The 72,089-nt window shown below is 37.2% G+C and overlaps 4 protein-coding genes across 5 annotated transcripts; 1 reads left to right on the forward strand and 3 right to left on the reverse strand.

Moving 5' to 3' along the window:
* Positions 1-1,510: 1,510 nt before the first annotated feature.
* On the reverse strand, positions 1,511-2,472 carry LOC125131162 (olfactory receptor 6C2-like). The gene is given in 2 exon segments (XM_047787429.1): positions 1,511-2,142; positions 2,145-2,472. Coding segments are annotated over 2 exon segments (945 nt in total). The 5' UTR covers positions 2,458-2,472.
* Positions 2,473-10,112: 7,640 nt separating this feature from the next.
* LOC125130365 (small integral membrane protein 15-like) lies at positions 10,113-10,346 on the reverse strand. The gene has a single exon (XM_047785734.1). It carries the CDS (start codon positions 10,344-10,346, stop codon positions 10,113-10,115), a length of 234 nt encoding a protein of 77 aa, XP_047641690.1.
* A 14,519-nt stretch (positions 10,347-24,865) lies between these two features.
* On the reverse strand, positions 24,866-25,804 carry LOC125130366 (olfactory receptor 6C2-like). Its single transcript, XM_047785735.1, has one exon. It carries the CDS (start codon positions 25,802-25,804, stop codon positions 24,866-24,868), a length of 939 nt encoding a protein of 312 aa, XP_047641691.1.
* An 18,092-nt stretch (positions 25,805-43,896) lies between these two features.
* On the forward strand, positions 43,897-46,440 carry LOC125131713 (olfactory receptor 6C2-like). 2 transcript variants are annotated; one of them, XM_047788482.1, is made up of 2 exons: positions 43,897-43,907; positions 45,495-46,440. In XM_047788482.1, exons 1-2 carry the CDS (start codon positions 43,897-43,899, stop codon positions 46,438-46,440), a joined length of 957 nt encoding a protein of 318 aa, XP_047644438.1. The 2 variants fall into 2 exon arrangements, with proteins under 2 accessions (XP_047644438.1, XP_047644439.1); XM_047788483.1 differs by lacking the exon at positions 43,897-43,907 and having other exon boundaries at positions 45,283-46,440.
* Positions 46,441-72,089: the final 25,649 nt, after the last annotated feature.

Genomic DNA, 72,089 nt, shown 5'->3' on the forward strand with positions numbered 1-72,089 from the left:
TTAAAGGATCTTCTCTAAGTGGAAAAGAAAAGGCTACAACAAGTATCTATAAGAAAGGAAAAATCCCACTAGTAAAGACAAATACATAGTAAAGGCTGAGGATCAGCCACTTAAATAAGCTAATATGAAGAGTAAAATATTTTAAAAATTATAAAATCAAATATAACTAAAAAAATCAATAAAGGAACAAACATAAAGACGTAAAATATGTCATCAAAAACACAGAATGTGGGGACGGGAGTAAAAAATGTAGATCTTTTAGAATGTGATTGAACTTAAATGACTACATATTTAAAATGTGTAGCTACAGTTATAGGTCATCATAGATGAACCTCATGGTAACCATTAATCAAAAAACTATAATAAATACAAAAAATTAAATATTTGGTGGTTAGTATGCTATAGGGACTACAAAATTAGACGTGTAATGTTTACAATGAAAATTACATACTGGTACAAAAAAATACTAAAAAAGAAAGGGGAGTTCCTGCTCTGGTGCAATGTGTCAAGAATCTGACTGCAGTGGCTCAGGTCATTGCTGAGGCACAGATTCAATCCCTGGCCCAGGACAGTGGTTTACAGATCAACATTGCTGCAGCTGTGGCATAGGTGACAGCTGCAATTTGTCTTCAATCCCTGGCCCAGGGACTTCCATATGGGGCAGGTGCAGCCATAAAAAGAAAGAAATTACATGTGTTCAGGCCCCTCAAATGTCCAATATGATTTCTCTAGCCTTAGGAAAATAACAAAATTTCTGCTAGTTCCTCATATCCCAAGTAGACCTTTCTCTGCCCTGATGTTTCAGTTACCAATTGCTGTGTTTAGGTCACTCCTAACGGTTGTATCTTAAAACATCAACTTGTTATTACTCATGGTTCCAGAGGTTGACTGAGATCAAGAGGGTGGTTCTATCTTGAGTCTGCCATGGAGTTGTAATCAAATGGTAACTGGAGTGGGAATGATAAGAAGCCTGCAGTGGGCTGTTTGTCCAAGATGATGTCTGACACCACAGCTCAGATGGCTGCAAGAGATGGGATGGACCAGGCATCTCGCTATGTTCTCTCCATGGGTCTAGCATAGGCTTTCTCACTGCTTGGCAATATCGGGGTATTCAGATTTTTCACTTGGCACCTGGATTCTACCCTCACCAGCATGTGTTCCAAAAAAAGAAGGTGGACATTGAAAATCTTACCTCTTAAGTCAAACAACTTCATTCCTACCACATTCTCATGATCAAAATGAATTCATAGACCAAACAAGTTTAAAAGGAGAGGAAGTAAAGGACATCTCATGGTGGGGGGAAAAAGGCATTGAAATTTTGAAACAATCTTTAATCCGCAGTCAGAAAAATCTCATCGACATAAGGCTGGGTCCCTTCAGCATTCTTTCTTAAACATTCTCAAATTTCTTTAATATTTGTTCAAATACATCACTAGTGTGGATCTAATTTCCATCTATATTCCAATAATGAATATTTTATTTTATTTGAGTTTCCAGGTATGCTGTTCTGCTACTTCTTTGAATGAAATACAAATCTTTTGAGAGTGTTATGGAAAGACTTCTTTACTTGTTTATTTCTCAGAGTATAAATGAAGGGGTTCAACAAAGGGGCAACAGATATAGGGGAGCAGAGATACTCCCTTATTATGGCCACTTCATCTTTGGCTGATGGTTTGATATACATAAAGATGCAGCTGCTATAGGTCATGGAAACCACAATCATGTGGGAAGAACAGGTGGAAAAGGCTTTTTTCCTTTGCTGGGCAGAAGGGAATCTTAGGACCGTCCTGATGATGTATATGTAGGACAGAACGACACACACAAGGGTCACCAAGAAGGTCAACACAGCACAGGCTATAACCAGCTGCTCTATGAACCATGTATCTGAACAGGAATTCTTCAGGATTGGAGAAGCATCACAAAGAAAATGGTCAATAACAGAGTCATAGAATTCTAAATGGAGGCTCAGGCCAAGGGGTGGAAGGATAATCAATAAGCCAGATACCCAGCAACAGAGGATGAGATTCCTACAGACTCTGCTGTTCATGATGCTCATGTAATGCAGGGGTTTGCAGATGGCCACGTAGCGGTCATAAGACATCACTGCCAAGAGGAAAAATTCTGTAGCTCCAAAGAGGACAAAAAAAAGATTTGGCTGAAGCAGGCACTGATGGTGATGGTTTTGTCCCCACTTGATATGATGTGCAGATAGGTGGGCACACAGGCAGTTGTGAATGAGATTTCTAAGAAAGAGAAATTTTGAAGGAAAAAATACATAGCTGTTTTTAAATGAGAATCCACCAAGACCAGAGAAATTATGGTCAAATTCCCAATCATACTGAACATATATGCGATCAACAGAAAGACAAAAACCAGAATCTCCAGTTGTGGGTCATCTGTCAAACCCAGTATGATGAACGTTGTTACTGCTGAATGGTTTCTCATCACTGGCTTCATGTCCAATCTTCACGTAAAAGTCACAGAAACTCGATCTGAGGAACAATGTCAAATATAATAGGATCAAATTGGGACTACGAACAATTCGACAAGTCACATGTTTCTCCTTCTAAAACTTGAAAAATTGGTCTTTCATGAAGTGATGCCTTCAACTTCACCAAATATACTACAGAGAAGCTAGAACAAGTTCTTCCTGTTGAAGAATTAAACAGGATCCCCATAGGACCAAATTGGCTTGGTGTCACTGTCTTTTACTGTCCTCAATAATATCCCTGAAGTGTATATATTCCCTACATCAAGGAAATGAAATTCACTTTTCTCCTTGTGATGTGAGTAGAATCAGCTCCCACTAAGTAGAGTTCCCCAGTACAATGCCAAGGTTGTAGTATCATTATAAAAAGAAGGAGAGATGAGGGAAACATTAGCCTGGTCTTAAGAGACAGGTAGTTGGCAGGTTCTACCGCTGAAAGAGAGGGAATTTTAAAAGCTGAATATTTACTGTTGGTAATTGAGATAGATGGAATAGACAGATATATAAATAGACACTTCATATATAAAGAAAGACAAAATGAGTGTTTCGAAGACATCTAGGAAGTTGTTTCCACATGCCAATCAAACCACTGTACCAGAGACTCCACCAATTTAATGATAGATGAAGGGAGTCCGGGCCACATTTCAATGTGATGCACGTTCATTTGCTCCATAATTAATCTCAGAAATTAGCAAAATATTTTAATGAAACATCAAAGATAAAGTTTGAAACTAGTACTTTATTTCTTTCCTAGAGTGAACATATGGTGTGAAAAAATACTACACAGAATAAAACATAAAAATCTTGTCCGTCAGTTGCAAATAGAAAGGTCCCAGTAAAACATACCTTTGACATTCCTCATTGTTTCACTTGTAATTGTACCTCAAATGGTTCACAATAAGTGAACCTCCAGTTGAACAAAAAGATACCAGTAGGAGCATCTAATTGTATTTCTCAGCCCTGGCCCTTAGGAATCCATCCTCACTGTGAATACATTTTGGTTTCTCAACTATAAGATACTCACCTTATTTTTATTTATTTATTTTTCTTTCTAGGTCCACACCCGTGGCATATGGAGGTTCCCAGGCCAGGGGTCCATTCAGAGCTGTAGCCACCAGCCTATGCCAGAGCCACAGCAACACAGGATCCGAGCCACATCTGCGAACTTCACCACAGCTCACAGCAATGCCGGATCCTTAACCCACTGAGAGAGGCCAGAGTTCAAACCTGCAACCTCATGGTTCCCAGTGGATTCATTAACCACTGAGCCACAACAGGAATGCCACATCACCTTATTTTTAAATTAGGAAATATTTATATGCACTCTGTATAACTAAAGGGAAGATAACAGCGTTCAAAAGATAAACGGAAGTTAAGACACCTTTCTAGCTTTTCAAAAGTGGGAGTTCTGATCCTCTGTGTGCAAACAGATTTTCACAATAAAGACACATTTTATTTCCTTCATTGACAATTGTTTGCATGAAAAAAACTGAATAAGAGGGTCCTTGGAGGCCCTAAATGAAAAAAGTTTCTAATGAATCTAAAATGTAAATTATTTTGGAAAAAAAAAGTCCCAACCCAAGCCCCAATGGGGTTAATGTCCTTAGAGAGAAAAGGTGCAATAATAGCAACAAACTAAATCCAGCCATAGAAAAATAAGATTCTAACTACAAATCAGAAACAATTTTTCATTATTTATTCACCCATGGTTTAAGGGTGCAATGAGTTAGAAAATAGCTTTCTTACCTAAATTGTGCACATAATATATATTTAAAATAGAAAAATTCAAAAGTAGAAAAAAAGAGCTGAAAAATTTAGAACCTCTAATACTCAGAAGTAAATATTTTTGTCTTGGCATTTGTCCTTCCAAATGTTGTCCATATTTATATACACATGTATTTTAAGTATAATATTACACACAGCATTTTAATTTAAATTTACTTTTTTACCTAAAAATATACAGTAAACCTCTATTTCAATTAAAAAAGACATAAGCTAGTATTTATATTTCAGTATGGTGTTTACTACACATTTTCTTTAAATGTGTTAAGGAAGTGCCTTTCTGTTCCTAGTTTGCTAAGATTTTTGTAATCATTAATGGATATTGATTTTTACCCATGCCTTTTCCACATCTGTAGAGATCATTATGTTTTTACATTAACTCAGTTAAAGTGGTGACACATGAATAGATTTTCTGATATCAAATCAACCATATACTTCTGAGATGAATACACTGGGTCAAACTACACTATACTTTTAATAAGTTACTGACTTGGTTTACTGATACTTTCTTTGTGGGGGCCGGGGGAGGTATGGTTTCTTTTTTACCTCAATGAATTTTATTACATTTATTGTTGTACAATGATTATCACAACCTGATTTTATAGCATTTCCCAAATCTCCAGCCCATCCCCCCAACCCACCAACCTGTCTCCTTTGGTAGCCATAAGTTTTTCAAAGTCTGAGTCAGTTTCTGTTTTGCAAAGTTCATTGTATCCTCTTTTTAGATTCTATATATAAGTGACAGCATATGACGTTGTTGTCTCACTGTCTAACTTCACTTAGCATGATAATTTCTATGTCCATCCACGTCGCTAAAAATGCCATTATTTCTTTCCTTTTTGTGGATGAATAATGCTCCATGTCTAAAGAAGATGTACCACGTCTTCTTCAGGCAAGCCTCTGTCGATGGACATTTAGGTTGCTTCCACGTCTTGGCTATTGTATATAGTGCTGCAATGAACTTTGGAGTACTTGTGTCTTTTTGAGTCATGGTTTTCTCTGGATAGATGCCCAGGAGTGGGATTGCTGGATCAAATGGTAATTATATTTTTAGTTTTCTGAAGAATCTCCATAATGTTTTCTATAGTGTTTGCACCAATTTACATTCCCACCAACAGTGTAATAGTGTTAATATTCTCCACACCCTCTCCAGCACTTATTGTTTGTAGACTTTTGGATGATGGCCATTCTGGCTGGTGTCAGTTGGTATTCATAGTAGTTTTGATTGGCATTTCTCTAATAATGAGTGGTGTTGAACATCTTTTCATGTGTTTTTGGCCATCTGTATGTCTTCTTTGGAGAACTGTCTGTGTAGATCTTCTACACATTTTTTGATGGAGTTGTTTGGTTTTTTTGTTATTGAGCTACAGGAGATGTTGATAAATTTTGGAGATGAATCCCTTGTCAGTTGATTCACTTGCAAAGATTTTCTCCCATTCTCTGGGTTGTCTTTTCATTTTGTTTAGGATTTCCTTTGCTGTGCAGAAATTTTTCAGTTTAATTAGATCCCATTTGTTTACTTTTTTATTGTAATTATTCTATAAGGTGGATCAGAGGAGATATAGCTGTGGTTTATGTCAGAGAGTGTTTGGGCTATGTGTTTTTCACTAAGAGTTTTATAGTATCTCATCATATATTTAGGTCTTCAATCCATTTTGAGTTTATTTTTGGTGTTATGGTGTATGGTATTAGGAAGTGTTCTAATTTATTTTACATGTAGCTGTCCAGTTTTCCCAGCACCATTTATTGAAGGGGTTGTCTTTTCTCCATTGTATATTCTTGCCTCCTTTGTCATAGATTAGTTGACCATGGTTGTGTGGGTGGGAGGGGTTAATTCTGAGATTTATATCCTGTTCCACTGATCTATACTTCTGTTTTGTGCCAGTACCATACTGTTTTGATGACTATGGCTTTGTAGTATAGTCTGAAGCCAGGGGCCCTGACGCCTCCAGCTCCATTTTTCTTTCTAAGGATGGCTTTGGCCATTTTGGGTCTTTTGTGCTTCCAAACAAACGTTAAAATATTTTGTTCTAGTCTATGAAAAATGTCCTGGTAATTTGATAGAGATTTCATTGAATCTGTAGATTGCATTGGGTAGTATAGTCATTTTGACAATTTTGATTCTTCCAATCCAAGAGCATGGCGTATCTTTCCATCTGTTTGTGTCATCTTTGATTTCTTTCATTAATGTCTTATAGCTTTCAGAGTACAGTTTAGTGATACTTGCTTTAGGATTTCTTCATCTATGTTTTTGACTGAGATTCTTCTGTAATTTTCTTTCCTGACAGTACTTGTCAGGTTTGAGTATTGAGTTTGATGCTACAATGAGTTGGGAATACATATCCTATTTACTAGAAGAGTTTGTAAGGTGATTTCTCTTTGCATGATTTGTAGATCATGTTATTTCAGTCAAATAGGCTGGGGGTGTTTTGTGAGAAGTCTTTTGACCATTTATTCATTCCCTTAATGAACACAACATACTTTTTTTTGCATTTTTAAATCAGTGTTAAGCATATATAGCACACACACAGCTATAATTATCAAATAAGTAAAAATATTGTTATTGCTATAAGTAACAGATGCATAAATCAATGGAACAAAATAGGGAGCCCAGACAAAAACTGACCCAAAATTGTCAATTAACTTATGATAAAGGAACGAGGAATATACCATGGGGAACGGACAGTCTCTTCAATACAGTAGAAAAAAAAAAAGGTAAAATCTTAAAAAAAAAAGAGTATTGGAAAAACTGGACAGCAAAAGTGGACCCCTGTCTCCTACCATACACAAAAATTAACTTAGAATGAATTAAAGTCTTGAACACAAGATCTAAAATCAAAAACTCCTAGAAGAAAACCTATGCAGTAAGCTCGTGGACATTAGTATCGGCAATGAATTTTTGGGTTTGATACCAAAAGCAAAGGAAACTAAAGCAAATATAAACAAGAGGTCACCTAGAGGGTATGACCGCTGCTTGACTTGTAAGCTGGACCCTGGGAATCGGAGGCTCCTTACCCCTCTGTTATCCTTGGAATGAACGTTCTGCACCCCATTCCCATAACTGGAGCTGTTTTGGGGACGAAACCTTGAGAGAATGTTTTGTTGAGACCATCAGGACTGAATACATGACTGAACCAAAGTAATACCTCCATAAATTGTTAAGATCTTGGTGGATGGGTGCCCAAATCTACTCAGCGTATGGCCAGCCAACACAAGCCTTGTATGGAAGTTCTTTTATTTATTAAAACCACCATCTCCCTGCCCTCCATATGGGAGCCAGTTTTGAATTTCAATTGGACTGAAAAAAAAAAACTTTTAAGGTTGTGAACCAACATGGGGCTGTATCAAACTGAAAAGGAAACCATCAACAAAATGAAAAGGCAACCTGCTAAATGGTAGAAAATATTTGCAAGTACTATATCAGATAAGGGGTTAATATCCAAAATTAATAAAGAACTCCAAAAGAAAAGAAAGAAAGAACTAATACAACTCCATAACAAAACAAAAACAAACAAACAAAAATCCAATGTAAAAATGGGCAGAGGGGAGTTCCCATCATGGCACAGTGGTTAACGAATCTGACTAGGAACCAAGAGGATGCAGGTTTGATCCCTGGCCTTGCTCAGTGGGTTAAGGATCTAGCGGTGTTGCCGTGAGCTGTGGTGTAGGTTGCAGACGCAGCTCAGATCCCGTGCTGCTGTGGCTCTGGTGTAGGCCGGAGGCTACAGCTCCGATTGGACTCCTAGCCTGGGAATCTCCATACGCCGCGGGAGCGGCCCAAGAAATAGCAAAAAGACAAAAAAAAAAAATGGGCAGAGGATCTGAATAGACATTTTCCAAAGAAGACATACAGATGGCCAAGAGGCACATGAAAATGTGTTCAATATCACTAATCATCAGAGAAATGCAAATCAAAACCGCAATGAAATATCACCCTCACCCCAAGCCTGTTATGATAGCTATTATTGAAAAAACAATAAATAACAATCAACTGTAAGATGAATAAGTTCTGATAATATAATTTATAACATGGTGACTATAGTTGATAATACTGTATAACTGAAAATGGCTGACAAAAGGACTTAATTGTCCTTAACAAAAGAATAAATAAATAAATGTGAGTTCATAGATGTGTTAATTAACTAGATGGGAGGAGTGCTTTCACAATATTCATGGATATCAAATCATCGTGATGTACACTTTAAATGGCTTGAAATTTTCTTTGTCAGCGATACCTCGATAAGGTTAAAAAAAAAATTCTTAAATAGACTATGTCTTTTATAAATTGTATTTTTTTATAAAAAAGCATCAAACATTTCAATATCTAGTTTCATTTTTAAATTAAAGCTATTGGACAATTCTCTATTATGTGAAATTCATTATCAGAGGTGAGGAAAACATTAATGAGCTATTAATTACCAGCAGCTAATGAAATTATTATCCATGCATTTATAAAGGCCATGTTAAAAAGTTCCAGTTATACTACCTAATTAAAGGAAATAGCCTTTAGCTCCTTCTCATTTTGACATAATTTACATTTTCTACCCAATAACTACTATGCTGAAAAATTTCCAAATGTTAAATAAGTCCTTCTTTACCACTTGTTAAATATGACTTAACTGTTATTCTTTAAAAATTCCTTATAAGGAATTTGAAATATTAATTTCCACCATGAACCTGTTTGACCAAAAAGTATAGGGTATCACTACCATGTGAATTGAAACAAAGAATGGAAATAAAAACAAACATGGTATCTATATAATCAGCAAATTATCTGATCAGACATTTTATTTTGGGGGGGGGGCGTTGTTCTTTGTCTTTTTAGAGCCACTCCTGCGGCATATGGAGGTTCCCAGGCTAGGGGTCCAATCAGAGCTGCAGCCACAGCAATGCTGCTTCCAAGCACATCTGCGACCTATACCACAGCTCACCTCAATGCCGCATCCTTAACCCACTGAGTGAGGCCAGGGATCAAACCCACATCCTCATGGATGCTAGTCAGGTTCATTAACTGCTGAGCCAGGACAGGAACTCCTGATCAGACATTTTAACTACTTCACATTCCTACTTAGCACAAGTGAGAATAAGCTGGTTCTGAGGTACTACAAAGTTTGGCCTTTTACTGCAAGCTTTAAATCACAGTGTTACTTGACTCGACAAGTCACTTTTAAGAAAATGGAAGTGTTCATAAGTACAAAAATTGTTATATCCAGTAAGTGTTATTCTACATAGTTAAGATAATAAGAGAATTCTGTATAAAATTAGATTTAAAAAATGCAGAAAGTTTAATAATTACCAGTATCTCAAAAGCCAAAATGAGAAAAATGAAGAAAATAGAAATACTCATTGAATATTATTTTGCTCTCAGAAAGCCAGAAATGATTCTATTCCAAGAAATAAACAATTATGATAAAAGATATAAGTAATATACTATATCTCTTTTCACCTAAAGCACACCTGTCATCTTAGGACAATTCTCATTTTTACATTTTTAACTTCCTTTGTCCAGAACAAGACCCCATTTTAAGTCATTATTTGAATAGAGTTCACATTCTAAAATCATTTTTCTCTACAGGATGTTTTCATTTTAGTACTTAGGCTGCAAAAAGGCAAATGACTAAAAAGAATTTGTAGCATAAATGCCAATTTACAATAACTGTCTAGAGACTTCCACACCAAAGCCTAAAAGTTGCTATAGTACAGGTGAGAACTAACATGATTCTTCCATATGCTCAGACTTCCTTCACTAAATAATACTGTCACTAGGTCCAGAAAAGAAACCTTGGTGCCTTCCAAAGCTGCATAATTTTCCAAACGATTTTCCTCTAGTTGCAGAGCCTGTTCATTCCTTCAAACTTTTTTTTAGTTGTTTAGCTTTTGCAATATTTTCTTGACGTTTTTGTTTGTTCTTTTGCTCCTTTTCCCTGGCCTCGATCACCCTGGCCAATTTCCAGGACAGTACAGCACTTGCTGAAAACAGTGGAGTAAGAGCCAAAATAACTGTTGTAAGGAAGCCATGTGGGCCCATTGCAGGCCATTCTACAATATACTCAGCCCAAGCTTTTATATCAAACATCTTTGTAGCGGTCTTAAGCTTGAGTAGTAATTTTGTCCTGGGATTATTAGCCAATCACAATGTCAGGTGACCCTTAGTTGTCATAGGCTTTAGTTCTACCATATGCTTCTGAGCGAAGGCTTAAATTCTATGTTCTGGTTGAGTTGAAAAGACCGACCCTCCACCCCTGGGAGGGCAGGCCGGCAGGGCTCGCACAGCGGGCTTTCCCTGGGTATGCAGGGTCATCCCCACTACACCTCGCACAGCTGGCTCAGTACCCACTACCCCTAGGCATGGGGGCAAGACCATGGCAGTGGGCGCCACCAGCCTCCCCTACGTCGCGCCCTGAATGTTGAGCTCCAACCCGCACTCCCCACTCACCCTATAAATTTTATTTTTTTACTTTTGTTATACTTTATTTACAATGTTCTGTCAATTTCTGCTGTGCAGCAAAGTAACCCAGTTATACATATATATGCATTCTTTTTTTCACATTTTCCTCCATCATGTTCTATCACAAGTGATCAGATATAGCTCCTTGGGCTATACAGCAGTCTAGTTGCTCACCCATTCCAAATGCAGTAGTTTGCATATATATTAACCCTAAATTTCCAGTCCATCCCACTCCCTCCCCCTCGGCAACCACAAGTCTGTTCTCCATGTCAGTGAATTTGTTCCTTTTCTGTAGATAGGTTCATTTGTGCCATGTATTAGATTCCAGATATGTGATACCATATTGTATTTGTCTTTCTCCTTCTGACTTACTTCACTTAGTATGAAAGTCTGGTTCCATCCATGTTGCTGCAAATGGCATTATATTGTTCTTTCTTATAGCTGAGTAGTATTCCATTGTGTATAGACACCACATCTTCTGAATCAAGTCATCTGTTGATGGACATTTATGTTGTTTCCATGGCTTGGCTATTGTGAATAGTGCTGCAATGAATGTAGGGGTGCGTGCATACTTTTCCCTTTTTTTTTTTTGCTTTGCTTTTTAGGGCCGCTCCCACAGCATATGGAGGTTCCCAGGCTAGGGGTCAAATTGCAGCTATAGATGCTGGCCTACACCACAGCCACAGCAAGGCCAGATCCGAGCTGCATCTGCAACCTACACCACAGCTCATGGCAATACCGCATCCTTAACCCACTGAGTGAGGCAGGGGACTGAACCCACAACCTCATGGTTCCTAGTGAGATTCATTTCCGCTGTGTCATGACGGGAACTCCTGAATGTATGTTTTTCAATAAATACTTTGAGTACATGCCCAGGAGTGGGATTGCTGGATCATATGGTGGTTCTATATTTAGTTTTCTGAAGTACCTCCATACTGTTTTCCATAGTGATTGTACCAATTTACATTCCCATCTACAATGTAAGAGGGTTCCCTTCTCTCCACACCTTCTCCAGCATTTGTTATTTGTAGACTTACTAATGATGGCCATTCTGACCAGTGTGAGATGGTCCCTCATTGTAGTTTTGTTTTGCATTTCTCTAATAATTAGTAATCTTGAGCATTTTTCCATGTGCCTGTTGGCCAATTGTATGTCTTCTTTGGAGAAATGTCTATTTAGATCTTCTGCCCATTTTTCAAATGGGTTGTTTGTTGTTGCTGTTGTTGTTGTTGTTTTTGCTGTTGAGTTGTATGTGTTGTTTGTATATTTTGGAGATCAAGCCCTTGTCAGTTGCATCATTTGAAACTATTTTCTCCCATTCTATAGGTTGTCTTTTTTCTTTTTATGGTTTCCTTTGCTGTTCAAAAGCTTGTAAATTTGATTAGGTCCCATTGGTTTATTTTTGTTTTTATTTCTGTTGCTTTGGGAGAACAACCTAAGAAAATATTTGTATGGTTGCTGTCAGAGAATGTTTTCCTATGTTCTCCTCTAGGAGTTTCATGGTGTCTTGTCTTGTGTTTAAGTCCTTAAGCCATTTTGAGTTTATTTTTGTTCACGGTGTGAGGGTGTGTTCTGTGTTCTAGTTTCACTGATTACACACAGCTGTTCAGTTTACACATCACCACTTGCTGAAGAGACTGTCTTCTTCCCATTATTTTGTTCTTGCTCTTTCGTCTAAGATTAATTGACCATAGGGGTCTGGGTTTATTTCTGGGTTCTCTATTCCGTTCCATTGGTCTGTATGTCTGGTTTTGTACAAGTACCACACTGTCTATATTACTGTAGCTTTGTAATATTGCCTGAAGTCTGGGAGAATTATGCCTCCTGCTTAGTTTTTTTTTTCTCAGGATTGCTTTGGCAATTCTGGGTTTTTTATGGTTCCATATAAATTTTTTGATTGTTTGTTCTAGTTTTATGAAAAATGTCATGGGTAATTTGATAGGGATCACTGTGAATCTGTAGATTGCTTATGGCCATTTTTATGATATTAATTCTCCCAATCCAGGAGCATAGAATATCTTGCCATTTCTTTGAATCCTCTCTAATTTCCTTCATTAATGTTTTATTATTCTCAGGATAGAAGTCTTTCACCTACTTGGTCAGGTTTATTCCCAGGTATTTAATTTTTGGGGTGTAATTTTTAAAGGTATTGTATTTTTATATGCCTTTTCTAATATTTCATTTTCAGTATAGAGAGACGAAAAAAGGAGAAATCTCAATGGATAGAGCAGAAATACAAAAAAACCATAAGGGAATACTATGGACAATTATATGCCATCAAATTTGACAACCTAGAAGAAATGGACAACTTTCTATAGACATACAGCCCGCCAAAACTGAATTAAGAAGAAATAGATCAATTGAATAGACTAATCACTAGAAATGAAATTGAGTATGTAATAAAAACACTCCCTACAAATAAAAGTCCAGGACCAGATGGCTTCACAGGTGAATTATACCACACAAAGAAGAACTTATGCCCATCCTTCTTAAACTTTTCCAAAAGGTTGAAAAAAGAACACTCCCAAAGACACTCTATGAAGCCACCATCACCTTAATAACAAAACCAAAGTTACCACTGAAAAAGAAAAGGATAGGCCAATAACTTTGATGAATATATATGCAAAAATTCTCAACAATATTTTAGGCAACTGAATCTAGCAACATATAAAAAAAGATCATACACCATGAACAAGTGGGATCCGTCCCAAGTTCACAAGGATGGTTCAACATATGCAAATCAATGTCATACACCACATTAACAACAAAAAGTCAAAAACCACATTATCATATCAATAGATGCAGAAAATGCATTTGACAAAATCCAACATCCATTTTTTAAATTTTATTAGAGTATAGTTGAATTACAAAGTTGTGTTAGTTTCAGGTATACAGCAAGGTAATTCAGTTATAAATATACCTATATACATTCCTCTTCGGATTCTTTTCCCATATAGGCTATTACATAGTTTTAAGCAGATTTCCTTGTGCCACACGTTAGGTCCCTGTTACCTCATTATTTTACATATAGTATTGTGTATATGTCAATCCCAACCTCCTAATTTATTCAACACCCCTCCTCCCAACATTTCCCCTTTGATAACCATAAGTTTGTTTTAAAACTCCTTGAGTCCATTTCTATTTGTAAGTTCTTTTGTATCATTTTGGATTGGATTCTACACATTAGTAATCTCATGTGATATTGTCTTTCTCTGTCTGACTTACTTCACTTAGTATGATAATCTCTTGGTCCATCCAGTTTGCTGCAAATGGCATGATTTTAATGTTTTTAATGACTGAGTAATATTCCATTGTTTATACGTATATTTTCTTTTTTTTTTTATTTTCCCACTGTACAGCAAGGGAGTCAGGTTATCCTTACACGTATACATTATATTTTTCCCCCACCCTTTCTTCTGTTGCAACATGAGTATCTAGACAAAGTTCTCAATGCTATTCAGCAGGATCTCCTTGTAAATCTATTCTAAGTTGTATCTGATAAGCCCAAGCTCACGATCCCTCCCACTCCCTCCCCCTCCCATCAGGCAGCCACAAGTCTCTTCTCCAAGTCCATGATTTTCTTTTCTGAGGAGATGTTCATTTGTGCTGGATATTAGATTCCAGTTATAAGTGATATCATATGGTATTTGTCTTTGTCTTTCTGGCTCATTTCACTCAGGATGAGATTCTCTAGTTCCATCCATGTTGCTGCAAATGGCATTATGTCATTCTTTTTATGGCTGAGTAGTATTCCATTGTGTATATATACCACTTCCTCCGAATCCAATCATCTGTCGATGGACATTTGGGTTGTTTCCATGTCTTGGCTATTGTGAATAGTGCTGCAATGAATATGCGGGTGCACGTGTCTCTTTTAGGTAGAGTTTTGTCCGGATAGATGCCCAAGAGTGGGATTGTGGGGTCATATGGAAGTTCTATGTGTAGATTTCTAAGGTATCTCCAAACTGTTCTCCATAGTGGCTGTACCAGTTTACATTCCCACCAGCAGTGTAGGAGGGTTCCCTTGTCTCCACAGCCCCTCCAGCACTTGTTATTTGTGGATTTATTAATGATGGCCATTCTGACTGGTGTGAGGTGGTATCTCATGGTAGTTTTGATTTGCATTTCTCTTATAACCAGCGATGTTGAGCATTTTTTCATGTGTTTGCTGGCCATCTGTATATCTTCTTTGGAGAAATGTCTATTCAGGTCTTTTCCCCATTTTTCCATTGATTGATTGGCTTTTTTGCTGTTGAGTTGTATAAGTTGTTTGTATATTCTAGGGATTAAGCCCTTGTCGGTTGCATCATTTGAAACTATTTTCTCCCATTCTGTAAGTTGTCTTTTTGTTTTCTTTTGGGTTTCCTTTGCTGTGCAAAAGCTTTTCAGTTTGATGAGGTCCCATGGGTTTATTGTTGCTCTCATTTCTATTGCTTTGGGAGACTGACCTGAGAAAATATTCATGAGGTTGATGTCAGAGAGTGTTTTGCCTATGTTTTCTTCTAGGAGTTTGATGGTGTCCTGTCGTATATTTAAGTCTTTCAGCCATTTTGAGTTTATTTTTGTGCATGGTGTGAGGGTGTGTTCTAGTTTCATTGCTTTGCATGCAGCTGTCCAGGTTTCCCAGCAATGCTTGCTCAATAGACTTTCTTTTTCCCATTTTGTGTTCTTGTCTCCCTTGTCAAAGATTAATTGACCATAGGTGTCAGGGTTTATTTCCGGATTCTCTATTCTGTTCCATTGGTCTGTCTGTCTGTTTTGATACCAGTACCACACTGTTTTGATGACTGTGGCTTTGTAGTATTGCTTGAAGTCTGGGAGAGTTATGCCTCCTGCTTGGTTTTTGTTTCTCAGGATTGCTTTGGCGATTCTGGGTCTTTTGTGGTTCCATATAAATGTTTGGATTGTTTGTTCTAGTTCTGTGAAAAATATCATGGGTAATTTGATAGGGATTGCATTGAATCTGTAGATTGCTTTGGGTAGTATGGCCATTTTTACAATATTGATTTTCCCAATCCAGGAACATGGAATATCTTTCCATTTCTTTACATCTTCTTTGATTTCTTTGATTAAAGTTTCTCGGCATATAGGTCCTTTACCTCCTTGGTCAGGTGTATTCGGAGGTATTTGATTTTGTGAGGTGCAATTTTAAAAGGTATGGTATTTTTGTATTCCTTTTCTAATAGTTCATTGCTGGTATACAGAAATGCAACTGACTTCTGAATGTTAATCTTATATCGTGCTACTTTGCTGCATTTATCAATCAGTTCAAGTAGTTTTGGGGTTGAGTCCTTAGGGTTTTCTATGTATAGTATCATGTCATCCGCATACAGTGACCGTTTGATCTCTTCTCTTCCTATATGGATGCCTTTTATTTCTTTGGTTTGTCTAATCGCTGTGGCTAGGACTTCCAAAACTATGTTGAAGAGCCGTGGTGAGAGTGGGCATCCCTGTCTTGTTCCAGATTTGAGTGAGAAGGCTTTCAGTTTTTCCCCATTGAGTATTATTATATTTGCTGTGGGTTTCTCATAAGTGGCTTTGATTATATTCAGGAATGTTCCCTCTATACCCACTTTGGCGAGGGTCTTGATCATGAATGGATGTTGGACTTTGTCAAATGCTTTTTCTGTGTCTATTGAGATGATCATATGATTTTTGACTTTTTTTTTGTTAATGTGGTGTATGATGCTGATTGATTTGCGTATGTTGAACCATCCTTGTGAACCTGGGGTGAACCCAGCCTGGTCATGGTGTATAATTTTTTTGGTATGTTGTTGGATTCGGTTGGCTAAGATTTTGTTGAGCATTTTTGCATCTATATTCATCAATGATATTGGGCGATAGTTTTCTTTTTTGGTGGTATCTCTGTCTGGTTTTGGAATGAGGGTGATGGTGGCATCATAGAATGTCTTTGGAGTATTCCTTCTTCTTCAACCTTTTGAAAGAGTTTCAGGAGGATGGGCACCAATTCCTCTTTCTATGTTTGATAGAATTCACCTGTGAAGCCATCTGGTCCTGGACTTTTATTTGTAGGGAGTGATTTTATGACCTCTTCAATTTCATTTCTAGGGATCGGTCTGTTCAGTTGGTCTGTTTCTACGTGATTCAGTTTTGGCAGGCTGGAAGATTCTAGAAAACTGTCCATTTCTTCCAGATTGCCAAACTTGTTGCCGTATAGTTGTTCATAGCATTCTCTTATGGTTTTTTGTATTCTGTATCCGTTGTGATTTCTCCTTTTTCATTTATAATTTTGGTTATTTGGGTTCTCTCTCTCCTCTTTTTAGTGAGTCTGGCCAGGGGTTTGTCAATTTTGTTCAGCTTTTCAAAGAACCAGCTCTTGGTTTTATTAATTTTCTCTCTTGTTTTTTGAGTCTCTATGTTATTGATTTCTTCTTTGATCTTTATAATTTCCTTCCTTCTGCTGACTTTAGGACTTTTTTGTTCTTCGTTTTCTAATTCATTTAGGTGGAGGGTTAAGTTGTCCATTTGGGATCTTTCTTCTGTTTTGAGAAAGGCCTGTATTGCTATAAATTTCCCTCTGAGCACTGCTTTTGCAGCATCCCATAGATTTTGAGCGGTTGTGCCTTCATTATCATTTGTTTCAAGGTCGTTTTCATTTCCTTCTTGATTTCCTCATTGACCCATTGGTTTTTGAGTAGCATGTTGTTTAGTCTCCATGCAGTAGGTTTTTTCTCTTTCCTTTTCCCAGGGTTGATTTCTAATTTCATGGCATTGTGGTCAGAGAAGATACTTGAGATAATTTCTATGCTCCTAAATTTATTGAGGTTAGCTTTGTGTCCCACTATGTGGTCGATTCTTGAGAATGTTCCATGAGCATTTGAGAAGAATGTGTATTCTGCTTTTTTTGGAGGTAGTGTCCTGAAGAGATCAGTTAAGTCTAACTTTTCTATTGTTTCCTTTAGAATCTCTGTTGCTTTACTGGTTTTCTGTCTAGACGATCTGTCCATTGATGTGAGGGGGGTATTAAGGCCTCCTACTATGATTGTATTCTCATCAATATCTCCCTTTATGTCTGTTCATATTTGTTGTATGTATCTGGGTGCTCCTGTATTGGGGGCATATATGTTGACGATGGGAACATCCTCTCCTTGGATGGATCCCTTAATCATTAAGTAGTGTCCTTCTTTGTCTTTCTTTATGTCTTTTGTTTTAAAGTCTATTTTGTCTGATATGAGCGTTGCGACTCCTGCTTTTCTGTCATGTCTATTGGCATGAAGAATTTTTCCCCACCCTTTCACTTTCAATCTATATGTATCTTTTGTCCTAAGGTGAGTTTCTTGTAGGCAGCATATTGAAGGTTTTTGCCTTTTTATCCACTCAGCCACTGTGTGTCTTTTGATTGGGGCGTTCAGTCCATGGACATTTAAGGTGATAATTGACAGATGATTATTTATTGCCATTTGAACCTCGTGTTCCAGTTGATTCTATGGTTCTCCATTCTTCCTTTCTTTTTTTTTTTTTTTGGTTGGATGGTCTCCTGTTATTATCTGCTTGAGTGTATTTTTTTTTTTTCATTTTTTGCCAATGCAATATTTGGGTTTGGCTTGTGGTTGCCCTGTTTTTTAAGTATGCTAACCCCTTCCCATAATTGTGTGTTTTAGCCTGATGGTCCTGTAAGTTCAAACACTTCCTTACTATATTAAAATTAAGAAGAGAAACATACAAACTAACAAACAAAAAGGGTTATTTACTTCCTAACATCCCTTGCCCACATGTTATGGTTTTGATGACTCTTTTTTATTTTTTTCTTTTTAATTTTATTTTGTTTGAGGCCTGTTCATGATTAAATCTGTATGCTGGCTTAGTTGAGTGACTGCTCTCTGATTGCGGTTTCCTCAGTCCTAGCTCTTCCTCTTCTTCTTCTTTTTTTTTTCCTTTTCTTTTTTCTTCCCTTTCCTTCCTTTCTTTTTGGTTTAGAGAAGCCCTTTCAATATTTCCTTTAACCTGGGTTTTGTGTTGCAGTATTCTTTAAGCTTTTGTTTGTTGGAAAAAATTATTATTTCCCCTTCTATTTGAAATGATATTCTTGCTAGATGGAGTATTCTAGGTTGCATATTTTTTCCTTTGAGCCCTTTAAATATGTCTTGCCATTCCCTCCTGGCCTGTAGTGTTTCTGTAGAGAAGTCAGCTGATATTCTTATGGGGGTTCCCTTGTAGGTAACATTCTGTTTTTCTCTTGCTGCCTTTAGGATCCTCTCTTTATCACTAACTTTTGCCATTTTTATGATGATGTGTCTTGCTGTGGGTCTGTTTGGGTTCAGTTTGTTTGGGGCCCTCTGTGCTTCTTGTATCTTGAACCCAGCATCCTTTAGATTTGGGAAGTTTCCAGCGATAATTTCTTCAAATATATTTTCCATCCCCTTATCTTTTTCTACTCCTTCTGGAATTCCTCTTATGCGTAGATTGGCCCGCTTTATATTATCCCATAGGTCTCTTATATTGCTTTCCAGTTTTTGGATTCGGTTTTCTGTCTGTTGACCGGATTGAGTGATTTCCATTATTCTATCTTCCATATCACTGATTCGTTCTTCTGCATTATTCATTCTGGTTTTTACTGCCCTTAGTTCAGTTTGCATCTCTGCAAGTGAATGTTCTAGTTTTTCTTGGCTCCTCCTTATATGTTCTAGTTCCTTTCTGAGGGTATCTGCATTACTGTTCATATCTTCTCTTAATTCCTTCAGTATCTTCACTATTTCTCTTTTGAACTCCAGGTCTGTCCGGCTGCAGAGATCTGTTTCATTGTTGACTGTTTTAGGTGAGTTCTCCTGTTGGTTTGACTGGGAGTGGTTTCTCAGCTTCTTCATCTTGCTTGTTGTTTTCTTTCTCCTGAGGGAGTTGTACTCTCTGTTACCGGGCAGTGTTTGCCTTGTCACTGCCGTGGAATATTTCCTGAGGGCTGGCGTTGTTGGTCAATCTTTTTTGAGGCAGTGTGGCTTTTCTGGAGTGTCGATGGGGCTAACAGTGTTTCTTTGAAGCAAAGAAGGACTTCCTGAGGGCAGACAGGAGTGGGAGGTCCACACCACGATGGTAGCAGATTACACTTGGTCATGCAGAGCTTGCTCTGGTGTTTTTGGGCTGTGGGGTTCTTGCAGGGGGTTTGCGGTGTTGGGCAGCTGTTCCTCAGGAGTGCAGCACCCCCTGGGGGCTGGAGCAGCTATCTGGGTCACTGAGAACCTAAGAGGCTCTTCCCTAGGGCAGCCGAACTCAGAAGGATGGCCTGAGAATGTAGGCAGATCTTTTCACAGTCTGGCCAAGCTTGTTGCAGCTTTTCTGGGCTGCAGGGGCTCTTCTAGGGGGCTGGTGGTGCTGAGCAGCTATTCCGCGGGAGTGGGGCACCCCCTAGGGGCTTGGGCGGGTAGCAGGGTTGTTGGAAACTGAAGAGGCTCCTCCCCGGGGCAGCCCGACTCAGAAAAACCGACTGAGATCTTTTCCCGACTTGGCCAGGCTTGTTGCAGCTTTTCTGGCCTGTAGGGGGTCCTGCCTGGAGCTGGCAGTCCTATGCAGCTGATCCACTAGGGCACCCCCTGCGGGCTAGGGCGGGTAGCAGGGCTGTTGGAAACCAAAGAGGCTCCTCCCCAGGGCATCCGGACTCAGAAAAACCGTCCGCGAATTAGGCAGATCTATTCACTGCCTGGCTAGGCTTGTTCTAGCTTTTCTGGGCTGCAGGCCTTTTCTCGGGGGCTGGTGGTGTTTGGTGCTACTCTGCGGAAGTGTAGCCCCTCCAAAGGGCAAGCAGGCCTGTGCAGGGACAACCCCTGTGGTGGTAGGCTTCAGGCAATTGTTGAGGCCAGCCCTCCTGGATGGCAGGCAGCCCCAAGTCCGGCGAGAGCCTAGCGGGTGGCGGGGGTGGGGGGAGGGGATGCACTGGGAAGCACAGCTTTCAGCTAGCTAGTGGGCCTGTAAGCTTGCTGTGGCGTGGGGGGTATTCTATGGGGACCCACCCCTTCTTCTCTCCCCTCCCCAGCACGGGCGCAGACCAGGCTCTTCTCCCAGGTTCCCTCTGATGCGGCTTTCCACTTCCCCGCCCCTAGAGTATTGCTCCCTTCCTCTGCGACAGCTTTGTTTTCTAGTCTCCCAGGCAGTCTCTGCCCCGTCAAATGGTTTCTAGACCTCCCAAGCAGTTTCCGCTCCACCCCGCCCCCCCAGCCCGGGGACTAACCTCTGGAGCCTAGGTCTCGGTGCCCATCCCCCACCCAGGCGTCCCCCGGCCCTTTCTCGGGGACTAACCTCTGGAGCCGAGGTCTCGGTGCCCAGCCCCCACCCAGGCGTCCCCCAGGCCCTTTCTCGGGGACTAACCTCTGGAGCCGAGGATTCGGTGCCCAGCCCCCACCCAGGTGTCTCAATTTTTGGTGACTGTGCCTGTAGTTCAGATGGTCCGTTCGGTTCTTGATCGGCTTTTCCGTACTCCAGCTTACTGCTACACTCTTCTCTGCATCCCGAGATTCCTCCGGTTCATTTGATCTTTCCCCTGTGTAGGTGACTTTCCAGGGTGCAGGATCCCTTTCTCTTCCGCAGTTCCCTTTCGGGAGCGCCCGCACCGCTCGGATTCACCTTCTCTCACTCTCCTCTTTTCTCCCGTTCTGCCCCGTAATGTCACAAACTTCTTGCCGTTATTGGAGTGTAGGTTCTTCTGCCAGCGACTTGTTGCTGTTCTGTGCGAGTCATTTATTCTGTAGATGTGCTTTTTTTTGTTGTGTTTGTGGGAGAGGGCGAGTGTGTCCCCCTACTCCTCCGCCATCTTGTCCTCTCTCCCCATTTTCTTTATCCATTGCTGTGTTGATGGACAGTTAGGTTCCTTCCATGTCTTAGCTATTTAGTGCTGCAATGAACATTGGGGTGCATGTATACATATATATTTTTTTTTGTGGTTGACATTTATTTATTTATTTTTTGCATATGGATGTCCAATTGCTCCAGTATTTTTTATTGGAAAGTTATGCTTTTCCCATAGAATTACCCTGGCAACTTTGTTAAATAGATCAGTTGAAGTCATATGTATGGATCTGTATCTAGAATCTCTGTTTCGTCTCACAGCTCTTCTTACATCTCTCACATCTCTTCTTAGGCCCTATTGTGTTTTTTTTCCTTTTTTATGACTCAAATGAATTTATCACATCTGTAGTTGTATAATGATCATAACAATCTGATTTCACAGGATTTCCATCCCACAGCCCAGGTGGTGCATGTATATTTTTGAATTATGGTTTTCTCCAGATATATGCCCAGGGGTTCAATGGCTGGATCATATGGTCATTCTATATTTAGGTTTTTAGAGAACTTCCATACTGTTCTCCATAGTGGTTGAATCAATGTACATCCACACCAAGAGAGTAGGAGGGTTTCCTTTTCTCTTCGCCCTCTCCAAGGTTTATTGTTTGTAGACTTTTTGATAATGGCCATTCTGACTGGTATGAGGTAATACCTCATTGTAGTTTTGATTAATGATATTGAGCAGATTTTCATGTGCTTTGAGTCATCTGTCTGCTTTCTTTGGAGAAATGTCTGTTTAGATCTTCTGACCATTTTTTAAGTGGTAAAGAGTACTATATCAAGTAATTTTTCTTAAACCTTTAAACAAAGAAAATTTTTCTGAAAGTTTTAATACTGTCAACAGTTAAATTTTGCTGATCTCAGTAAATGTAGACTGTTCTCAAGTCAGCCTTCAAATTACCTCATTTAAAAAATGCACTTCTCTGAGGCAATTTAAGATGTGTGTACTGATATTAACACAACTTTGGAGTCATATAAAAGTGGATTTGATTATGAATCCATCACTTATAGAACTACCTAACCTCCAGGAGTCTCATTTTCTCAAAATGAAATATTGATTTCAGAATCAGCAATAATATATAAAAAGTTAGGCACTTAACAGTGTGACTGAAAACTAGCTTTCTTAATCAATCATGTCTTATCATTACATGTATGTCCACTACTATCATTCTTATATTATTTGAAAGTGCAATATATTTTCTTTGGGGCTCAAATTATTTTTGATCCATTATTTCTATATCTAAGCCTTGTCTTTTTTTTAAGATTTTAGTTAACCTTTTTTGAATGTGCTGTACATACAGAAAGGAAAAATCTCAAAATTCTACAGTTTGAGATTTTTTATTTGTTTCTCCAGTAGCTAATATGGTTTCTCTAGCCTTAGGAGACCATGGAGTGTTCTGCTGGCTCCCTGTAGTCCACTAACCAGGCAAAGCACTTTCCCTCTACCTTGTTTTTGAATATCTGTTGCTGTGCAATGTATCTCCCCATATTTTAGTGGATAAGACAAAATGTTATCACTAGTAGTTATAAGAGTGGATGGGGGCAGCTGAGTGGTTCTCAAATGGCTCTTTCATTTTGTTGTAATCAGCGGTGACTGCATGTAAAGACACAGCTGAGCAGATATCCAAGAAGGTTTCTGAGACATGTGTCACTACAGCTAACATGGCTGGATGAGATGGCGGCTAACCAGATACCTCTCTCTACACCACCTCTCCACAAGGCTAGCTTGGGCTTCTTCATTGCATGGCAGTCTCGGGGTATTCAAGCTTCTCACATAACTCCTGGACTCCTACAGAGCATATGTTCCAAAAAAGAAGGCAGAATCCACATGTCTCCAATGACCTAATCTATGAAGTGACAGGACTTCACATCTACAACATGCTGATGGTCAAAGTCAAGTCATAGGGCCAGTCAAAATTAAAAGGAAGAGAAAAGAAACTACTTCTTCTGATCAGGAATGTACAAAGAATTTGCAAAATGTCCTTAATCCACCCACAGTCATGAATCTGAAAATGACCTCAGGGGCAAAAGGAGCTATTTACAATCAATTCATCCTTCCACAGTCTGCCCTTTCCAGAATCTTAGCCTCTCTGCTCCCTTTTGTTTCAAACACAGTCTGATGTCTCTAAGTCAATAGCTTTTGTGTTTTACCCATATTTGTTTGTTGTTTTTGAGATAATTACAGGCATGTCTTGGAGAGATTGCAGGTTCAGTTCCAGACCACCACAATAAAAGTGAATATCATAATAAGATGAGTCACAACATTTTTTCGGTGTCCTGGTGGATATTAAAGTTATGCTTACATAATACTGAATCCTATGAAGTGTCCAATAGCACTGTGTCTAAAAAAAAATCAATGTACATATCCTAATTTAAAAATACTTTACTGCTAAGAAATGCTAACCATCATTTGACAACAAGGGTTTGCTACAAAACTTCAATTTGTTAAAAATGCCATATCTGCAAAGTGCAATTAAAGCAAAGGACATCATTGGAGTTCCCGTCATGGCTCAGAAGTTAACAAATCTGACTAGGAACCGTGAGGTTGTGGGTTCAATTCCTGGCTTTGCTCAGTGGGTTAAAGATCTGGTGTTGTCGGGAGCTGTGGTATAGGTTGCAGATGCGGCTTGGATCCCGAGTTGGATCTGGCATAGGCTGGCGGCTATGGCTCTGATTCGACCCCCAGCCTGGGAACTTCCATATGCCACAGGAGCGGCCCAAGAAATGCCAAAAAGACAAAAAAAAAAAAAAAAAAAAGCAAAGCACAGCATCATTTTGCCTGTGCTCAGAAAAGGAAGTCTGCCAATTATCTTTAAAGACTATTTGGCTATGTTTGTATTTATGTTATGTTGGGGGGCATATGGTTTAATAAGTTCAGATTAGCAGAGGCAAGGAATATTATTTATTATAATTTTTGAAAAACCAGGTATTTATCATGAGGCAGGATTAATGAGGCATCTTCATCTGAAGATGAAGAGAACTTACAGTTCCTAAGAATCCATGTTTTTTATCCTGTTGAAAATGGAAAGTATTTAGAAAAAGGTTGTATTACAAAGAGGGGAAAGCACAACATGGAAAGAATAGATTCAATACAAAAGACCAATGACTGACGTGTATTTGAGAAAACTAAAAAGAATGCATTGAGATGTGGAACAAGGTGACAGAAGTTTCAGAAAAGTACAGAACTGTCCACCTGCATGATGCCAGGACTATAAAGGTTCTGACTTGCTTCTCAACTCGCTATTGCTCCTCAATATTAGGGGATTGCACAACCCCAGTGCCTCAGTTTCCATCCATACATTGATGCTTATTGTTTTAATTTGAATTCCCAATATGAAGATCGAAATATATTTCAATCAAAATTTCTTTGAAAGATTGGCAAGTCTTTTAAAGGTGTCATAGAAAGACTGCCTTACTTGTTTATTTCTCAGGGTATAAATGAAGGGGTTCAACAAAGGGGCAACAGATGTAGGGAGCAGAGATACTCCCTTATTAATGGCCACTTCATCTTTGGCTGAAGGTTTGATATACATAAAGATGCAGCTGCCATAGGTCATGGAAACCACAATCATGTGGGAAGAACAGGTGAGAAAGGCTTTCTTCCTTTGCTGGGCAGACGGAAATCTTAGGACCGTCCCGATGATGTATATGTAGGACAGAACGACACACACAAGGGTCACTATCAAAGTCAACACGCCAGAGAATACAATCAGCTGCTCTATGAACCATGTATCTGAGCAGGAATTCTTCAGGATTGGAGAAGCATCACAGAAAAATTGGTCAATAACAGTGTCACAGAATTCCAGACGGAGGCTCAGGCCAAAGGGTGGTAGGATAATCAATAAGCCAGATACCCAGCAACAGAGGATGAGATTCCTACAGACTCTGCTGTTCATGATGCTCATGTAATGCAGGGGTTTGCAGATGGCCACGTAGCGGTCATAAGACATCACTGCCAAGAGGAAAAATTCTGTAGCTCCAAAGAGGACAAAAAAAAAGATTTGGCTGAAGCAGGCACTGATGGTGATGGTTTTGTCCCCACTTGATATGATGTGCAGATAGGTGGGCACACAGGCCGTTGTGAATGAGATTTCTAAGAAAGAGAAATTTTGAAGGAAAAAATACATAGCTGTTTTTAAATGAGAATCCACCAAGACCAGAGAAATTATGGTCAGATTCCCAATCACACTGAACATATATGCGATCAACAGAAAGATAAAGGCCAGAATCTCCAGTTGTGGGTCACCTGTCAAACCAAGTATGATAAATGTTCTTATGGCTGAATGGTTTCTCATCACTGGCTTCATGCCCAATCTTCACATAAAAGTCACAGAAACACAATCTGAGAAGCAACATCAAAATATGACCGAATCAGACAGCATCTACCAACACCAAACAAATCCAGTCACACACACACTTCCTTGTGTAACGTCATGATCAGGTTTTGATGAGGGAATTCCCTCAAGTCCACTGAAATCTACCACGGGGAGGCTAAGCTGATGGGAAGTTTCTCTTGAAGATTACTGCTATTGAAATTGTTTTCAATATTCTAGGATTTCCCAGTTCACAGCTGTTTCCAACTCACTTTAAGTTCCTATTTTGGTTGAGCTTTCTCCTGTTGGATCAGGAGTTGGCTGCTTCTGAGCTATACTTGTATGGGTCACAGAGTGTTTTTCAACACTTGCACTCAAAAGCTAAATCCTAAAATTCCTTTGCTTCAAGTTGTGTTACCTGAGAAAATGCAAATATACTGAGGATGGGATTATGGTCTGGGTGCATAATCTCTTCAGATCCCTCAAGTCAGATTTCTCCCAGAAAATAAGTCATTCAATGGCCCTTCTCCTGAATTTTTCTGAATTCCTCTGTTATTCCTTTTTTTTCCATGTCTCTCCTCAGCAAAGGGCTTACATGCATGATTATTTTAATTTAATTCTTTAAAGGGTCGAAAGGTATAAATGGTTGAAGGATATCAAGACAACTTTGCTTTCCCTCCTTTTAGACAACAGAGGTCTCACAGTAACACCCAGCGGTTAAGCATATGGACCTTGGAACAGTTTGTCTGGGACCAAGTCCTATCTCTCCGTGAGCCTCGTGACCTTGGGCAAGTTATTTGATCTTGTTTCCCAAGCTGTAAACTGGATCCCCAGGAATACTGCATTATGGGGTTAAGGTCGGGTTTAAATGAGAGAAACCATGTAACATGTATATGATTGTACTTCGCAAATAATTAACAGTATACATTTTTTTTCTCCTGAAGCCAATCTTTCATTAGCTCAAGAAGGCATTTACCTGTATAAGAAGCATTATCTCTCTTCTCTGTACCCCCCCAAACCCTCTCTCTTCCCTTCCTCTCTCTCTCAGACACACACACACACATCAATTTCTTCTACTTTTCTAGATTCATATCCTCAGCATACAAATACTCTCTGGTATGGCCTATATTTTAAAAAGAAAGAATAAAAATACTAGTAGGAAGTGACAAACCATTTATACAGTTTTTATTTTAGGAAACATATTAATCTACACACTCAAAAATAAAATATCTTATCTTGGAGTTCCCGTCGTGGCGCAGTGGTTAACGAATCCGACTAGGAACCATGAGGTTGCGGGTTCGGTCCCTGCCCTTGCTCGGTGGGTTAATGATCCGGCGTTGCTGTGAGCTGTGGTGTAGGTTGCAGACGCGGCTCGGATCCCGCGTTGCTGTGGCTCTGGCGTAGGCCGGGGGCTACAGCTCCGATTCGACCCCTAGCCTGGGAACCTCCATATGCCGCGGGAGCGGCCCAAGAAATAGCAACAACAACAACAACAACAAAAGACAAAAAAAAAATAATAATAAATAAAATAAAATAAAATATCTTATCTTCCAAGCATATAATTTACCTCTCATTATGAATGCAATTCTTTTCTATTTATCTTTCAATGGAGTATTAAGACCACTCCCCAAATACTTACCTGTATCATGTACACATAATAGATAAATGAGAGACAGAGACAGACAAAGAAAGAGAGAGAAAGATTAGGAAAACGTTTCCTGTGTGTGGATCAATCACTGTACGTGGGATTGTATCAACGTGATACATAAAATGAGCCCTGTGCATATTTTCAATTAGGGAAGATTCATGAACTCTATGAATAATCTCAGGAATAACTGGATTTCTTAATAAAATATCAAAAAGAAATACTGAAATTAGTAATTCATTTTTTTCTACTAGAAGGAAACATAATCACAAACACATGCTGTATAAATTACCTGTGCAAATGTGCCTGCTGGAACACATCCCATTACTGACCTTGGACATTCTTCATTGTTTCACCAGAAAACTCTACCTCAGATGACCTTAGTGAGCTTCACAGATTAACAAAAAAGGACCAGTATGATTATCTAAGTGCACTCCTAGTCCCCTGCCCCCAGAAACCAGTGGTCACTGTATATTTTTATATATATATATATGGTCTCTAAATTTATAAGAAATATGATCCTACTTTAAAATTAAGACATACTTCTGTGCACTCTGGGTAACTGAAAGAAGACAAAGTCCAAAGAGCAAGGAGGAGTTAAGAAGCCTTTATGCCTCTGCAAAAACAGACGTTCTCATTTTCTCTGGGCAAAGAGTTTATTTCTTTCAACTGTAACAGGCGAGAAGAAAACTGAGTTAAAACATCCTTGGAGGACCTCATTCAAAACTCTCTATTGAATTTAAAATGTAATTTATTCTCCCCCCTCCAAAAAAAGCCCTAGGCCAAGCACCGATGAGGATAATTTCCTTAGAGAGAAAAAGATGAAATCATAGTAACAAATGCAATCTAAACAATTCAAAAAAAAAATGATTCCAGTGACCAATCAGAATCTTGTTAATTATTTGTTCACACATGGTTCATGCAATGCAATAGGAAGATAGCCATCTTATCTAAAATTATATTCATAAAAATATTTAATACAGAAAAATTCAAAAACAGATTTTAAAAACTAGAAAAAACATAGAAACTGTCAATTCCAGAAAGAAACTTATCTTGGTGTTTGTCCTTCTAAATATTGCCTATAGTAAGTACTATGTAACTGCTATACTTAACTATGACTAGTTTATCATAAAAGATAAGTCTCTGGAACAGCCAGGTGGAAGAGTGAGGTGTGGGGGATGGAGAGGCATAGTATCCATGCCATCTCCTGGCTCAACCCTCCCAGCACTCAATGTATTCACCAACCTGGAAACTCCCCCCTTTTATAGTATTTAAGTATCATCACCATCTCTTGCCCACTCTCCCCAGAGATCAGTGGACAGGGCTGAAAGCTTCAATCCTCTAGTCACTGGGTCTTTCTAATGACCAGCCCCATTCTGAGGCTACCTAGGGTCCCCACCCTAAGTCTCCTTTTTGGCTTAAAGTCAGGGTAACAAAATACACCCCTATCAGTCAGAAAATTCAAAGAGTTTTAGGAGCTCTGTGCCAGGAATTCAGATAAAGACAAAACAATTCTTATATATATTTACAAGGTGTCTGTGTGTGTGTGTATGTATTGTGTGTAAAAATCTTCAAGGTTTAATAGCCAGAGGTAGAAACAGAGCAACAAGTTTTTGTTTTGTTTTGTTTCCTTTTCTTTTTTGGCCGCATCCAGGGTATATGGAAGTTCCCAAGCCAGGAATCAAATCTGAGCCATTGCTGTGATCTACAACCTACACCAGAGCTGCAGCAACACTGGATCTTTAACCCAATTGCCAGGCTGGAGAGGAACCCAAGCTGCCTCAGAGACAATGCAAGATCATTTAACCCACTGCACTGTTAGATCAGCCAGGAAGAAGGAGGCAGAGGCTGGAGCAGTAGGATTGCAAACAGAGTTTATTTATTTACCAACAGAGTGGTCTGGAGCTCTGAGCATGCAAGACTCAGCTGCTGCCCCCACAGCCACAGGGGAGTACTTGGTTGTTTTTTTTTTTTTTTTAATACACGGGTCATTTTGTTGAGCCTTGTAGTCTACAGCCTTGGGGCTATCTTTGTTTTAGGAAACTCAAGCCATTACAAGGGCCTTTCAATAAGAAGGAATCCGCAAGTCTGGCTTCAGCTGAGTTATGCTGATGTTTTTGTTCTTTTAGGCCCTGTTTCATTTTCCACCTAAGACGTACCATAGTGGGAACTCCCAGAGTAGTAAGCTTTTACTATATTTCTCTTAGTAATTAACGGAACAAGCAGAAAAGGAAATGAGTATATGAAATTGAAACTGACCACAGCCTGGAGGGGCTCCAGGGCGTAAAAGCCTTTCTGTGTCCTCCATCACTTGCTCTTAGGAAATGGGCCTCATTCAGCCACCACGACCTTCCCTGAGATCCCAGGGGCAGGTTGAGACAGCTGCTGATCAGGGAAGGAAGAGGATGCAAACACAACGGAGGAACCATCAAGCAATAGTACAGCCTTGGGGCAGGATCCGGGTTCCCTCTCAAGGAATAGACAAAATAATATAGACATTGTATACATCTAAGAGAAAAGTTATATTCCTTATGCTTCTTTTAGAAAAGAATACTTTAAAACCAAACAGCTTAGACTCCTTCCTTGTCCTTCTCCCTGACTTAATTGCACCCTAAATACAATCACCCATAAACTAAAGATCAGGCACCCTGAGCACAGTTGCCTGTGGGTTAAAGATTAATAGCACGTGATGTTTTGCAGGGACTTTCCTAGTTTGCTCTCTTCTCTGAGCAATATGCCCTTTTCCCAAGTACTGTTATTCTAGGCAACAACCCAGAAGACAGCCATCATGACCATACCAAGATCTCCTGACATCAGCTTTGATGACTAAGATTTCCCCAAAGAAAGAAGAATGCATGTTTGTCCCAACCCTGATTCCTATATGAAAACCTGTTTATCTCCTTTTTACTAAAAAACTCCTTGCAATTCTTTCTAACAGGGGGGGCACAGTCTTTAGGGCATTAGCCTGCTGGGAACCCCCCCCCCCCCTTTGCCTGGCAAAGCAATAAAAGCTATTTTTTCCTTCTTTACCCAAAACTCTGTTTCTGCATTTCAACACATCACCAGCAGACAGAGGCCAAATTCCCACAACAAAATGAGGATTTGATCAATACAATACATAAGCTGGATCACAGTGTTGACTTAAAAAAAATGCACAACATGAGAGTTGTGAGCTGAGTTTTATTCAGGACAAAATGAGGGCTATAGCCCCAGAGGCAACATCTCAAATAGCCCTGAGAAACAAACTGCTCCGAGGAGGCAAGTCGGGGAGATAGGGGTTTTCCAACTTTACACATGGAGAAATATAAAAATCTTAAGTATCCAATTTGGTGAGTTTTGGCAAATATAAGCTACATTCCTATTAATTATTAACATTGATCATTTAATCAACTGCAGGTTTCTTTTAGCTGTGGATTACTTTGGGTATGATTTCCATCGATTGTAAGCACTTATAGGCCAGGAGATCACCACTAAAAATCCCTTCAATACTTTATTGCAAAAAGCAACCATTTCCTATGCTCACAGATCCTGCTGTCAGGAATTTATACAGAGTGTACACCAGGTTTTACTTCTGTTCTATGGTGACTGGGGCCTCATAGGAAAAACCTGAAGACTGAGAACGGGAATCCTCTTAAGACACCTTCACTCACATGTCTGGCAGCTCAATGAACCTGGCTGTCAGGGTGAGGCCTCAGTTTCAGGGTCGGTCTTCAAACACACACTTCTCCATGTGGTTTCCCTCCAGAGCCACTTAGGCCTTCTTCACAGCATGGTGATTGGGTTCCAAATGTAAGTTCCCAAAATAGAGGGATTTGACAAGAGCCATATTTTTTTTATGACCTAACCTTGTATGACACAGTATCAACTCTACTGGTTAGAGTAGTCACCAGCTTCTGTCCAAATTCAAAGGAAGGAATTTAAATTCTACTTCTCCTTGGAAGGAGTGTCAAAGTCATATTATAAGAGGATGTTGGATGGGAGATGTGTTACTGACATTAGGGGCAGACTCTGCATCAGAGCTGAAAGTGGAGTATACAACACATTGCTTTACTTCTTTTTCCTTTTTGGAAACACTTTTAAAATTAAATTATAGTTGATTTACAATGTTTATTCAATTTCTGTTGTACAGCAGAGTGACCCAGTCATACATATATGTACATTAAAAAATTTTTTTTCATAATATCTTCCTTCATTTCCAACGCAAGAGATTGGACATTGTTCTCTGTGCTGTACAGTAGGACCCCATTGCTTCTCCATTCCTAATGTCCCAGTTTGCCTCTCCAAAATATTCAAAAAACTCATACAACTCAAAACCAACAAACCCAATTGAAATATGGGCAAAGACCTAAGAGACATTTCTCCAAAGACATAAGGTTAGTCAGTAGGCACATGAAAAAATGCTCAACATCACTCATTGTTAGAGAAATGCAAATTAAAACTACAATGTCAGAATTTCCAACATTAACAAGTCAACACATAAATGCTGGGGAGCATGTAGAGAAAAGAGAACCCTCATTCACTGTTGGTGGGAATGTAAATTGGTATAACCAGTATGGAAAAAAGTATGGAGGTTCCTCAGAAAATTAATTATAGAACTACCATATGACCCAGCAATACCACCCTTGGACATATTTCTGGACAAAACAGTCACTCGAAAAGATACATGCACCCCTATGTTCATTGCTGCACTGGTCACAACAGCCAAGCCACGGAAACAGTCTACATTTCCACCAACAGGTGAATGGATTAAGAAGATATGCTACATATTTACAAGAGAATGCTACTCGGCCATAAAAAAGGACAAAATAATGCCGTGCACAGCAACATGGAGGCAACTAGAGATTTTCATACCAAGTGAAATAAGCTTTACTTCTTTTTCAATGAGGCTGTAGAGATAATGAATAATTATGAGAAGTTTATGCAGACATTACTCTACACATTTATCTCTCCAGTTATTCCAGGCAGACTGACGGCAACAATCATTATCTTGATGTTTAAGAAACAGTCTTTTTAATCTTGCAAGTATCTTTCTAAAAGTCCTGCCATCTTATAATTTACTATGAAGAGCAGAACCTATCAATAATCTGGAAAACAATTTTATTTAATCCATTCATGTTTTCTTTGCCATTGTCATTATAATTAACAGATAAATATTTTCAAGATATTTGACTAGAGAAATGTGTGGTACCTATAGAAATAGACAAGAACAAATACAAATGGAAGATATGGAATCTTGTGCAAAGAGTTTAATCACCATTGTGGTATAAACCAACTGGTATGACATAACATTAGGACAACTACAGTGTTGTGACATCTATGAGTTCTTAGCCCTGACACTTGGAGTGAAAAGAAAATTCATACCCCAGTTTTGGAGGAAATGAAACATAATTTTATCCTTAAGGAAGTCATTTGAATTTTGAGAAATTTATATTTGATTTGGTGTGGGAAACTTGTATAGAATTAAAAATGAATAACTATATGACATCATGAAATTCATCATATATTCCTATGTATTAAATATGTTCATTGCCATGTTCACTTTAACTTTCTTATATGCTCTTAGAAAAGACTGCATGAGACATAAACTAGTTGCATATTAGACCATGTTTTATTATCTCCTGAAATTTGAAAAATCTAACCAACATAAATACTAATATAAAATCACACAGATGAACTGTGTGCCTCATTTCAAGGGATGTTATGCTTTCTACGTTGACAATTGACATCTCAAAGAATCACTTGACAAATTAATTCTCTACATCACTCTTCTAAAGAGTAGGATCTCTTGGAACATCTTCAGCATGTTTAACCATGACAAAATCCAATTTAAGAATCTCAAACAATATGGCTTTTAAACAAAACATGGTACATTCATTTAAATTACTTAAGAGGAGAGGTACAGCTCTTCTAGAACTGATAGTCCATAATACAATCAAAACCATTTGTTTTAACATGCTATTAGAGAATATTAACTTTGCAATTTTATATTTCTAACATAGAAAGAATTCACTTTCTATGAAGAACAAAAAATTAAATTCAGAATGTTTAGAACGGAATGAGTTTCTAAGATCAGGTAAGTTAAAGTGATCCAAATAATTAAACAGTAGAGATGAATTCTTAAAGTGTCAAAATAGTTTTCTGTTTGACACCCTTTTATGTTTCCATGTTAATTATTTCAGTAAACAGTACTGCTTCTCTGAAGCAGAAAATATCTTTCTAAATGCATCTCCAAAGGTTTGTTCTACTTGCTAGACCCTGAAAATATAAATGAATGGGTTCAGCAAAGGGGCGACTGAAGTGTTGAGCACAGCTACTCCTTTGCTTAAAGTGATTCTTTCATCTGCTGATGGTTTTACGCAGATGAATATACAACTACCATAAGTGATGGACACAACAATCATGTGAGAAGAACAGGTAGAAAAGGCTTTTTTCTTTTGTGGAGCTGAGGGGAATTTTAGAATTGTCTTCATGATGTAAGAGTAAGAAAGAAGAACCAACAACAATGTGACAGTGAGGGTCATCGCAGCTAAGAAAATGCAATCATTTCTAGGAAACCTGTGTCTGAGCAAGAAAGTTTCAGGATGGGAGAAATATCACAAGCAAAATGATCAATAACATTTGAAGCACAGAAATTCAGGCTAAGACTTAAAATCAGTGGAGGGAAAATGACCAAGAATCCAGGTGCACAAGAACTGAGTACAAGCTGACTGACAAATGTTGCTGCTCGTGATGGATGTATAATGCAAATGTTTGCAGATGGCAACACTGCGGTCATAGGATATCGCTGCAAGAAGGAAAAACTTTGTAGCCCCCAAGAATATATAAAAATACAACTGAGATATACAACTATTATAAGAAATGGTCTTTTCCCAGGTTACAAGGGTGATTAGGTATCTGGGAATGCAAAGCACTTATGAAGGAAATTTCTGAGAAAGAGAAATTAACAGAGGAAGAAATACATAGGGGTCTTGAGAGGGGAATCCAGCAGAGGGAGGGCAATGATGCTTAAGTTTCCTGGCATGCTCAACATGAAGTTTAGAAGCAGAAATAAAAAAATTACAATCTGTAACTGAGGATTGTCCGTCAGTCCCAGAAGGACAAACTCTATCTGCCTTGTATGGTCTGTCATTTCTCTTTTGTGATTTCAAACAAATTCTAGAAATAAAAAGGTACAAAAATAAGAAACCGTATGAGTATATTTAATTCCAAGATATGATATATATAAGGATCCATGTGTACTAACACACCCATTTACATCAGGTTAAAGATACGGTCCAGAACTGCGCTGTAAAAACTATTACTACAGAAGTCAGTTTTGGAATTGATCTGCAAAATCCTGAATTGACCTGTAAAATCCTGAAAAGGTTGATTTTTTCACCCTTATATACAACCTTCCAGTCAATTATAACTGATTGCAAATTGGTCCATTGTTAAATAAGTTAGATAAGTTCTTGGTTCAGGATTCAAAAATAGTTCATTCATTTTTAATCATTAACTTCATCAAAATATCATTATGCCAGAATAAAGAATTAAGACCTACAGTTAAATTCCAAAACTTTAGATTTCATATTAAAATGACATTTGATTAGAGCCCAATTATAGCTTCTTGGAAATTCTGTGAACTGTTCAGACACAGCAGAGATCTGGAGCTGCTGAGGCATAGGCCAGCAACTACAGCTCCGATTTGACCCCTAGCCTGGCAACTTCCATATGCTGCAGGTGTGGCCTAAAAAGACAAAAAAAAAAAAAAAAAGAGAGAGAGTGAAGAGAGAGAGTGTATGTGTCTAATATCATAACAAAATAAATACCAGCTGAATCAAGGAAAAAATGAAACTGAAGATGAAACATATATAAACACATTTACCAAAAATTAATAGTATATTTAGAACACCAACATTTTGCCATACATAATGGAGATCATGAGAAGAAAAAACACAGAAAGTGCCATCACAGTCTCCACTCAGTTACAGATACCCAGAGTCTAATCCTGTTTTCCAGATGCAGGTCTGTGAGAGTGAAAAATCATGGTCTTATCACATTACCTATGCCACATTCCCAGTAAACACTCATACACCCAAACAGTAACTATGAATCTAAAGAGGCACTGGTGTAGGAAGTTTGGATGGGACAACTGTGTTTGTAATTGCAGGTTTTCAGAATCTCAGATGGCCAAGGATGGAATAGAAGTATAGCAATGCTGGGGGCCTATTAGCAGTTACAAACTAACCCACAACTGCGCCCATCCACAAATAATGCAGCTAAAGAGCTGAGGAGGAAGAACTCAGTTATGGCTACTGAGACAAAGGACAAGTCACACTTAAGATGAAAGCTTGAACCTGCCTTTTATTGTTTAAGAATAAATTTTTAGGAGTTCCCGTCGTGGCGCAGTGGTTAACGAATCCGACTAGGAACCATGAGGTTGCGGGTTCGGTCCCTGCCCTTGCTCAGTGGGTTAACGATCCGGCGTTGCCGTGAGCTGTGGTGTAGGTTGCAGACGCGGCTCGGATCCCGCGTTGCTGTGGCTCTGGGGTAGGCCGGTGGCTACAGCTCCGATTCAACCCCTAGTCTGGGAACTTCCATATGCCGAGGGAGCGGCCCAAAGAAATAGCAACAACAACAACAAAGACAAAAAAAAACAAAAAAAAAGAATAAATTTTTAAAGACCATCTAAGATAATACACCAAAACTATTACAACCATAAGATATAAATAGTTCAGTGATATGAAGGAAAACAACCAAATTTCTAAAAGAGAAAAAAATGTCTAAGACATATAATGGAAACCTACCTTTCTCAAAAAGCAATTCAACTTCCATATTAGATATAAGCTATAGGTCATGGCAGAGTTGAATGGTTAAAAATAAAAAACAGCCTAAGTATTTTAAAACAAGGAGTTCCTTAAATAATTTATTCATTCAGATAATTACACTTTGAAGTAAGGACTCTGATGGATATATATTCTCATTAAAATATTCTGAATATATTTAGATATAAAATTACAAAAAAGTTTATAAAAACTCACCCTATTTTTATAGCTGTATACATATGGTAAATTCAGGTAGGTCTTCCCCAAATAGATACAAAAACAACAGTAGCTAGAAAGAAGTACTATTTCAGTGATATATTAAATTAGAGTACATATATATTTTTCATCAAAAATATGTTTCTTAATATCCTATCAAAGGAAATCATTCAATAAAACTTTTTTAATTCTTTAACTTGTCACTTTTAAAAGGCAAAAAAAAAAAACCTCAGTAATTTCAGATTATTGATTGGTTGTATATTTTAAAGCCATATTTTCAACTAAAATATATCTAGTGAGGCCCTTTAGTTTTCCTCTTACCCTGAAGAAATCTTTGTTAATCTTTGCAATAGACTGTTTCCAAACAAACTTGGAACATACACACTGATAGAAGGAAAAAATAAACTACATCATGCAATATACAATGCTTTCTTTCTTGTAAATAAAGTTTTTAATTGCATTTCTTCTCAGAAACTGTTTTGCCAATCAGTATTTTTGCCTGTTCTGAAGCTTTCTGTTTTTTACTGACTACATAATATTTTTCCTTCTATATCAGTTGGCCCATTACTTCATATAGGAATTCACAAATCATTTAGATTAACAATTTTATTACTTTAGCAAATTGTTTTTCATTTCATATTTCTTAGCACATTTCTTCTCCTCTTATACTAACTGTCCAGTGAATTAGCTCCAGGCTGCTGGGAAATGGCAGATCTTAGAGAACCACAGATGAATCTAAATTTCCTTCCTTGATCTCATCTTCCTTGGGCCTTGTTCATTTTGTTACTATGTCCTTGCCCTTACCCTAATTTCTACTTTTCTGAAAAATATACTGCACATCCCTCTACTTTTACTATTAGTATCAGAGTAATTTCAAAATTAAGAGGCAGATATTTGTTCAGCAACCAGTACAAATTTGGTAATCATGAATTATAAATGACAAATTTTCATAGCTCAATTAGCTTAAAATGTTGATCAGAATTAGCACTCCCTAAAGAGCTATTTTTTTCTATTTTTAAAAAATGTATTAAAACATGTGAAGTCAATTGTCCAGGAAAAATATCCTCCATTTTTATTATGTGTGATGGACTTTTGGGGTTGTTGAGGTTCTGTTTGTCTGGAGAGCAGTCCGGTGATAATCACTCCCTCCACGACTCCACAGGGCAGTCTGGTTTAAGCTGCTAAGTATCGGAAATGGGTGCAAATGCATAGCTCAACTTTCATCCTCTTGCATTTGCGGACTCATCAAATAGATGAGGAGAAATAAATTCTATTTCTACTAAAGGGAAATAATAAAACATCACCTTTAAATCTCTGTCTTTTCCTTGTACGTAATTTACAATGATAGCTGTAATTACTCTTAAATTTACAAAAGAAAAGTAAGACTCTGTTTTACTGACCATTAGTGGAATATGATGGTATTTTTTTTTTCCTCTAGACTACATGATCAAGGATCCCCATAATAAAAGACAAACATATTTACTGGAAAACAATATTTAATTGTGAAAAACAGTATAAATTAATTGTTCAGGTTAATTCCAGAGAGCTAAAGTGTGACCATTTTAGTAATCATTTTCTTCACTATCACATATATGGTAGGATTTATGTCTTGAATAATAAAGATTTCTAATAAACTCTTCTTTTTGATACCAGATAAATCCTAAGATTTGTGTGCAACTAATCCCACTTCACAAACATTCATAAAGATTATTATAGACGAGATGATTCGCTAGTTTGAAACATGGGAAATACCTGCTAGTTTCAAATTATTTAAAAGGAGTGAGTGCTTTTTTATAGGAAACCTAAGGAGATGATGTCTCTAAGGAGAAATAGGAAGATGAAAAAATACTCGGAAGAGCACACAAAACACCACTTGGCCTTTGTCTTTTATCATTTAATTAAAAACGAACTTACTGCTTCAAGTATGATAACATATCACTAGAATTACCACATTGTCATATGAGATCAGGCATTCAGGGTGGTACGGCCCAGGCCAAGATTATTTGTATTAAAAAATATTCATTTTGAAAGAGTCATTTAGGGAGTTCCCATTGTGGCTCAGCGGGTTAAGAGCCCAACTAGTATCCATGAGGATGCGCATTTGATCCCTGGCCTTCTTCAGTGGGCTGGGGATCTGGTGCTGCCACAGTGGTATAGATGTGGCAGATGTGGCTCAGATCTGGTGTTGCTGTGGCTGTGGCTGTGGCATAGGCTAGCAGCTGCAGCTTCCATATGCCCCAGGTGTGGCCCTAAAAAAATAGAAAGAAAGAAAAAAAAAAGCCACCAACAAATGAGTCATTTAAACACTGCAAACTAGCAGTTTATATTGGTTCATATGGAAGATGTGCTAAGACAATTTCTTTTGAGGTTTTTTCCTTTTTCAATACATGAATTATCACTAGGAGAGGAGCATGTGGATACCTACCACAAATATTACTCCTATTTATTTTTTTAAAAACCTCTGTTTAATATTAAGAAAAAATTAGAACTTCTGCATAATACTATGATTTGAGCATGAATATTTTGAGGATGTGCACCCATCCATGTTCAAGTTTTTTGAAGAACTACTAATTATTATAACACCCACCATTATTATCACACCCATCTTATTATGCACGATGTACCTTGCTAACTGCTCTCTTAACATTGTTTAATTGAATCTTCAATAGGCAAAGTACACAAAATTATGAACTTTTTTTTTGCTTTTGAAAAAAGATTTAGGGAAATCATTTTACTTGCTCACAGTCAAAACAAAACTAAGAAATTACAGAGAGAGGATTACAATCAGATCTTTTGATTCCAAAGTATAATTTGTTAGCCATTATGCAATACTTCTAATTAAGTAAATGGATAGTTAAATTACAAGTAGATGATCGATAGGTAGATAATCTAGTGCCTCTAACCAAACCTCAAATTTGAAATGTTGAATACTTTTAATGATAAAAAATAACTGAAATATTTACATTTCAAGGTAAATGTACATTTCTTGTACATATCATATATGGAAAAAATTTGAAAGAAATCATGAAGTTTTTTATACATATTAAAGTTTAAAGTATCATAAGAAAAAATGAAATTGAAGATAAATATAATTAAATGAAATAAATGTATTTCACATTGAATAAAAAACCAAAGGTGTGGAAAACAAAGAAACAAACAATTTAGTATGTAACTTTTTAAAATATCATGCTCTGGTAAATAAAGCCATGCACCTATGGTCAATTTATGACAAAGGAGGCAAGAATACACAATGGAGAAGATACAGTCTCTTCAGTAAGTGGTGCTGAGGAAACTGGACTGTGACATGTAATAGAATGAAACTAGAACACTAACACCATACACAAAAATAAACTCAAAATGGATTAAAGATCTAAATAAAATACTCGATGCTATAAAACCCTTAGAGGAACACATAGGCAGAACAGTTTCCCATACAAATCACATCGATGTCTTTTCAGATCCACCCCCTAGAGTAATGCAAATAAAAACAAAAATAAACAGCTGGTACCTAATTAAACTTAAAATCTTTTGTACAGAAAAGGAAACCATAAGCAAAACAAAAAGACAACCTATAGAATGGGTGAAAATATTTGCAAACAATGCAACTGACAAGAGATTAATTTCCAAAATATACAAAAAGCTCATATAGCACATTACCAAAAAACAAACAGCCCAATTAAAAAAGGGGCAGAAGACCTAAACATTTCTCCAAGAAAGACATACAGGTGGCCTATAGGAACATGAAACAAAAAAATGCTCAACATTGCTCAGTATTGGAGGAAGGCAAATCAAAAGTACAATGAGGTACCAGGTCACTTCAGTCAGATTTGTCATCATCAAAAGTTTATAAATAATAAATGCGGAGAAAAGGGAACCCTCCTACACTGCTGGCGGGAATGTAAATAGCCACCATGGAGAACAGTACAGAGATTCCTTTAAAACCAAAAAGTAGAGTTGCCATATGATCCAACAATCCCACGACTGGGCCTATATCTGGAGAAAACTCTAATTTGAAAAGATACATGAACCCTGATGTTTACTGCGACACAGTTTACCATAGCCAAGACATAGGAGCAACCTGACTGTCCACTGACAGATGAAAGGATAAAGATGATATATATCTATCCATATCTATATATCTCTCTATATATACAATGGAATATTACTCAGCCATAGAAAAGAAAAAAATAATGTCATTTGCAGCAACATGGATAGACCTAGAGATTATCATACCAAGTAAGTCAGGGAAAGACAAATATCACAGGATATTGCTTACAGGAAGAATCTAAAAAATACATTTATACAAATGAACTAATTTACAAAAACGAAAGAGACTCAGAGACATAGAAAACAAACTTAGGGATGGCGGAGAGAGGTTGGGATAAACATATACACACTACTATGTATAAAACAGATAACCCGCCAAGGACCTACTATATAACACAGGGATCTACTGTATAACACCTCAATATGTTGGAAGTACATATTTTGTAATAACCTTTAAGGCAAAAGAATCATATATACATGACATACGTACATATAAAACAACAGTATTAAAAACTATACCTACATTTTAAAAACATGATACCAATCAAAAAATAAAATAAAATGTCCTGATGATTTATACTATGCAGGAGAACCTAAAGGGTAAAAGGATTACAAACACATCTTTAACTTCATATAATTTGTGTGTTATCATTGGCGGTACTGATTGGGTAATTCCAATTTCATTTTTTGTGAATTTGAGCATTGGGCAAATTAGGAAATATACTGATGTTGCAAACCAGTAATGTCACTATAGGTTGGAAAAAAAGAAGTGGGAGGGAATCAAACATGAATGGGAAAATAATTCAATGGTGTTGAATTAAAATTAGAAGCAGCAGTGTAAACTAATGGTTTCTTTTCTCTCTCTTTTTTTTTTTTTTGTCCACGCTTGTGGTACATGGAAGTTCTTGGACCAGGTAACAGTAGTTACCCAAGCCACAGCAGTGACAACACCTGATTCTTAACCACTAGGCCACCAGGGAACTCCCTAACGATTTCTTTCTTTTTTTTTTTTGCCTTTTCTGGGGCTGCTCCCGCGGCATATAGAGGTTCCCAGGCTAGGGGTCGAATTGGAGCTGTTGCTGCCAGCCTATGCCAGAGCCACACAGCACCGCGGGAGCTGAGCCGCATCTGCAACCTACACCACAGCTCACGGCAACGCCAGATCCTTAACCCACTGAAGAAAGCCAGGGATTGAACCCACAACCTCATGGTTCCTAGTCAGATTCGTTAACCACTGAGCCACGATGGGGAACTCCCCCTAATGATTTCTTAATATACTTTTTTTTTCTTTGTCTTTTGAAAGATCCAAGCATTTTGATAGCATCACTATGCTCCACAACTGAGGCGGGATTCCAAAATGAAACACAAGCCTTCCTGAAGGAGAAATTTGCAAAACAGTGAGTACTAAAAAGAAAATTACCATAAAAACAAAGGATCGTGATATTTTTAAAAAGATTTCTTAGTGACAAAAAATATAAGTACAGATACTGGTATGAATAGTGACATGAATATGAATGTATACTGAAAAAGAGAAACTATGGAAGTATTCTAATGCCAAATTATTCATACAGAGGGAATGGAAAATTTTTGAAATCACCATTTCAAAACCTCATGACACATGAAACCCTTTCCACTTGATTTCCCCCATCCCATGCTCACCTGGGCTGTGTCCCTCCCACCTCACTATGTGAGCTTTCTACGTAGTATTTTCTGTGGAAACCTCCTTATCTGGTTGACTGGTGCATGTTGGATGCAGTTAATGCAAATAACATAACATAAAATAATAAAATAATTGGAATAAAATAGAAGTATATGACAAGATTAGGATCAGTAAAGCTTCTCACATAATGGCAACAGATTCAGAAACAATAAAACAAAGGTGAGTATATTTTACTACAATGTAACCAAATTTCCAATTTATCACCACCAACCATAAATTGTATTAGATGTTAAATAACAAATCATAAAATCGGATTTGCAAACTCTAAGACTTGCAAAGACTTAATATCCTGAATATGTGCAAAGATCTTGGAAAAGACTAAAAAATAACTTTAATGCAAAATCAGTGAAAGGTAGTCATGTTCTTTTCATCGATAAAGCACAAATTACCAATAAATATTTGAAATTATGCTATAATATTAGCAATTACAAACTGTGAGTTAACATGAATAAAATATTACTTGGATCATTATTTTGGCAAAGATTTAGTAGACTGATGATGCATCCTGACCTTGTGTGTTAGGAATGCATCTTCCAGTCTCCAAGGACACAGTCCCAATTCCTAGGTGCAGTAGTTAGCTTTTCGTTTTGTTTTTCTATATTATTATATTTTACATTCATTAGTGCCTTTGATGCAGGGTCCTCAAGGGTCCTTTTTTTAACCTTAGTTGCTCTTATCTGCTCCAGGTTGATCATATAAAGAAAGCATCCTCAGCCACATCCGTGGTGAAACTTTTCAGATAATCATTTTGTGTTCGAATTGCTGGATCAGACCATCAACTTTTCGAGAATCAGAGAGAATTTCTGGTTTTCTTGTGTTTGTCTACTAGTCCTTCCTTCCACCTAGCAGTTCAGATGATGCAGAAATGTCCATTTTCAAATTTAGACTGATGCAGTCATTCATGGTAAATGTTAGACACAGGAACATAGAAATTCACATAGATTATTGATGCATTTCCACTGCTATCTTTGAGTGAAAGTTAAGAGAGAAAGAATCACTAGGCTAAATCCATGTCACCACTAATAATTCTTATTTAATTAAGAGAATCTGTTGGGAGAAAACAAAAACTGAAGCCTGAATGACAGATTAATGTGTAACTATGTGCATATTTCTCAAATTAATTCTTTTTCTATTCTGTAATTTAGAAAAATCATCTAAATCACTGTCTCTTTCCTAAGTATATATCTATATTAGACAAACATTCATATACAAATGTACATTTATATGAAATATGTGCATGTGTATTTTTTAATTTGAAGAGTTCACAAGGATATGGGGAGTTAATTTCACTTCTTGAATGTCATTTTCAAGAATATTCATCATGGCAGCAATTAAGAAATTTCTAAGCTTGTTTTATAAATTTGCTAAGTGGGTGGGCAATAATATAGTCAATATTGACAGGGCATATAATGTAACATCTATTGCTCCCACAGTGACACATGTGCATGTGCACAGATACACACATTCTCAAATACATAAATATATCTCTCCAACTTAATAAAACTTGGCTTGATATTTCATCTAGAAAATCTTGCCTTTTTAAAAATAGATATTTTTGACATCTAGGCATATTAAACTAAAATTGCTAATACAAATTAGTAAGATACACCTGCAATACAACTTGTCAGAAGGTTTCTGAGACATGTTTCTGAAGTATGTGACTAAAAAGACAAAAAGGTGGTTTTTCATCTTGGGTTAAGGCAGTAGAGACTTTTGCTACAGGTTACAACGGGAAATGAAGAACGGATGATCACAAGAAGGAAGGAAGGTGGGCTCTAAGGGAAAACGATCCTGTGTTTCTCAATTTGAGCTACTGTTAAGTATTTCAACGGTGGATCTACAAAGCAGGAGAGGGAACAGCATTTAGACCAAATTATTCACCCATGAACCTACATCAGTGTTTGTCCTCACTGATAATGTCTAGAGAATCTGAATCTGCCTTTCATTACATAGGTTCCATCGGAGACAATTTGGTCAAAGAAGGTATTCAGGAGCCAGCTGTGGTTGAAACTAACCATCCAATAACACAACATCCAGACAAAAGGCTAATCCTAGTCTATCTAGACAACCATCTAAGTAGTTTGCCCTCTGTACTATCAGTAAAATAAAAAACAGTATCCCCCACACACAATCAAGGGACTTTCCACCAAAAAGTTGAAGTAAATATAACACAATAGAAAATTATCCTTAGCTCATATCCAGAACTTTTTAAAAGCCTCATTACCTTAGAGTTACTTGTCTATAATTCCCATTTTGTAAGTGATCTATATCAGCAAAAATTTGAATGAACAGTCATGGAGCTGTGACCAGGTGAGCTGATGAAACGCCCAGCCTGAGCAACTGCATTCTACTGCTCAAAAATTGGTGCACTGAAGGGTCAGGGAGGCATGACACAAACTCCCGTGGAAGAAAGTACCTTCAACATCATCATAGTATCTGCTCTGAGGATCGGGAGTAAATAACTTCTGTCAAGTAGGACCTTGAAATATAAGTAAAGAATGTATCCTGATATTTATTTGTAAATATATGTATAGCCTTTACTCTTCCCTTTTTTATTAGGGTTATCATTTATATCTTATCTATGCACATTGGAAATTCCATCAGATAATGTTAAATATTTGCATCCAACAACTGTATGACAGGATTGCTAAAATGCTGGTATTTTTCTATGTGATTTTAAATGTTTGGTAGAAATCTACAATTCAGCCACCTGAGGCTTCAGTTCTCCTTGTGGGATGATTTAAGTATGCATTTGTTGACTTTAATACTGGAGATAGGGCTACACTGGTTAGATGTTTCATCTTGAATTAGCTTAAGTAGATAATATTTTTCATGGACTTAGTTCATTCACTTAAATGGCCAAATCTACTTTGCAGAGCTTTCCAAAATATTCCATTTTAATCTTTTTAGTATCTGTATTGATGTATTTAATCTTTTTAATCATCTGCAATGATGTATGTATAATATTATAATATAATATATATTATTATAATATGTAATGTATTATCTGTAATGATGTCACCTCTCACATTCCTGATAAATTTCATCTTTTCTCTTTTTTCCAGATCAGTCTCCATGACAGTTTTATCCATGTTAGTCATCCTCTCCAAGAATCAGCTTTGGATTCTAGTAATCATCTCTCTTGTTTTTTCTGTTTTCTATTTCACCAATTTCTGACTCATTATTTCCTTTCTTCTGTGTAGTTTGACTTTTTACACACAGATCGCCTAGAACACCGAGGGTAATAATGAGAAATCACACGGTCATAACAACATTCATCTTGGTGGGACTTACCGAGGACCCAGAGCTACAAGTTCTGATTTTTATCTTCTTATTTCTTACCTACATGCTGAGCGTTACTGGGAACCTGACCATTATCATTCTTACACTCACAGATTCTCATCTTAAAACGCCTATGTATTTTTTTCTTCGAAACTTCTCCTTCTTAGAAATCTCATTCACAACAGTCTGTATCCCCAGATTCCTGTACAGTATATCAAGTGGGGACAATACCATTACTTATAATGCCTGTGCCAGTCAAATATTTTTTATTGGACTCTTTGGAGCCACCGAGTTTTTTCTCCTGGCTGCCATGTCCTATGACCGCTGTGTGCCCATCTGCAAACCCCTGCATTACACGAGCATCATGAACGGCAGAGTCTGCACCATCCTTATCCTCTGCTGCTGGACCTCTGGGTTGATGATCATCATCACACCACTCAGTGTGGGCCTCCAGCTGGAATTCTGTGACTCCAACGCCATTGATCATTTTGGCTGTGACGCATCTCCTCTCTTTAAGATCTCATGCTCAGATACATGGCTCATAGAACACATGGTTATAATCTGTGCAGTCATGACATTCATCATTACACTGGTAGGTGTTGTTCTTTCATACATATGTATCATCAGGACAATTCTCAGATTTCCTTCTGCTTCACAAAGAAAGAAGGCTTTCTCCACGTGTTCTTCTCACATGATTGTTGTTTCCATTACCTACGGCAGCTGTATTTTTATCTATATCAAGCCTTCAGCCAAAGAAGAGGTGGACATTAACAAAGGAGTATCTGTGCTCACTACATCTATTGCTCCATTGTTGAACCCCTTTATTTATACTTTGAGGAACAAGCAAGTGAAACAAGCTTTCAATGACACAGTCAAAAAAATTGCATTTATCTTACACAAGTAAGAGCAAGCTGAATTTAAATAATCAAATGAAAATGACAGATTTATTACTTAACATTTTTTTTCTGAAAATCCTAACTAGTTCAGTAAGAGGACACTTCTTATGAATCCTTCAAATCTTGATTTGTGAACCTACATGGAACAAATCCACTCCCTCTCAACCAAAATTATTTATATCATTAGGAGAAGAGAATTTATTTCCATGAAATAAAATCTTCCTTCATCTCACACTAAGCCTTTCCAATATTAGCTAAAAGAAACTGCATACCATGTTAAATATCATACCTATGATTCCTGGGAAATTTTCGGAACAAAGCGTTTTGCTGAACTCCTTCAATTTGCATATGTAAATATTTCTTTCTTCAATATAGAATGAAATATTTCATCTTTGTTTTAAGGTACTAATATGACAACATTTAAAATGAAAGAACTCTAAACGTCAAGTAAAGTTAAAAGATATTGATGGAAGATAGTATGAGAAAAAGAATAAATAAATAAATATATATATGTATGTGCATGTGTGTCTTGGTCACCACGCTGTACAGCAGAAACTGACATGACACTAAATCAACTATACTTTAATAAAAATAATAAAATAAATTTTAAAAAGATATTGTAAACCAAATAAGAAAATAAGTATCTGGCATCTGGAAACAAATATGATGTAGAATATTTAGTAGATTAATATCAAGAAACAGGAGAGAATTTTAAACCACACTTGAAGGACAAGAGCATGCAAGCACTCATAAAAACAAAACAAAAAAATAAACAACATTCGAAAGAAAAGTGCTTTTGCTTCCAGCTCTGTCAGAGTAACCAGTGTGAGACCATGTTTTCTCCCGTAAATCATGAAATTGAATCAACTATAAGAGGAAACTTTGACAAGCAGCTCAAATTTCCCTCTAGAGAAGGGAATTTCACTTCAGTAATTATAAGTCTACAATTAGCAGTGGCTCAGTCCACATTATGATCTAGAGATGAAGCTCAATATGACTGTCTCTGAGCTTAGCTGGAAAACATCAGGTCAGCTGAAATAGTTAGTATCCACCAGTCACAGCTACACTGCACCAGAATCTGGGCAGAAGTTTGCCATATACCCTTGGCTGAGTGATTGGCTGAAGACATGTAGGGCAAGTGTAGTCTATGTTCACCAGAGATACTGGAGGTCAAGCATTCTGAGGGGCAGGGGTCTTGGCCCAGCCAATATAAAGAGACATTATAAACATCTCTTCCACCACAGGCCCCCCGCTAAACACCTGGGAAAACGACTTAGAAGTGCCTTAGCAGTTAGGACCACATTGTACGTCAAGAGTCAGATAATTAAGGCCTGAGGGTAAGATCTATCCACCATCAGTCCTCTTTTTTTTTTTTTTAAACATTTTATTGAACTGTACTTGATATACAATGTTGTGATATTTCCTGCCATACAACAAAGTGATTCAGTTATATATACACACATCAGTGGTTCTTATAAAGTTTTATTGGAACATGTCCACTCCCACACATTTGCATAGTATCACTGACTGCCTTTAATGGAGGATTGAAGTAGTTTAATAGAGACCTCATGGTCCCCAAAGCCTTAAATGTTTACTACCTGGCCTTTGACTGAAAAAGTTTGCCCACCCCTGGTATAGAATTTACTCCTACATTTTTATAATCTTGTATCATTTGGGAAAAAATAATGAGAGGTAGGTTGCTAAGCAACTAACAATCTCTTCATCTCCCCAGCTGTTTCCAGGCATAACTCTTACACTTGGCCTGGTGAAAGAATGCAATTTGTCCATCCTTCTGCAATCTTCCCTTTCGTCCCTGAATGTACTTCAAAACAGAATTTCAGAGGATGAGATCTTGGAAAACTCTGCCTGTTCTATCCACCTTAAGCTCATACTAACAACTAAAGTCAGAAGCATAACACTGTTTTATAGCAAATGGAGAATTCAATTGCCTGGCCATTTCACAGGAAATTTTATTCAGCCTACCAATTTTTATAAATCCAGAATCTCACCTCCACCTTCCCTGAAAAAAAAACAGACTTATTTACAACTCTCAAAGTTGTACATGTACAATTTAAAATCAAGCAATATATTTGTATCGGCAACTGAATTCTAGGTAAGGCCATCTGCTTGGCCTGCCCACCATTGTTCCAAACTATTTTTTGTGCCATAAATGTACAATATTGTCTAGTTTGCACAATATCTCATTAGTGCTCTCTGGCTGCCTCAACACAAGAGCAGCCTGCCCTGCATTCACATACAAGCAGCCTTTCATTTTTGGGCAAAGCCACCTTAACATGAAGAGACCATCCAAGATAAAAATTATTGAATACTTCTTACTAAATCCTGCTGAAAATTTTAACTATTTTTTTTAAAAAAAGTATATTTATTAATTCTTATATTTTGTCTAATGTAAAAAAAAAAACTTTTATGTCCTAGGTATTTAAAGTAGATACTGGCAATTTCCATTTCAAAATTAAAATAAGGGAGTTCCCATTGTGGGTTAAGAATCTGATTGCAGTGGCTAGGGTTGCTGAGGTGGCATGGATTCAATACCCAGCCCAGTACAGTGGGTTAAGGGATCTGATGTTGCAGTAGCTGTGGTGTAGGTTGCAGCCTCAGCTCAGATTTAATCCCTGGTCTGAGAACTTCCATACGCTACAGGGGCAGCCATTAAAAAAAAAAAAGTTAAAATTAAATTGAACATTATTTCCTCAAAGTCAGATAATTAATTAAAATGATGGTTTAAAGCTGACATATATAACATATAGTTTACATCACATTCAATGGTGAATTAATGAATTCTTCCCTTCTAAGATCAGTACCAAGATATGAAGGTCTAATTTCACCACTTCTGTTCATTACTGTACTAGAGTTTCTAACCAAAGGAATAAGGCAAGAAAAAAAGTCCAGATTGAACAGAAAGACATAAACTATCTTAATATTTCATTGCATTTCTTTTTTTTAGTGAAAAAAAGAATTTAATGTAGCTCAATAATTTTATATTGAATACATGCTGAATTGAACTACATTAGATATACAGTGTTAAATAAATATATTGTTATATTAATTTTGCCATTGTAAACATTTTTAAAGTGGCTACTAGAAATTTTTATACTACCTATGAAGCTGACATTATAGTTCTACTGGACTGCTGTTTTAGACCAATTCTGAGCCTTTCTTTATTTAAAAATCTATGAAAAATGATTGCACTATTACCCTAAACTTGCTTCCCAGAGTCACATTACTTTGGCACATAATAATAATAAAAAACACTACTGTTGCACTATTCTAATTTGGAGGTGAATCACTAAACGGATGAATTCAGAGTTACATAATAAAGGTTATATGTGCATGGGAATGTTTTTAAAGGAAGATGATGGGATTTGAACTGTCTGATGGAACTGTAGGAATGTGAAGTGCATGACTGCATAGTCTTGTTTGGAAGGACAGACAAGGCAAATGACCTGGATGCAGGCTGGTACAGAAGATAATGAGCAAAGAGAGCTCCAATGCATAGGGGAAGACTAGGGAAATATCAGAAAGACACATATGTGCATTTCTGTTTATATAGAAAATTCTTAAAAATATATTCAAAAATCTACTGTAACTATTTCAGTAAGTTTAAGAGATACAAGGTCAATAAAATGCAGTAATTTGAAAGTTAATTAAAATATAGCATCAGGAGTTCCCGTCATGGATCAGTGGTTAACGAATCTGACTAGGAACCATGAGGTTGTGGGTTTGATCCCTGGCCTCGCTCAGTGGGTTAAGGATCTGGCATTGCCATGAGCTATGGTGTAGGTTGCAGATGTGGCTCAGATCCAGCGTTGCTGTGGCTGTGGCGCAGGCCAGCAGCTACAGCTCCGATTAGACCCCTAGTCTGGGAACCTCCATATGCCACAGGTGTGGCCCTAGAAAAGACAAAAAAAAAAGCATCAAATAATACTAAATATGTAAGGGAAAAAAGCCCAACAAAAGGTATCCAAGACCTCTCTAATGCAACCCATTGACCATTTGTGAAAAAATATTTTAGCAGTCTAAATGAATGGATAGATAGATATACCATGACTATAGAACAAAGATTCAGGCCCTCAAGTATAATGAAATAAATTCTCAAAACAACCTGAATGAACTTGGAAGCAAATCCTTTCTCAGTTAAGCCTCCATATGAACAACACAGTTCACCCCTTGATTAAAGATACTAAGCAGAAGACCCAGCAAAGCTGTGCCTGGAATCCTGATGCACAGAAACTATGAGATATTAAGCATGCAGTTTTAAACCACTAAGTTGGTGGTCCTAAGTTAAAAAAAACTATAAAAACACAATAAAAAACAATAAAAAACTAACACAAGGCTTTAGGAAATGTTTACTGCTTTCTTTAAAAGACAATTGTTTGGATTATGTTATGTTCTTATTTTTCTGCCATATTTCTCAGCATATAAAAAATGGCTTCAACTGAATTTACTAGATGACACTAATATTGAAATCTCTCTTTGTATACATGTCTTCATTGTTTGAAAGTTGATAAACATTTAAGCTCAATTTCTTCAGTCAGAGAAAATACAATAATGGGTGCAAAACAGGAGAAAACAATTCTTAAGATTAAAATTGTCCTAATGATGTACACATAGGATAGATATACATAAATAAAGTAATAATGAGTATTACAACAGCAACCTCTGCAACTACATGCTTTATGAACCAGGATTCTGATCATGGGATTTTTGAGCATAGACTATACATTAGAGAACAAAAGTGATTAAACATTCACAGACATCCAAGGAGAAATCTGAAGTAACTGAAATGAGGGTGATGCTCCCTGCTGCTGGAAAACAGCAGGTGAAGACGTCTCCAGACACTGTCATGTAATCCATGCATTTTCAGATGGCCACAAAAAAAGCACAGGGCAGTTCTTCTTTTCTTTTTTTTTTTTTTTTTTTTTTTTTTACCCAGATAATCACTGGGACATATTCACTTACTTAGTGTTTCTGGGAGTGAAAAATTAACATTAGGAGCTCTTGCTAGAGTGCACTTTTCTAGCTTTTTTGTTAAGGTCTCACTCAGCCTCTCAAGAGTTTACTGAAGTAGTGAAGGTGGTTTTTTAATTCATTTTTCTCTGACATCTCTGATCCTTACTGGAGGCAGTTCTCCCCAGAATGCTCTAGTGATGTCCCTTTATACTACGGAAGACAAGATTATATATTGAATGGCCTACTGATCTCTATATTTGTGGAGGTGCAGATACCTCTCTCTAGTACAAAGATGCTCAGTCTTTTTCTAAGACAATATATTAAGATTATCCACCCAGGAGTTCCCGTCATGACACAGCAGAAACGAATCCAACTAGGAACCATGACGTTGACAGTTCAATCCCTGGCCTTGCTCAATGGGTTAAGGATCTGGCATTGCCATGAGCTATGGTGTAGGTCATAGATACGGCTCGAATCTGGCATGGCTGTGGCTGTGGTGTAGGCTGGCAGCAAAAGCTCCAATTAGACCCCTATCCTGGGAACATCCATATGCCAGGGGTGTGGCCCTAAATGGACAAAAGACAAAAAAAAAAAAAGATTATCCGCCCAATCACATTCATACTTATGATTTTTATTTCTGGACTGGGACAACATATACTTTTAATACATCTGATGGGAAATCTATATCAAAAGCCATAAAAATATAAAAACTTGTCTACCTACAACTAAGAATTTCTCGTAGAGGAAGTGTCTGGAGTATAAGCAGTCATGTGTGCAAAGATATTTACATAAAAACTTTACAGTAGTATTTTTTATTACAAAAAATGTGAACAACATGAGTTTCCAAACTGGTGGTAATTATTATAAAAGAGAGATTAAATTATATAAATTCAGTCATTAAAAATTGCTATAAATCTCCATGTGTTAATAATTAAGGATGACCATAACAGGTTGGATGAAATGTTAGATTACCACAGTTTTTGTAGGTTTACTTATGCACTTAGGTCTGAGTGAGAAAATCTCGGACACTACTTTTATAAAATAACTTACAATGGTAATCTCCATGTCATTTTTTCCTTTTTACCTTTACATTTTTTCATAATATCCATGCACTACATAAGGAAAGTAGAGAAGATTTTATCTGCCAGTTTCATTGCCTTAGACTGTATAGGAAAAAAATTAAACATTTCCTTGTTTGACTTATATTAGCCAGCACCATCATGGTGTATCTAATGTCATTCTTTCATTTTCTTGTCCTTAAGGGCACTGTCCCCACTGCCATAAGGTTAATGACCAAAACTTTATACTAATATTCCTTGGTGACTTTCAAACCTGGGTCTCCATGGACTCTTTTGTTTTTGACTTTAATGATTCTTGTTATAGGTGGAATACATAAATTAACAAGCCACACTATTTGGTGCCAAATATGTTCTCCTAACCAATGAGTTTAAAAGACTGACTAACCCTGATCACTCTATAGCCTATGATATACCCAGCCCTTTAGAACAGCCATTACTTTATTTTAGCTAGCAAGAGGAGAGTATATATTCCTGGTGTAAAATGGCACAGTTTTCTTATAGAAGTTCTATGGAATAGGAAGTACATGGTGTGATATATGATATAGGAGGGCTCTGGGTATTTCCAGGGATTTTCTAGCCAAGTGTGGTTTCCTCAGAAAACTTGGGTGTTCAGGTCTCCACTAGCATATTCCTGTTCAGTCTGTGTCTCATTACGAGAATGTTCGAATAAACTGTCAAGAGATGCCATGAAGTAACCTACAGCTTAAAGGGTGAGTAATGAAAATGGTTCTTCTGCCTCAGTTATTTTCACAGCATGTATGCATGAATTCTGGCAGAAGGTGGGAGGTGGATGGAAATGTCATGATAGTTTTTCTCTCTTTAAGCAAAAGGTTAGACTTCATAACCATATGGTTAGCATTTGAAGGGACTATACTTCAGTCATTTATGAGATACAGTTTTTGTTCTAGAATGAAAGCCCTAGAAATCATTAGCAGGCCTGGTTGAGGAATATTCAGAAATAAAACATCCCACAAACACGCATGGACACACAAAAAATAAAATCCAAGTGTATATACACACACACCAACTGCAGACTCACATACTGAAATTTTATTCATTTTTTTCATCTTTTGCACAAATAAAATACTCTGTTAAATACTTAAAGCAGGACTTAGTCAATTTGAATAGGTTGGCATTGTTTAATATTTAATATTTATGTAAGACTGGATTAAGATAAAAGCAAAATATTGATTATTAAAAATGAAATAGTTTCAAGGCCCAAACAAAACTGAGTCAAATACCAAGAGAACTACTGGGAGGTGAAGTGATTTCATGAAAAAGAAAAAAAACAGAACAGACTTTCTCAATGTCAGCTATGGTCCCCATCAGATGATAATGCACTGTTCAGGCTTTCCATTAAACTTTATCTATCCTGAGCCTCAATTAATATCCTCCCTGTGATAGCATCTGGCTAGAATGGGGACTTTGTCCTGTATACTGAGCCTATAGCAGAGTAGGTAGGGTTTACTTGCTCAGATCAAAGAAAGATATTGTTCAAAACTCTGTGAAATAAACAGAGAAAGACAAACACTGTATGATCTCACTTATATGTGGACTCTATAAAACAAAAATAAACAAACAAACCAGACTCACAGATTCAGAGAACAGACTGGTGGTTTCAGAGGTGAGGAGTGTGGAGTAGGAGGAGAAATGGTAGAAGGGGCTCAAAGGATAGAAACTTCAGCTAAAAAGTCAGTCAGTCATGGGGATGGAATTTACAGCATGGTGACTACAGTTAATAATAATGTACTGCATATTTGAAAGTAAGAAAGTAGATCTTAAAAGTCCTTATCACAAGGAAAAAAATGTTTGGTAACTATATAAAGTGATGGATGTTAACTATACTTAATGTGATGATATTTCACAAAGTGTACAAACATTGAATTATTACGTTGCTTACCTGAAAGTAATATAACGTTAAAATGTAGCTATACCTTAATTAAAAAAAAAATTTCCTTGGTCATATGTGGACAATGCTAAAGGAACAATGAATTATTTTAAAAATTAGTAAATAAAGGGAAATTTTCTTTAAAAAAAGAAAAAGCTCTGATAGTACATGTATGAGTACTTTCTGAGAAAAATATTCTAAAAACACGAGAAAATAGCTTATTCCTAGGAGATCCATTTTGTATTCAGTAAACGCAAAAGACTAGAGTCCTGAGGACATTACTTATAGGTTAGAAAACTATGATAATCTATCAGTATAATTGAGGATATGTGAGAAATGATTCTCACCGACCTTGATCTTATTAAGCCAAAACAATATAGTCCCTACTCTTCAGACTTAATATTTCACTGAAAGAAATATTGAACCATAATGGAAAAATCAATATACAAACAGGAATGAAAAACAAAATAGAAAATTAGCTAGCTGCACTTTGGTGATGTGCAGCCCCATCAGCCACATGAATTGAGTGACTGAACACATTTAGTTTTTTCCCTCAGGTGAACAATCACATCAGATGCATAAATATAATTATTTGTTACTCCTTCTCCTCTTTGCATCTCAAGTATCTTGGTTTTGACCATGAATTATACAGTAATAGCACCTTTGTTTAAATTACCGATACAAATAATGTTGTCGTGAAACCAAGATATTCAGGTAAATGTGCATCAATAACCAGAGTGCAGTGATTCAGGCCAGGACTCTGGAGCCGTTCTGGGTGACTACTATTCATCTAGGAAACAGTGGACATAGACTTTATCTCTCTGTGCCCCATTTTTTCCCATTTTAAAGTGGAGAACATATAATCCCTACCTCACAGGATATCATAACGCTTCTATGGATGACATCTATAATATACTTAGACCAGTGCCTGGACCATAGCAAGAGATGTGTGAGTATGTTATTATGATTGCATGGAAATACATTTATATTTATATTGAATCAATTCATAGGAAAATACATAATGGAGTGCTTTATCAAAACTGTGAGGTTGAAAGCCAGAGAGTAAGCCACTGAGAAATAAATGCAAAATGTAAAAATAGAGGCAAAATGTGGACTTGAAAAGAAATGAGACAGGAGGAAAGAGAGGTTCATGGGGAGGATATTCAGCAACTTTTGTCTTGACTTCTCCTCCAAAATATGGTGTGTAAATATGTTTCAATCAAATATGCTTCAATATGTTTCAAAATATATTTCAAGTGATTAAATGAAGCATCAACATACAGCTTTTATATCCTGCAGAAGTTGATACATTATACTCCGCATTACCTCACAAGATGATGAAAGTGTAACAAAGTAACCAGGTTGTACTGCACAATGTAATCCAGGAAGTAACGAAGGACATAGGAACTGAAGCTTTGACTAGAACCACAAAACTACAAATGTGGAATGTTTTAGAGTCAGAACGAGTTTTGCCCTGAAAATGAATGATCACTCATTAGAAAGCAAATATAAAAATTAAAATATAAAAAAATTCTGAAGAAAGGATTGAAATGTCCTGTTTGGACTCTAGTATAAAACTTTATTTAGGATTTAAATAATTCCAAACTTTAAAGCAAGGAATGAACTGAAGTTAATTTATGTTTTTAAAACTTTGCTTAAGAACTGAAGGAAAACACTTGACAGTATTATAAACTACCTATAATATATAAAATGAAAAATAAATTTAATATAGTAAAAAAAGTACAACCCACAGTAGGAGCTAAAAATACTTAATTCATTATAAGTGAATTTTAAGAGGTGCTAAAGAAAAAGTTAGTCTGTAATTCAAAAACTAAAGTTTATAATTGATTTCACTTGTCATTATGCATAAATAGACTGGGGAGCTCAGCTCACTGGAAACTAGGAAATGCATTCCTCGGATCAACAAGTAAAACTCATGGGTGCTGGATGAGTCGAATATACAAGAGAGTGCTCATCACTGGCTGACTGTGTCACTGAAGTCTGCACTTCAAATCTATGTCATTTTCATGCAGGGTTGGCAAAATCCAGGAGTCGTTGATGGGAAACCACACTGCAATAACAACATTCATCCTTCTGGGACTGACAGAAGATCCTCGGCTGCAACTCTTACTTTTCCTTTTTCTATTTCTCACCTACATACTGAGTGTAGCCGGAAATTTGACCATCATTACTCTAACCCTGCTGGATCCCCACCTTAAAACCCCCATGTATTTTTTCCTCCAAAATTTCTCTCTCCTAGAAATCTCATTTACAACTGCCTGTATTCCAAGATTCCTATACAGTATATCAACTGGGGACAGAACAATTACCTTATAATGCATGTTTCATTCATTATTTTTACAGATCTCTTTGGGGTAACTGAATTCTTTCTCTTGGCACCATGGCATATGATCGCTATGTGGCCATCTGTAAACCCCTGCATTATATGACATCATGAGCAACACACTCTGCAAAACATGGCTGTCTGCTGTTGGGGGGCAGCACTTATCATTATCCTTCCTCCCCACTCAGCTTAGGTTTTCAATCTTGGAATTCTGTGATTCCAATCTCATTGAGCATTTTGGCCTGTGATGCATCTCCTCTCCTGAAGATCTCATGCTCAGACACCCTGGTTAATTGAGCAGATGGTTATAGCCTGTGCTGTACTGACCTTTATCATCACTCTTGTGTGTGTAGGTTCTCTCCTACATAAATATCATCAGGACGATTCTAAAATTCCCTTCTGCCCAACAAAGAAAAAAAAAGCTTTTTCCACCTGTTCTTCCCACATGATTGTCGTTTCCATCACCTATGGCAGCTGCATCTTCATCTACATCAACCATCTGCCAAAGAAGAGGTAAATCTCAATAAAGGTGTGGCATTGCTTATTTCTTCCATTTCACCAGTGCTGAATCCTTTTATATATACTCTGAGGAATAAGCAAGTTAAACAAGCCTTTCATGGGCTCAGTCCAAAAAAAAACTGTATTTCTTTTAAGAAAGTAAAATGTATCTCTTGATATACCTACCTCAAAAATGCACATCTAACTTATTTTTTTTCATAAAGGCTAACAACCAATACTATATTTCTTAGCTTATAGACCAATCAGGATGACCTCACTGGCATTTAATCATTCATTTTCACTTCAGTTCATAAACTAAAGTACTAATTATTAATCGTTGCTTTGTGAGGAACAAATACATCATTTTTAATCCTGTACACAGAACCTATCATAATTAAGTCATTGCTTTTTCTTCTTTTAGATGTTTTTCCCAGGGTTTTTACAATATCAGTGTAGAGATAACATTCTTTAATAATGAATTATAATTGACATAAAATATTATATTACTTTCAAGTGTACAGCATAGTGACTATTTTATACATGATGAAATGATCACCACAAGTAAGTCTAGTTATCATCCATCTGTTGAGATGTCAACATAGTAATTAGGGAAAATTTTGAGCATTGGGACACCAATATAGTTGACATCTTAGATGAAATGGGAAATATCTTTGAAAGATACAAATTACAAACTTCACACAAAAAGAACAGAACATTTGCATACATCTCTATTTTACACACTGAATTAAAACCTAAAAATCTTTTCACAAAGGAAAACTCCAAAATTATGTTGCCTCATTGGTGAATCAAAGGGATAAATAATCCAATCTATGAAAAATTCTTTCAAAACACATGAGGAAAGAATACTTTCTCATTTTAAGAAATCGGCATAAATCAGATACTAATACTAGAGAAAGAAATCACCATGAAAGTGTAGACCAATACCCCTCATGAACATAGATGCAAGTATCTTTAACAATACTATCAAAACTCAATAATTAAAAACCAAATAAATATGGTCAAGAATATTCAGTAGACACTTCATAAAGGAAGTTACAAGAATAGTTAATAGGCACATGAAAGAGCTCAATTAAAACCAATAATCAGAAAAATTCAAACTATAACTAAATGACTCACACCCTCATTAGAACGGCTACAGTTAGACTACAGGCTGACAACATAAGTCAAACAAGGACAGAGAGCAGCTGGAACCATCATGCAGTGACGGTGGACACTACATGAACTGATATGACCAGTTGGGAAATATTCCGGCAGGTTCATATGAAGTTAAACCTAGTTACTGTATGTCTTAGGAAATGCTCTCCTAGTTATTTACTGAAGAAAAATGAAAATAGAACATCCCCAAATTAAATAGATGAATGTTTGTAGGCACCTGGATTCATTCTGCTCAAAAGTGTAAACATCCCAAATGTTCATCACAGAACAGAGAAACCTATTTGTGTATATTCATACCATGGAAAACCACTCAATTGCCCAAAGAATAAACAGCTAGAACAAAGAAAATAGAAAATTTCAAAAGTATTATTCTGAATAAAAGATGTCACACACGCTGCATTTCATAGTTTTAACATTCTAAAACAACAACAACATTAACAAAATCCGTAGTGACAGAAGCAGGTGAGTGATCAAATGAGATCAGAATGCGTGTTCCCCTTTATGGCTCAGTGGATAAGAACCCAACATAGCGGCCATGAGGATGCAGGCTTCAACCCTGGCCTCATGCAATGGGATAGGGACCGGCTATACTCAAGCTGTGGTATAGGTCACAGCTGCTGCTTTGGATCCAGCATTGCTGTGGTTGTGCTGTAGGCCTTGTAGCTGCAGCTCTGATTCAACCTCTACCCCAGGAACTTCTGAGAGATCAGAATGGAGTGCACAGTCTCCAAAGCATCATGAGGGGATGTTTCAGGATGATAAAGAACTTTCATATATCTTGTGGTGTGGTGATTACTTATATGGATTTATTTTTGAAAATTTCTCAAACTTTACTTTCTTAAATGGATATATTATCTTTTTATCAATTATACCTCAATAATGTTGATTAGTAAGCAAAGAAAATTATATAAATGGATATATTATCTTTTTATCAATTATACCTCAATAATGTTGATTAGTAAGCAAAGAAAATTATATAAATGGATATATTATCTTTTTATCAATTATACCTCAATAATGTTGATTAAAGCAAAGAAAATGAGCAAAATAACCTCAAGAGGAGCTTCACGTAAAGAAATACTTAAATGGCAATTAAGAACATGAAACATAGGGCGTTCCCCTCGTGGTACAGCGGAAACAAATCTGACTAGGGACGATGAGGTTGTGGGGTGTGATCCCTGGCCTCGCTCAGTGGGTTAAGGATCCTTCATTGCCATGAGCTATGTGTGGTGTAGGTTGCAGATGCAGCTGGGATCTGGCACTGCTGGGGATCTGGCATTGCTGTGGCTCTGGCATAGGCCGGCTGCAACAGCTCCAATTAGACCCCTAGCCTGGGCACCTCCATATGCCACAGGTGCGGCCCTAAAGAGACATAAGACAAAAAAACAAAAAACAAAAAAAAAGAACATGGACCACAGATATGATTATAGGCACACAAACAGGCACCCATCCACAGTGCTAATGAAATGTGGTGTACTTAACACACTACTCACAGGAGTGTAACTGATACAAGCACTTTGTAAAATGTGCCACATGACGAGCAAATAAAATCTTAGGTATGTTACCACCAGAGATGTATGCATATGTAAATAAAAATTATATATAAGAGCTCCCTACTGGACTATTAAAAATAAGCAAGATATGGCAACTTCAATGGACATCACTAGCAATACAAATAAACTTTGGCGTGCTTATACATTGAGTCAACCTACGGCGTTAAAAAAGATCAAGCTATTCGTATATCTTACAACTTTTTCGATGTCATAAACACTCTAAAAATGTTGCACAAAATAAGATGGATATAGAGGCATAGCATATTAATTCCTTTAGATGAAGCTCATAAATAAGCCAGAGTAAAATATAATAAGAGAACTTAGAACAGTGGCTGCCTTTGGTAGACTCTTGACTGACAGAGAATTAACTTGACTCTTGGTAAAATTCTGTATCTTTATCCGGGTGGTGGTTATTTAGCTGCATATATATTTATAAGGAATTATTAACCAGTAAAATTTAATTCTGCACCCTCATTACACTTTTTGTTATGAGTTATGTGTTATATATCAATATATTATTAAAGTGAAACTGAGAAATTTTCAGGAAAACAAAAACTAAATGAATTCATCACAGTATACCTATACTAAAAGAAAAAAAAACAATAAATTGATTTTACAACTAAGAAAAATAGTGACATGTACTCTTAAAGATGCCATGAGAAATGAAGAACACTGGATGAGACAATAAATTGGAAAGTTAAATACATATCATCTGCAAAATAAAAATACCTCTCAGGGTTTAAATATATGGAAATTTTTAAAACAGGCATTTCTCAGAAAGTAAGATTTTTGACATAACTGCTAAAAAGATTGACTTTTTTTTTAAAAATAAATTGTCTGTATGCTGGAATAAAGAATAAAGAGAGTGTCATAACAAATGTATTGTCTTATTATCATTTCATATTCTTTGAAAGTGGCCAAGCTAGATGGACATCTTTTAAGTCCTTGAAGGGATTAATCCAATTTAGAAAATACCAATGCAGGCTTTAGTTTTTGAAAACAAACAAACAAAAAATCCAAATTCTAGCCAAACATCAACTACCCTCTACTTGAAAATAAAGGTGGTGGATGTGTTCATTACTTTGATTGTGGCTATGGTTTCAGAGATGTAGGTATATGTGTAAACTCAGCTAACTGTCTTCATTGAATACGTGCATTTTTATATATCAAGTATACATACCAGGAAAGCTTCTGGGAACAAAAAAAGAATATACAGAATTAAAACTTGGGGAGGATGATTTTGTAATCTTCTTTATACATATAATGCACAAGGGTGAGAGAATTTTGTTTCACAAATTAACATTCTAGAACTAATTTCTAAGGACACTAAGCCTATATATTTTAAGAATCTATATATTGTAAGAATTATTACCATCTAAATTTGGAATATCTCTACCTAGGAAGTTTTATTAAAAGAGTATCTATAGTGTTTGATCTTAAATGGCCTGTTTTAGATGGCATATTTAAGTACTTGGTATTGGAAAAAGAATAGGAGGTAAATTTTCTTTTTTTATAATGATTTTAATTTTTTCCATTATAGCTGATTTACGGTGTTTTGTCTACTTTCTACTGAAAACAAGGTAACCCAGTCACACATACACGTATACATTTTTTTCACATTATCATGCTCCATCATAAGTGACTAGATATAGTTCCAAGTGCTATAAAACAGGATCTCACCACTTATCCATTCCAAAGGCAATAGCTTGCATCTATTAACCCCAAATTCCCATTCCATCAAACTCCCTCCCCCTTGGCAACCACAAGTCTGTTCTCTATGTCCATAATTTTCTTTTCTGTGGAAAGGTTCATTTTTCATTAACAGTTTTAGGCCATGCAAAGGTGTCTTTCTAGCAGTTCCCTGGTGGCACAGAAGGCTAAGGATCTGGCATTGACACTGCTGTGGCTCCGGTCACTTTTGTGGTGTCGCTTTGATCCCTGGCCCCAGAGCTTTCACATCTTGGACATGGCCAAAAAAAAAAAAGGAAGAAAAATAAAGCTGGAAAAGAGGAAGGTGTTCTATCTTAAAGGAACTGATTTTCTCCTTTGAGTGATACAACCATATGGCTTTGTTAACCAAGGGCTTAAATTTTAAGGCAATTTGGTTCAGAAAAAAATATTAGGAATGTGGTCAATATCAAGAAGAAAAACACAGTCCGTACACTTCATATGCTCTCCAAGTGGAGGTGCATTTAATATAGAATAATTCCTGAAAAGTTAAAAAAACATGATTCATAGAATTTTTCAATGAAAAATGCAAACTACTCTTAACTAATTTAAACAGTGAAACCAGTCAGATTTACAATCTTAAATAATTTTAATTATTTAAAAATCTATAATCTGGATGGAAAATATATAATCTATACTTAAATAAAACTTAGATACACCCATTTACAATTAGATTGAAAAGATAGGTAGGTACTCTAATGCTTTATTTCTAAGACATGGATATTATTCAATAATTTATTTGTTCAATATCCTAAATTCCCTCCTCCCTAACCTTCCCCTGATGGGTGGATTTTGAACAAAGATATGATACCCTCAATCCATCCTGTTCCCTTTCCTCTGTTACACTAGCTTTTCTACAGGCAGATTTCAGACTGTTTAAAATCTTGCAGTAAAAGGGTCTGTCCAAGGTGCTGGAGTGGATTTGGATTTCTAGCACTGCCTATCTGATAGCTATGACCAATTCAAGATACTCTTATTGGGATGTTCAAAGCTGTGTTTTCAATACCTCTGTAATAAAACAGGTAGTTTACTCCATATTTACTAGCCTACTTTCTCTCTCTAGTTGACTCAGAACTCAAGCAAGGAATCAAGGTGGAATTCCTTCAGGTCCCATAATCTCAAGATGCCAATGAGTGACCCAAACACTTGTGTATAGAAGTGGTATTACACAGTGGAAGTAAAGTGTGATTATATATCTCAAAATGCCAAAATATAAGTGGATTTTGCCTTAGGAATTCCTATTCTGACAATATAAATTATGTTTACAAAAAAAGGATGTCTATATAAAATTTTTAACATAAAATTTTACAAGTAAAATATGAGGAACTTTATTAAATAATGGTTTATCCATAGAGACTATAATGCACAAATTATGATGCAAACCTATATTTTCACCATGTAAATACTAACAGTTGTTGGCTTAGAAACTACACATATATACAAATTTCAAACATATATATATTCAAATCAAAAATAGACACAGACAAGAATATACATATCAACAATTATCTTAAATGTTAATGGACTAAACACCCCAACCAAAAGACACAGACTGGCTGAATGGATACAAAAACAAGATTCATATATATGCTGTCTTCAAGAGACCCACTTCACTTCTAGGGACACATACAAATTGAAAGTGAGAGAGTGGAAGAAAATATTTCATGCAAACGGGGATCAAAAGAAAGCTAGAATACCAATAATCATATCAGACAAAATAGACTTTAAAATGAAGAATATTTTAAGGGACAAAGAAGGACATTACATAATGATCAAAGGATCAATCCAAGAAGATGACATAACAATTTTAAATACCTATGCACCCAACATAGGTTCATCACAATATATAAGGCAACTGCTGACAACCTTAAAAGAAGAAATCGACAATAACACAATCATAGTGGGGAACTTTAACACCCCACTTACAGCAATGGACAGATCAACCAGACCGAAAATCAATAAGGAAACACAGGCCCTAAATGATACATTAAACCAGAGGAACGTCATAGATATTTATAGGACATTCCATCCAAAAGCAACAGAATACACATTCTTCTCAAGTGCACATGGAACATTCTCTAAGATTCATCACATCCTGGGCTACAAATCCAACCTCGGTAACTTTAAGAAAATTGAAATCATATCAAGCATCTTTTCCAAACACAATGCTATATAACTGGAAATCAACAACAAGGAAAACACTGCAAAAATCACAAACACGTGGAGACTCAACAACATGCTACTAAACAACCAGTGGATCACTGAAGAAATCAAAGAAGAAATTAAAAATACCTAGCAGCAAATGACAACAAAGAAACGACACGCCAAAACCTATGGGATGCAGCAAAAGCCAATTCTAAGAGGAAAGTTTATGGCAGTACAAGCCCACCTCAGGAAACAAGAAAAAGCTCAAATAAACAAGCTAACTTGACATCTCAAGCAGCTCGAGAGAGAAGAACAGACAAGACCTAAAGTTAGTAGAAGGAAAGAAATCATAAAGACCAGGGCAGAAATCAATGAAATAGAAACAAAGAAAACCATAGAAAAGATCAATGAAACGAAAAGCTGGTTCGTTGAAAAGATCAACAAAATTGATAAACTCTTAGCCAGACTTATCAAGCAAAAAAGAGAGAGGACTCAAATCAATAAAATTAGAAATGAAAAAGGAGAAGTAACAAAGGACATCGCAGAAATACAAACGATCATAAGAGACTCCTATATGCAACTATATGCCAATAAAATGGAAAACCTAGAAGAAATGGACAAATGCTTAGAAAAGTACAATCTTCCATGACTAAACCAAGATGAAAGAGAAAAGATGAATGGACCCATCACAAGAACTGAGATTGAAACTGTGATTAAAAAAACTTCCAACAAACAAAAGTCCAGGACCAGATGGCTTCACAGGCAAATTCTATCAAACATTTACAGAAGAGCTAACACCTCTCCTTCTGAAACTATTTCAAAAAATTGCAGAGGAAGGGACACTCCCAAACTCATTCTATGAGGCCACCATCACCCTGATACCAAAACCAGACAAAGATACCACAAAAAAAGAAAACTACAGGCCAATATCACTGATGAACATCGGTGCAAAAATCCTCAACAAAATACTAACAAACTGCATCCAACAATACATTAAAAGGATTGTACATCATGATCAAGTGGGATTTATCCCAGGGATGCAAGGGTTCTTCAATATCCACAAATCCATCAGTGTGATACACCACATTAACAAAATGAAGAATCAAAACCATATGATCCTCTCAATAGATGTGCAAAAAGCCTTGGACAAAATCCAACACCCATTTCTGATAAAAACCTTTCAGAAAGTGGGCATAACGGGAACCTACCTTAACATGATAAAGGCCATATACGACAAACCCACAGCAGACATCATTCTCAATGGTGAAAAGCTGAAAGAATTCCCACTGAGATCAGGAACAAGACAAGGATGTCCGCTCTCGCCACTACTCTTCAACATAGTTCTGGAAGTCCTAGCCACGGCAATCAGAGAAGTAAAAGAGATAAAAGGAATCCAAATTGGAAAGGAAGAAGTAAAACTGTCCCTATTTGCAGATGACATGATACTATACCTAGAGAATCCTAAAGACTCTACCAGAAAACTGTTAGAGCTCATCCACGAATTTGGCAAAGTCACAGGATACAAAATCAATACACAGAAATCGATAGCATTTCTATATACTAACAATGAAAGAGCAGAAAAGGAAATTAGGGAAGCATCCAAAAGAATAAAATACCTAGGAGTAAACCTACCTAAAGAGACGAAAGACCTGTACTCTGAAAACTATAAGCCACTGATGAAAGAAATCAAAGATGACACAAATAGATGGAAAGATATACAATTGCTCTTGGATTGGAAGAGTTAATATTACCAAAATGACTATACTACCTAAGGCCATCTACAGATTCAACGCAATTCCTATCAAATTACCAAGGACATTTTTCACAGTACTCAAACAAAATATTTTAGAGTTTGCTTGGAAGCACAAAAGAACCAGAATAGCCAAAGACATCCTGAAAAAGAAAAATGGAGCTGGAGGAATCAGGATCCCGGACTTGACACTATACTACAAAGCAACAACCATCAAAGCTGCATGGTACTGGCACAAAGACAGAAATAGAGATCAGTGGAACTGGACAGAAAGCCCAGAATTCAACCCATGCACCTACAGCCAACTCATCTATGACAAAAGAGCCAAGGATATACAACGGAGAAAGGACAGCTTGTTTAATAAGTGGTGCTGGGAAAGCTGGACAGCTGCATGTCAAAGAATGAAATTAGAACACTCCCTAACACCATACACAAAAAGAAACTTCAAATGGATTCAAGACCTAGATAGAAGACCAGACACTATCAAACTCCTAGAGGAAAACATAGGCCACTCTCTGACATAAATGACAGCAACATCTTCTCAGATCCACCTCTTAGAGTATTGACAATATAAACAAAAATAAACAAATGGGACCTAATCAAACTTCAAAGTTTTTGCACAGCAAAGGAAACCCTAAACAACATGAGAAGACAACCCACAGAGTGGGAGAAAATCTTTGCAAGTGACTCCACTGACAAGGGATTCATCTCCAAAATTTACAAACACCTTCTGCAGCTCCATACCAAAAAAACAAACAACCCCATCAAAAAATGGGCACAAGATCTAAGCAGACAGTTCTCCAAAGAAGTCATATGGATGGCTGAGAAACACATGAAAAGATGTTCAGCATCACTCATTATTAGAGAAATGCCAATCAAAACCACCATGAGGTTACCACCTTACACCAGCCAGAATGGCCATCATTCAAAAGTCTACAAACAAGAGGTGCTGGAGAGGGTCTGGAGAAAAAGGAACCCTAGTACACTGTTGGTGGGATTGTAAATTGGTGCAACCACTGTGGAAAGCAGTATGGAGATTCCTCAGAAAACGAAACATAGAACTACCATTTGATCCAGCAATCCCACTCCTGGGCATCTATCCAGAGAAAACCACGACTTGCAAAGACACATGTACTCCAATGTTCACTGCAGCACTGTTTACAATAGCCAAAACATGGAGACAACCTAAAGGTCCATTGACAGAGGAGTGGATCAAGAAGCTGTGGTACATATACACAATGGAATATTACTCAGCCATTAAAAAGAACGAAATACCAGCATGTTTAGCAACATGGATGAACCTAGAAACTATCATGCTAAGTGAAGTCAGCCATACAATGAGACACCAACATCAAATGCTATCACTGACATGTGGAATCTGAAAAAAGGACAGACGGAACTTCTTTGCAGAACAGATGCTGACTCACAGACATTGAAAAACTTATGGTCTCCAGAGGAGACAGCTTGGGGGCTTGGGGGGTGTGCTTGGGCTGTGGGATGGGAATCCTGTGAAATCAGATTGTTATGATCATTACACAACTACAGATGTGATAAATTCATTTGAGTAATAAAAAAAGAAAATAAAGTTAAAACCAAAAAACAAAAATAGACATGAAGCAAATTTATTGTATTTTCATAACACTTTGTTATCTATGAGTGGAAGAGTATCCACAAATATCTTTTCATCAGAAAGTTAGTATTTTGCACTAAGAATGTGTCCTTAAAATTGTTGATTCTCATCATCTCCAAGGACATGATTCCCAGTGCTGCCTGTGTTATGTATTTTGTCAAAATTCAGTGCACATCAGATCCTTTAGTCATGTTAGAACTTTAGTCACAAAGGAGTCTTATTTATCCACACAGAGGGCTCCTGCTTATCCAAAAGAGCCTGAGATAATGAAATATTCATCTTCACTGTGTAAAAAATCTCTTTGCCAAGAGAGATCAGAAATTATCTTTTTCAAAATCTTCTAAGAATCATCTTATATTCCCCAGACATTTAAAATAAATGACTTTTTTCAGCTTCGAGATCGAAGAAATTGTTTCCTAGGTTGAAAAAGGAAGAGAATCTTTAATGAGAGGCTGTTGGCAAGTCAGAGAGCCCTACCCATCATAAAAAAACTGCCTGTGAATATGTATGTCTTCATGAGAAGGGCATCTGTGCACATATATGAGTCCACTTAAACTTTCAGTTTCATCTTTGGGACTGTCAGGATTATACAGTCAACTAGAGCCACGATTACCTTCCATTAGAGTAAATACATTCTTCTTTGGTAATTTCAGTTTCTTCCTTCATTCAACATTCTAGTTTCTTGGTCTCAGTCAAAGATCACAATTTATTTATTTATCTATCTATCTATCCATCCCTTCATCTATCTATCTATTTATTTATTTACTTATTTATTTTCAGGGCCACACCTACAGCATATGGACATTCCCAGGCTAGGGATCGAATCTGAACAGAGCTATAGCTGCTGGCCAAAATCACAGCCACAGCAATGCAAGATCTAAGCTGTGTCAGTGATCTACACCACAGCTCAAGACAACACCAGATACTTAACCCACTGAATGAGGCCAAAGATGGATCCCTCATCTTCATGGATACTAGTCAGGTGTGTTACTGCTGAGCCACAACAGGAACTACAGACTTATCTGTTTAAAAATCTGAGATAGCAATGAATTAATTTAGATAGCTCTAAAAAAGAAAAGAGTACTTTGAAATGCTATTTAGTTTTAGAAGAGTGAAGGTTGAAGGGATTGGACTCAGTGGAAATGTGTATTCCATGCATAACTAGAGATCAATAGAGTTACCTGTTCACTCTTTTTAGCCTTAGTACCTACAGCAAAATCAGCCATATCTTAGTTTCTCAATAGATAAGACCTTCTGTGATTTAGGATGGATAGGGAAAGAAACACAAGAATGAGTGCCATGTTGAAAATCTTGAAATGTACACATCTAGAGGACTCTGGAAAGGAAATACTAAGAAAATGAAATCAGAATGCCTAAAGAGTAATGAGTGTTCACTGCGTCCTAGATGCAGCTCTAGATATTACATGTATTAATGACACGCATTATTCCTACACTAAGAAGTATACAGTATTTTTAATTTAAATTCTGCTCTTGCAAAAATGCACAAGTTACACATGTTAAGCAAAGTGCCCAAGGACACTCAGAAAGGAAAAAGGCAAAGTCTAAACTCAACCCTCTAAATCTCATCTAGATGCCCAAGAATAAGCTGAATGTTGAAGCCTCTAGACTGTAAGATGCATTTTTCCCACAGATATATATTTGAAAATCATCAGCTTATCTGAAGTTATTTTACATATGAGACTCTCCTACACAAAGAGCAGAGTGAAGGAAAAGACTGCCTCTAGAAACAGATTTCAGGCTGATCAACAAGCAGAATGATTTGCAAAAGAAAAGGCACCACGAAGGAGAATGAAAAAGAACAGAGAGGTAGGAAGAAATTCAGCAACATGTGAGAGAGTGGAAATTAAGCTGTCATCACTTTCATAAGTTAGAAGTTTACACAGAGAGTTTGAAGTAAATGAAAACTCGATTATATTTAACGAGTGAAACATGAGGTGACCTTGTCTAGAGTAGATAAATTGGTGCAAACATCAGATGAGGTATAAAGGGTTAAAAGGGCAAAAGGACACAATTATCACACAGATGGAATGTCACCCTCACTCTGATCAATTCTCACTGTAAAAAACCTAAGGATCCGTTCCTCCAAAATTTCTCCTTCTTAGAAATTTCATTCACAACTGCTTGTGTTCCCAGATTCTTGTACAGCATATCCTCTGGGGACAACTCCATCACTCATAAACACTCAACTGCTGTTTACAGACCTCTTCGCAGTGACAGAATTCTTCCTCCTGGTCACCATGTCCCATGACCTGCTACGTGGCCATCTGCAAACCCCTGCATTACACGGCCATCATGAACAGCCGAGGCTGCAAGAACTTCATCCTCTTCTGTTGAGCTAGCAGCACTAATGATCACACTCCCACCAGTGAGGCTGGGTTTGGGCCTGGAATTCTGTGACTCGAATGTCATCGATTGCTTTTGCTGTGACGCTTCTCCTCTCCTGAAGGTCTCTTGCTCAGACACACGGGGGACAGAACAGATGGTTATAGCATGTGCAGTGCTGAGGCCATCATCACCCTCGTGTGTATAGTTCTTTGCTACATTTACATCGTCAAGGCCATTCTAAGGTTTCCCTCTGCCCAGCAAAGGAAGAAGGCCTTCTCCACCTGTTCTTCCCACATGATTGCGGTTTCCATTACTTAGGGCAGCTGCATCTTCATCTATGTCAAACCCTCAGCCAAGGACGAGGCAGCTATTAATAAAGGAATTCACTCCAAATTACCTCTATGTCACCAATGTTGAATCCCTTCATTTACACACAGAGAAACAAGCGTATGAAGCAAGCTTTCCTTGACTTGATTAAAAAAGCTGAACTGCTGTCAAAGATGGAAAGGGAAACTGAATGAATAAATCCAAGTCAAACGAAGCTTGGAGAGGCACAAAACCTCAAGTTTCAGATACTATTTATTATCTCTATATCACTTATTCTCCAGTCATCATCCCATGAACTCTTCTTTGTAAACTCGCTTACTCTGAACTCTGACTACTCCAACATTTGCTCTTCATCAAAACTAAACTCTGGATGATGATGTTTAGTCTACCTGGCAGAAATTTCTGTGTGCCTTAGCCCTAGCCATCATCCCTGGAAACACAGTAGACCACATTTTTCTCCCATACCGTTAGGTGTGGCCGTGCAGTCTTCTTTCTTCTTTCTTTCTAGTTGGTAAATTGTTCATTATGAAGTAAAATTGTGCTTCCAGAACAGTTGGAAAAATAGTGCAGACATTTCCCAGATAGCTTTCAGCCAGCTCCCCCTAACGGTAAGCACCCTGCATAATCATAGTTCATTACTCACGCTATGGAAGGAACACTGTATACAAACACTAATGACTGAAATACGCATTTAAGGATGGCTCGTGGTCCCAAACCAGTCCTGGGCAAGCAGCGATGATGCCACCACCTCCAACAGCCCATGCCCCCGCCGCTGCAGCACATTTTGCAGGCTTTCTTGGTGTCCCAGGTCAGATAGGCGGAAGCTGGGCCTCGCACAGGTTTCCTGACTCCCTATCCCAGCACCTGTGGGCTGAGCATGCACAACAGGCTACGGACCTGGCTGAAGATCATGAGTCCCCTGAAATCCAGGAGGGCCAAGCTTGCGACTCAGGTTTAGGGGTCCCAGAAGAGCGAAAGATTAATTGAAAAATAATTAAATAAAAATACAATAAATCAATAAGCACAGACGTTATTTGGATTTTCCCAGTTTTCCTACTAACATCTTTTCTGTTACAGGATCCAGTCCAAGTTACTATTTGACAAGAAATCATGATGACCCCTTGGTCTCCTCCAACTTGTGTTCTCATCCTGTCTTCACTCGGCCCTCAGGACCTCCAAAGTATGAACAATTGCGGCTAAATTCTACTGTTGTTTTTTTTTTTCCATTTATACTGTTATTTACCCAATACTGGAGTAGGTATCTTGTTGATGTAGTATGCATAAAACAGTGTTCTGTCAGAGTGAAAATGGAAGGAAAATTGGGTATTCATGTAGAAACTTAGAGACAAAGAGCAAAACTGGAAAACACTGGGTGGTATCCAGATGACAATTCTGATACCAAAAGAAAACTACAATGAAATAACTTCTTTGGTCTTTGCAGTAGAAGCAAACATTCCAATACTGCACACATAGCCTCTATATAATGTCAAACTCAGCCACTTACTTGCATTTAATAGTAACCAACCCTTCCAAGTAACTCATAAGTCCATTCAACCTGATGAGTAGTGAAGACTTATAGGAGCAAAAGGACATTATAATATCCACAAAGTTGTATCACATGGATAATGCTTTCTAAATCTACAGCTAAATACAGTCCAGAGAATAAATGGCAGAATTTAAATGAACTGAAATATAGAGATGGGAGAAGAGACCAGAGGGTATAAAGGATATGGACTGCAGTACAAACTGATGTCAGAAAAACATGATCTTGAGGAGACCTATTATTCATTCTCAAAGAGCTGAGAATTCCTCACATTTCATGGGTCATTATCAGGCCAAAGAAGAAAATGACTAGTTCATTGCATTGATTGGGGTTTTTTTACGCTATGGCCTTGGCATCACAATTTCACACAAGTTTTCTCAGTTCAGTGTGTCACTTGAGTTGGTGAGGAGTGTGAGAAGAAGTACGAGTCAGCCATGAGAAACATGTACATGGTTATCTACATTCATACTTCTGGGACTGACAGATGATCCTCAAATGCAGCTTCGCATTTTTCTATTTCTGTTTGTCTCCTACACGCTGAGTATAACTGGGAACATGACCATCATTATACTCACTTTGGTAGATTCTCGCCTTAAAACTGCCATGTACTTCTTCCTCAAACACTTCTCCTTTTTAGAAACCTTCTTCACTACGGTCTGCATCCCCAGGTTCCTATACA

This window comes from Phacochoerus africanus, chromosome 7, assembly GCF_016906955.1.
Source record: "Phacochoerus africanus isolate WHEZ1 chromosome 7, ROS_Pafr_v1, whole genome shotgun sequence".
Classification (NCBI taxonomy): domain Eukaryota; kingdom Metazoa; phylum Chordata; class Mammalia; order Artiodactyla; family Suidae; genus Phacochoerus; species Phacochoerus africanus.

Coding starts and splice junctions, on each gene's coding strand:
- LOC125130365 (XM_047785734.1), bottom strand. CDS start 10,346: ATGTTTGATATAAAAGCTTGGGCTGAGTATATTGTAGAATGGCCTGCA.
- LOC125130366 (XM_047785735.1), bottom strand. CDS start 25,804: ATGAGAAACCATTCAGCCATAAGAACATTTATCATACTTGGTTTGACA.